Here is a 59118-nt window from a genome sequence, read left to right as displayed (position 1 = left end):
TGTCCTGGCGAGTGGCCCAGGCAGCCGGAGCCAGGCCCAGGCAGGCTGGGGCAGGTCGGCGCTGCTCCCCAGGGGGTGCTGAACACCCAAGCGTGGAGAATCTGCTCTCCACTCAGACCCAGTGTCCAGCTTAATGACAAACCTCCAAGGCCAGGTAGTGGGGGGTAAAGAGGGAGCATCTTTAGCTGAGTCAGGCTGGGGCCCTCTCAGGTTCAAGTTTTTCTCTCCCAGACCCTGCTCCTCGATGTCCAGAGGGCATGTGTTGTGCCCAGAGATGTTCATACTCAGTTGTGAGTGGTGGCTTCCTAATGGTGCTGGGAGCCTGGCCTTCCAAAACAAGGGCGGGAGGGAGGTCACACTGGTGCCACAAGTGCCCAGAGCCATGCCAGGCATCCAGATCCAAGGTTCACGTGTGCCTCATGACAGCCCTGCCAGGAGGCATTATTATAACCCCCATCCTACAGGTAGGGACACTCTGAGGGGTGGGACATGCCGAGGTCCCAAAACTAGCCATCATGGACGTGGGGCCAGTACCCAGATAGTCTGATCTCTGACCCAGGGCTCGGTCTCCAGCACCAAGGGCCAGCCAGGCTGTGGGTGGGAGCTCAGGTGAGGCCTTTGCAGCCACAGGATGATGAGGGGGTGCACTGACCCGGGGAATGGGGTCTTCCCTGCTTGTTCTCCAGAAGCCCAGTGGAACTCACAGTGCAGGGCACAGTTACAGCTGAATAAGCTGGAACTCTTTTCTGTAATGTTGCCCAAGTGTCTAAAAAATGATTTTTTTCTTTTCCCAAATAGGGATCTGATCACCCCAATAGACCACTCTTGACCGGTAGGACTTTAGGAGTTCTGTTCTTTTTCTTTTTTTTGGCCGTGAAGCTTGCAGGATCCTAGTTCCCCGACCAGGGATTGAACCCACGCCCTCGGCAGTAAGAGCACAGAGTCCTAACCACTGGACCGCCAGGGAATTCCTGGAGCTCCATTCATTATGGAGGTGTTCCTAAGGCAGGACCGAGACAGACCTTGACCCAGCCACCCCCAAGAAGCCCTGTGGGAAAGAGCCCCTCACCCTGGCTGAGTGGGGACAGGTGAGTCAGCCTTGATCAGCGCTTTTGTGGAGCCCTGGTAACAGAAGAGCCATCTCAACCCCAGGAACCTTCTCAGCACCTACAACTGACTTCTCTTGGGTTTTGCCACCGTTAGAAAGAACATTCATGCTGCAGGGCCTGGGAGGCTGAAGAAGGTGATGTAAAGAGGCAGAGGAGTGGGGGTGGGCCCAGGTAGAGGGGCCGGCCGTCCCCATGCCTATCCTCGCTCCAGGCTTCCCACACTCACCTTCCCTGGGAAGCCTCCCAGATACCCCTGCTTTCTCCAACTTTCTTTGGTATGTTCCATGGAGACGTCTCCCCACCACTGACAGCTAACTGCCACTTCTGCTCGGCCTGGAGCCATGGGAGCCTGCTTTTCCTGCTGGCTCCAAGGGTCTGTAACTCGCTCAGATAGATGATTGCAGATAAATGTGGCCACGCGTCCGTCCCTCCATCCCTTCGATGCAGATCAACAAGCATCTGTGATTGTGCCAGGTGGACCCCCTTGGGGGCACAGGGTTGAGTAACAGGGATTTACTTATAAGTTATAGCCCAGCTAGGAAGGGAGCCTTGCACATCAGTAACATTGGAAACAGGACCATTTTTTAAATCAAGCTTTTATTGCATACCAGGCTCTGTGCTGAAAACATTTTATGTACGTTGTCTCATTTAATCCTCATACAATCTTATAAAACCACCATTATTATTCTAAAAACTTTTTTAAATTATTATTTTATAGATGTGGACACTAAGACACACAGACGTTAACTTGCCTAAGGTCACACTGGCAGCGAATGACAGAGCCAGGCTTTGAGGCTGTGCAGTGCCACCTGTCAGGTGTGTCTTCGTGTGTGTGAGTCAGGAGAGGAGGCCACGCTCATCCGGGGGTCAGGAATGGCTTCCTGTGAAGCTGACTTTTCAGTGGGGCCTTGAAGGAGAGACTGAATTAGAGGTACTGGGTTTTGGGCTGTGAACATTCTAGGAACAAAGGTGACAGACATGTAGGGTGACCGAGGAGGAGCACGTGGGCCAGGAGAGGGCGGTGTGGGTGTGGACGGACCGGAAGGAAACGCAAGTTCATAGGTTTGAGGCCCTGACTGCCAGGTTAAGGGTTTGGGGCTTGTGGCTGGCAGCAAGATGGCCCCTGAAGACGTGCATGTTCTAACACCCAAAACCTACAAATATGTTACATGTCAAAAGGCACTTTGCAGATGTGATTAAGTGAAGGGTTTTGAGATAGGAAGATTGTTCTGGATTATGCAGGTAAGCCCACTGTAATCACAAGGGTCCTCAAAGAGGGAGGCAGGAGGGTCAGAGTGAGAGGAGGAGATGTGACGATGGACGAAAAATCAGAGAGAGGGATTTGAAGATGCTGTGCTGCTGGCTTTGAAGATGGAGGGAGGGGCCAAGAGCCAAGGAATGTAGGCAGCTTCTAGAAACTGGAAAAGACGAAGAAATGGATCCTTTCCCTAGAGCCTCTAGGAGGATGCAGCCCTGCCCATACTGTGATTTATCCCAGTGAAACCCAGTTTGGATTTCTGACCTCCAAAACTGGAAAAGAATAAACATGTATTGTTTTAAGCCACTCAGTTTGTGACAATTTGTTACAGCTGCAGTAGGAAATGAATACAGGGCTGTAGGCTGAGCACTGCTGTGGGGTACCAGGGCTTTCATCAACATTGTCTCATTGCCATTTTAGAAAGCAGGATTCAACCCCACAAATATTAACAGAGCACCTCCCACGTAGAGGCACTGCACTTAGCTATGAGGAGATAATGGCAAAAGGAGCTGGGCAGCCCCTGCCCTGGGTGGAGCTACAGTTTCATCTGAAGTTGCTCTAGCCCCCGCATCAGGGTAGAGGCTGGTGCAAGATGAGCAGATTATCACTAACTTGCAGGCTGAACCAGTTCCCAACTGGCAGTTGCAGGGCCTATGTTTGAAGGGAGTCATCTGAAGAGCTCTAAGAAGCACTTCTCAGCAGATGTGCCAGAGCCAGCCAGGACAGCCACTTGGTACAGCAAGTTTGTGCCCACTGCTGCCCACCACCCTGTCTCCACAGTGCAGCCAGAGAGTCTCATGGGCAATGCGGGGTGTGTGTGTGGGAGGTTCCCACAGGGGATTTCTCAAAGCACCAAGTAGGAGTCTCTATGGTAGGGGAAGTGTGCTGGGGGAAGGCAAGAGGGGCCAGCCACCCCCAGCTCCTCAGCAATTTCACTCCTAGGGGTGTACCCAACACAAGTGTGAACATATATGCACCAAAACGCATACACCAGAATGCTCATGGCAGCACTGCAGTGGCCCCTGGCAACAACCTAAATGTCCATCAGTAGTAGAATGGATGGCTAAAGTGGGCTTTAGTCACACACTGGAACACTACACAGCAATGAGAATGAATGAACTATGGTTAAACCCAGCAACACTGATAATTCTCACCAACTTAATATTGAGCAAAAGAAGCCGGACACAACAGAATATCTATTACGTGACTCCGTTAATAAAATGTTCGCAGAGAGGCAAAAATGGATCTCTTTTAGAAGTCAGATCAGGGGTTCCCCTGGGAATGGGGGGAGGGTGGGAGCTCACAGTGATTGGGAGGCAGCACAGGGGGCTTCTGGAGTGCTGGCAATGTTCTCATTCTGGACACGGGTAAAACAGGAGTGTTCACTTTGTGATAATGCATTGGACTGTACACTTGTGATTTTTGTATTTTCTTTGCGAGTATTATATTGCAATGAGAAGTTTATTTTTTAAATTATCAATGAGCATAGTATAGTGATTGGTGTATTTTGGTGGCTGTGTGATGAGGAGGGCATTGGTTGGGAGTTACAAGGCACAGGTTCTAGACTTTACCTGCCTGGATGAGGATGCCATGTGACCCTGTGACCCCTTTTGGGGCCTCAGTTTCCTCATGCAAAAATTAGAAGCGTGTGTATGTGAATTATATGATTTTTTCAGAAACTCAGCACAATGCTTAAACTGTGGCTAACCTGACTCCTTATTTAAAAAAAAAGAAAAAAGAACCTAAGACTTGGTCAGAGCTGGAGCTATTTTCCTGTTTCCTTGTAAAAGTGGTCATGTGAAGATTTGGCTCCATTACTAATGGTCCAGCTATCTGACCTTGGCCACAGAAGCAGGTGTGAGGTGGACTGGAAAGAACATGGTGGGCTTTGGGATCATTCAGTCTGGGTTACAGTTCTGGCAGGGTCCCTGTTTTAGTTGTGTGTGAACTTGGGCAAGCTACTTAACCTCTGAGTCTCAGTTTCCTCACTGGTAAAATGAGGGTGAGTGTGCCCTTTCTGCTGGGCAGGTGTGAAGGTTAAGTAAAAAGTGCCCAGGGACTTCCCTGGTGGTCAGTGGTTAGGACCCCACACTTCCACTGCAGGGGGCACGGGTTTGATCTCTGGTGGGGGAACTAAGATCCTGCATTGCCTCGCGGTGCAGCAAAAAAAAAAAGTGCCCAGCCCTTGGTAGATGTAGCTACTTTCTCTATATTCCATGAGGTCCCAAAGTTAGGTAGGTATCCTGCTGGGACCAGGCCAAAGAAGACATCTATCTGACCATTCTGACACTTTGCTGATCCAAACTAAACAAAGCAAGTAGAGATGGCTGGGGAGCCCTTGGGGAGCAGAACCCTCCTTTACACGTGGTACAGAGACTGTGTCATGGGGGACCCCTACCCAGGCACCTGCCTGTGAGTCCTTGGGAAGCTGGGGCTTGGAGAGGGATCAGAGTAGAGGGAGGGGTACAGGCTAGTGTTCTGGGGCCTGTCTTCACTCCTTGTGTGGCCTTTCCAGTGCCTTGTGGATGTGCTAACAGCAGGTGCTCGGAGGTCCAACCTTTCATAATGTGCTCAACTCTGGGCCCCTCTATGAGGGGCTGTTGACAAACAGGACTCCAAAGAAGAGTCCTGGGGAATGGGGAAGGATCTTGACACACGAGGGACAGCTGGAGAAACTGCTGGGGTGGGGGCAGTGTAGCTCAGGTAAGACTCTAGAGGGCCTAGGGTCATCGCTTTTGCTAATCCAATGGGCTCTCTGAATTTCCTGGCCTCCTGTGTGGAGGTTAGTATTTTCCCAACCCCAACTCTCTCAGAGAATCCAAATCTCTGAGAGAGTTTTATTTTTTAATGACTTATTTTTTAATTATACACACACACATAAACACACACAAAATATATGTTCAGGCAAAAAAAATGGAAACACATAGGAAAGCAAAATAAGAAAATAAAAATCACCCATAATTTCATCATCAGAGATAGCTGATTTCTGTGTATATCCTTCAGATTTAGATAATAATAACCAGATATATTTTATCAGTCAGAGTTTTTGGTGGCAGGCAACAGAAACTGGCTCTGGTGATTGCTATTAGATAAGGTATAATTAGCTGCTGTATTAGGAAAACTCCTCAAATTACAATAGCTTTACACAGCATAGATTTACTTCTTGCTCACATAAAGCCCCAAATAGCTATTCCTGAGGGTTGTGGGCATGTGGGGGGGAAGCTCTGCTTCACACAGATGTACAGATACCCAGGCTGAAGCTGGCTCCATCATTCAATACATGGCTTCCAAGGTCAGCAGCCAATATGCAGCCAGCAGACAGAGGAAGACAGAATGGAGGATTATGCAGGAGGATTCTGTGGGTCTGCAGTGGTGTCCATACTTTCCCTTTACATTCCATTAGCCAGGATTCAGTCATGTGGCCCCACCTAATGGGAAGGCTGTAGGAGGACTTGTGGAATTGACAGGATGCTGGGCCCCCCACCTTGAGACTGAGAGGTGTTTCAAGATGCTCCAGGGAGCAAAGAAGCAGGAAGCAATAAACATGGCAATCACCTCATAGCCCTGGCCACTGCTGCCTCTACCAGGGCTGCCAAGAATTGCCTCCAATTCTTTCTCAACTCCTGGGGTGAGCCCATAAAAGCAAAAGGGATAGGAAAGAAAAAGCCTACAAATGTAAATTTTACCTCCCACTCCCCAATTTGGAGGTGTTTTGTCCTCAGGGGATCTTACTCCGTGATTTCCTGGGTCCTTGACCTACCCCAATAAGTTTTGAAACAGTAAGTACATAAAAAGATGCTCAGCATTGTTGGTTCTCAGTGAAATGCAAATTAAAACCATGAGGTATGACTACTCATTCACCAGAAAGGGTTAAAATAAAAAACACTGACAAAACCTAGAGCTGACAAAGATATAGGGCAACTGGAACTCATACACATTGCTGGTGTATACAATGGGAGTAACTGGAGAAAATTGTTTAGCAGTTAAAGATACACCTATTCTATGACTGAGTAAGCCCACACCTGGGTATTTACTGATGAGAAATGAAGCCATATGTTTACACAAAGATTCATACAGCAGCTTTATTCATGATAGACTAAAATAGGAAACAATGTAAAAGTCCATCATTGGGGGGGGGGTGGAGTCAAGATGGCAGAGTAGGAGGATGTAGAGGCCTGCTGATGTCCCAGGCCTGTCCCTCCTCACAACTAGGGCACCTACCAGGCACTGGTGGGCAACCTTGTACACCTAAGGGGATGGGAGGAATCCCCGCTCAGTTAGGTAGGAAGTGGTGGGGAAGGAAGGGGGGAGGAAAAGTGGAAGTGGGATGGGACCAGTGCCCCTGAGGAGTGGCTGGAGAAGAAGAGGGGTTCCCACACTCAGAGGGGCCCACTCACGGTGAGGGGATTAGCAGGGACAGGGAGAGATCTTCAGGGGAATAGGGGATTGGAGGGGAATGTGGCCAGCATCTCCCCTGCTCTCTTGGGCCCCAGCGAGCCTGCTGGTGTCCCAGGCCTGAACCTTCACCCTCCAGGGCCCCCTCCAGCTATACAGGTACTGAGCCTAAGCCCCCCACTACCTGGGCCTTTTTTTGGCTGCTGTGGTTCTGTTTTGCTTTGCTGTTTCATTTTTATTTTTATATTTTTTATTTTTCTAATTTTATTTTATTTTTTATTCTTTGTTATTGTTCTGCTCCATTTTGTTTGTTGCCTTTTTTTTTTTTTTTTTTTTGCCATGCCATGAGACTTGTGGGGTCTTGGTTCCCAGGCCAGGGGTCGGGCCTGAGCTCCTGTGGTGGAAGTGCTGAGTCCAAACCACTGGACTAACAGAGAACCTCAGACCCCAGAGAATATTAATCAGTGTGAGCTCTCTTGGAGGTCCTCATCTCAGCACCAAGAACTGGCTCCACCCAACTGCCTGCAACTCCAGTGCTGGATGCCTAAGGCCAAACAACCAGCAAGGCAGGAACACAGTCCCATCCATCAAAAAAGTGAGACGACAAAAAAATATGTTACAGATGAAGGAGCAAGGTAAAAACCTAAAAGATCAAATAAATGAAGAGGAAATAGACAACCTACCTGAAAAAGAATTCAGAGTAATGATAGTAAAGATGATCCAAAATCTTGGAAATAGAATGGAGGCAACAGATTGAGAAAATACAAGAAATGTTTAACAAGGACCTAGAAGAACTAAAGAACAACCAAACAGTGATGAACAACACAATAACTGAAATGAAAAAATAAACTAGAAGGAATCAATAGCAGAATAACTGAAGCGAAGAACAAATAAGTAAGCTGGAAGATAGAATGGTGGAAATAACCGCTGAGGAGCAGAATAAAGAAAAAAGAATGAAAAGAAATGAGGACAGTCTCAGAGACCTCTGGGACAACATTAAACACACAAACATTTGAATTATAAGGGTCCCAGAAGAAGAAGAGAAAGAGAAAGGGTCTGAAAAAATATTTGAAGAGATTATAGTTGAAAACTTCCCTAACATGGGAAAGGAAATAGCCACCTAAGTCCAGAAAGCAGAGAGTCCCATACAGGACAAACCCAAGGAGAAACATGCCAAGGCACATATTAATCAAACGAACAAAAATTAAATTCAAAGAAAAAATATTAAAAGCATCAAGGGAAAAGCAATAAATAACATACAACAGAATCCCGATAAGGTTATCTGCTGATTTTTCAGCAGAAACTCTGCAGGCCTGAAGGGAGTGGCAGGATATATTTAAAGTGATGAAAGGGAAAAACCTACAACCAAGATTACTCTACCCAGCAAGGATCTCATTCATATTCGATGGAGAAATCAAAAGCTTTATAGACAAGCAAAAGCTAAGAGAATTCAGCACCACCAAACCAGCTTTACAACAAATGCTAAAGGAACTTCTCTAGGCAGGAAACACAAGAGAAGAAAAACACCTACAAGAACAATTAAGAAAATGGTATTAGGAACATACATATCGATAGTTACATTGAATGTAGATGGATTAAATGCTCCAACGAAAAGACACAGACTGGCTGAATGGATACAAAAACAAGACCTGTATATATGCTGCCTGCAAGAGACCCACTTCAGACCTAGGGACACATACAGACTGAAAGTGAGGGGATGGAAGAAGGTATTCCATGCAAATGGAAATCAAAATAAAGTTGGAGTAGCACTACTCATATCAGATAGAATAGACTTTAAAATAAAGACAATTACAAGAGACAAGGAAGGACACTGCATAATGATCAAGGGATCAATCCAAGAAGAAGATATAACAATTATAAATATTTATGCACCCAACATAGGAGCACCTCAATACATAAGGCAAATACTAACAACCATAAAAGGGAAAATCAACAGTAACACAATAATAGTGGGGGACTTTAACACCCCACTTACACCAATGGACAGATCATCCAGACAATATAAATAAGGAGACACAAACTTTAAATGACACAGTAGACTAGGTAGACTTAACTCATATTTATAAGACATTCCACCCGAAAGCGGCAGAATACACTTTCTTCTCAAGTGCACACAGAACATTCTGCAGGATAGATCACATCTTGGGTCACAAATCAAATTAAATTTAAGAAAATTGAAATCGTATCAAGCATCTTTTCTGACCACAACATTGTGAGCTTGGAACCCAATTACAGGAAAATAAAACTGTAAAAAACACAAACGCATGGAGGTTAAACAATTCACTACTAAATAACCAGGAGCTCACTGAAGAAATCAAAGGGGAAATAAAAAAATACATAGAAACAAATGATAATGAAAACACGATGACCCAAAACCTATGGGATGCAGTAAAAGCAGTTCTAAGAGGGAAGTTTATAGCAATTCAATCTCACCTAAAGAAACAAGTAAAATCTCAAATAAACAATCTAACCTTGCACCTAAAGGAGCTAGAGGAAGAAGAACAAACAAAGCCCAAAGTTAGTAGAAGGAAAGAAATCATAAAGATCAGAGCAGAAATAAATGAAATAGAAACAAAGAAAACAATAGAAAAGATCAATAAAACTAAAAGTTGGTTCTTTGAGAAGATTAAAAAAGAACTGATAAACCTTTAACCAGTCTCATCAAGAAAAAAAGGGAGAGGATTTAAATCAATAAAGTTAGAAATGGAAAAGGAGAAATTACAACTGACACCACAGAAATACAAAGGATCATAAGAGACTACTACGAGCAACTATATGCCAATAAAATGGACAACCTAGAAGAAATGGACAAATTCTTAGAAAGGTATAAGTTTCCAAGACTGAACCAGGAAGAAATAGAAAATATAAACAGACCAATCACAGTAATGATGTTAAATGTAATTAAAAATCTTCCAACGAACAAAAGTCCAGGACCAGATGGCTTCTCAGGCAAATTCTATCAAATATTTAGAGAAATGCTAACACCCATCCTTCTCAAATTCTTCCAAAATATAGCAGAGACAGGAAATCTCCCAAACTCGTTCAACAAGGTCACCATCACCCTGATACCAAAACCAGACAAAGATATCACAAAAAAAGAAAATTACAGAACACTACCACTGATGAATATAGACACAGAAATCCTCAACAAAATACTAGCAAACAGAATCCAACAACACATTAAAAGGATCATAAACCATGATCAAGTGGGATTTATCCCAGGGATGCAAGGATTCAGCCATATATAGGAACAAAACTGGGTCATTTGTAGAGATGTGGATGGACCTAGAGTCTGTCATACAGAGTGAAGTCAGTCAGAAAGAGAAAAACAAATATTGTATATTAACGCATACATGTGGAATCTATAAAAATGGTACACATGAACCTATTTGCAGGGCAGGAATACAGACACAGACATAGAGAATGGAAGGGTGGATACTGGGGTGGGGGAAGGGGAGGGTGGGATGAATTGGGAGATTAGGATTGACATATATACACTGCCATGTGTAAAATAGATAGCTAGTGGGAACCTGCTGTATAGCACAAGGAGTTCAGCTTGGGAGGGGATATATGTATATATATAGCTGATTCACTTCGTTGTACAGCAGAAACTAACAGAACATTGTAAAGCAATTATACTCCAATAAAATAAAATAAAAGGAAAGGAAAAGAAGTCCATCATAAGGATAATGGATAAATAAATTGTGGTCTATCCATACAACAGAATTCTTCTCATCAATGCAAATGAACTACTGATACACATACAGCCATGGGTAAATCTCAAAAAAATATATAATGAGCAAAACCAACCAGACCAAAAAATATACATACCATATGGTCCCATGGATGTGGAGTTCAACAGCAGGCAGACTCAATCTGTGGTGACAGCTCAGGATCCAGTGGTCACCTCTTATCCACAGGGGATACGTTCCAAGACCCCCAGTGAATGCCTGAAACCACAGATAGTACTGAGCCCTATATATACTATGTTTCTTCTTATGCATACATACCTATAATAATGTTTAATTTATAAACTAGGCACAGTAAGAGATTAATAACAATAACTAATAATAAAATAGAACAATTATACCAATATACTGTAATAAAAGTTATGTGAGTGTGGCCTCTGTCTCTCAAAATTTCTTATTGTACAAACTTCATGCCTTTTCTACCTTCACTAAGCACTTATCAGGCACTGTGGCCATAACTCTTTCAGTTTGAGGTGTGACAGCAAAACTTGCTCGAATTTCTTTTTCCTTCTTCACCATTTCACAGATAGAAGATTCGTTCTTACCAAAGATCTTAGCAACCTCAGCATACAATTTTTCTTTCCTTATTAAGTCAAGAACTTCCACCTTTTCACTTAAAGGAGGCACTTTACGGCTTCTCTTTGGCATAGCTGAATTGTCAGCATCACTACTCTTGCACTTTGGGGCCATTATCGAATAAAATAAGGGTTACCTGAACACAAGCACTGAGGTAATGTGACAGTCGGTCTGATTATGGAGATGGCCACTAAGTGACTCGCAGGTGGGATACGCAGGATGGCACGAGATTTCATAATGCTACTCAGAATGGCATGCAATTTAAAATTTATGAGTTATTTCTGGAATTTTCTATTTAATATTTTTTGACTTCGGTTGACCACAGGTAACTGAAACCGTGGAAATTGAAACCATGGATAAGGGGAACTACTGTAATGAGGAAACTTTCTGGGGTGATGGAAATACTCTCCATCTCTTGATCTGGGTGGTGGTCACATGGGTATACACATGTGTAAAGTCATTGATCGGTCCACTGGAGTTCTATGTATTTTACTATGTGTAATTTATACTTTAATAAAGTACTATGAAAACCTAAAAATGATAAAGGTTGGCCTCTTTTGGGGTTACAATGGCCCCTCTCAGGTTCACGCTGGGATTTTCTGAATTCTGCCCCCTGCCTCTGGGTGTGTAGGGGGATGTGCTCTCTGTGGCTGCTGGGAGTGGGACTTGGACCCAAGTTTGGGACACTTGTCACCTGGTCTCTGGGAGGCATGAAGCAGGGGGACATGGTGCTCTCTCTCCCCACTGTACAGTGACCAGAGGTTTCTGTAGAGACCTAGACTCTCTTGGTCCTCACTGGCAAACAGTATACCTCGCTGCTGTTTTAATTTGCAGTCCTTTGATGAGCAGTGAGGTTGAACTTTTAAAATATGGTTACTGGCCATTTTCAGTTTTTTTGTTCAGAGCCTGATGTTTTCCAGGGCCCTCTTCCACAAACTACTCATCCACTAACCAGAAAGGAAAGATATATTTCTGACAAGCAAGCATTTCTAAAGGATCTCTTTTTTGCAGCAAAATTCTGTTCTTTCTTCTGTGTTTCTCCCAGGAGGGAGTATCTTTTTAGAGGGTTTTTTTTGGTAACGACAATAGTAATAATTATAAATGGAACCAGATGATCATTAAAGTAGGTAAAATAGGCTCAAAATCCCCAAACTTGACAGCTGGTAGCATTCCAGAGCTCTCCCCACAATTTCGATACCTTCCCAGAGGCTGAGGGTCCTGCGGCCTTCTCTGTATAATATGCTCAACCCCTCCTTCTAGATCTACTCTACCCTACAAACACTCACACACACACACCCCGTCACACACATTCACGTGTGCATGTACACTCACTCACACCCCCCCACACCAAATGTTTGTGAGTTTAGCAGACTAAAGATGGGCTGGGATGGAGGTGAGGAGACAGAGGAGGAGCTGACAGCCCCCTTCATCCAAGATGCTCTTCCAGCTCTCCTCCCTCCTCTCTTCTCATTTGCCTCCACATTCCTTCCCCAGGACATAAATTCCTCCTCTGTGTCATGCCAGGCAATTTGCCATCATCTTTTAAGGCCCTGCCCAGAGAATCTCAAATGCCTCTCTAATGTGTTTATAACATTGTTTCCAAAGATGGTTTCCATTCTGAGAACTCAAAGCCATCTACTTAGATGTCCGTGTTTCTTTAAATGTTACTTCCTGTCATCACAATAGAATTGCGGTGTCTCTGCTTCTGAACAGATTCCAGGCTTGTTCACCTAAGTCCTGAGCTGGTGAACAGCACTGCGCTATTCTGACAGTGCAAATAAGGGTCCTGAGTGGGACTTGGAGCCAAGAAGGGTGAGCCGGGTTCAGACCATGGAGAAACTTCAATGCCAAGGGAAAGAATTTGGATTCGATTATTCCGTTCAGGGAGCCATCAAAGGCTTTAGAGCTGGATTGTGACTGGAACAGAACTGGGCTTCTGGAAATTTCACCATCTGGCTGCTGCATAAGTAGCTGGCATTGAAGGAGAGTGATTAGAGGGGGCTAGGCAAGGAGGATGAGGGCTTGTCTTAAGGCAGAGGGCAGATCTGGGAGGCTTTTCTGAGGAGTAGCCAGCGCCTCCGGTGACGGGGAAGGAGAGAGAGAGGAATTGATGACAGCCTGAGTGCCTAAGGGGGACACCAACTCCTCCCTCCTGGGCTGGGATAGTCTGTAATTTGCTAAGAACCATCCTTAACATGAGACAGGACCAGTCAAGGACATGGACAGATCTGAAGAAATTATTAAAGAAGTATGGCGTTAACTAGACACACAGGGCGTCCTATAACAGTGGCGTCATGAAGGTGTCTCAGCTCAGTTCTCCTGGAGAAGGGAGAGAGACTTCAGCCTTCCATCCCACTGGGCTTTTTGTATTTCCCAATGTGATACTTCTAGGCAGATGCATTTACACAGCTCTTTGCATCAAATAACAGCAGCCAACGTTTATCGCATGTTGTGCCGAGTACTGTCCTAAGAGCTTTTTACTGGGTAATTTATATATTCGTGTGTGTGTGTACAATCATATATATAATCTTATATATGCCCCACAGCCCTATGAGGTAGGTACTCTTTCATAGATGACAAACTGAGGCAGCCAAGTCAAGTAGCCCTTGGCCAAGGTCACACAGCTAGGGAGTGGCAGAGCCAGCATCACACCCAAGGGTGCTGATGGGTTTATTTCCTGGAAAGAACCAAATTAGGAGACAGCAGAATAGGCTTCTGGGCCCAGCTCAGCAGCTGACCAGGGCAAGGTGGGGCAGGCCATCTTTTAAATGCACACCCTCTCATGAGGGTGAGGAGTGATGGATGTTTGCGACCTTAAGGTGATAGTTTCATAGGTATATACATATATCAAACTGTATCAAATGGTATATTTCATTATGTGCAAGTCATTGTATGTCAATTATACCTCAAAAAAGCTGTTTTAAAGAACTGATAACAATTATATGATGAAATTAAACTATTTGTAATATTTCTACGGGAACTCTTATCTGATGTGACCGCATTGCCATGTTTGAGCATGATGCATAAAATTCATGATTCACTTCTGAATCTAAGTGTTGCTTTGAGAATTCTGCTCTGCTTCAGAAGAGCAAAGTGTCTCCAAATAAAAACTAAGAGCCACAATAACTCAAGAAATGTTTTGTCACCTGGCATTACTGAAAACAGAACACAAAGGATGCAATGAGGCTGTTTACAACAATATAGCGATTTTGCTGAAATAAAGGAAAACAATAAATATTATTGAATAAATATACAACAGTTTCTTAAAGTGCACCACTTAAAGCCCTTTGGGGGCTTCAGCTCTTAGAATCCAACTCTGCCCAGTGGTCCACACCCCACTCCATCTCTGTTCCAGAAACACTGGTTCTTTGAAGAGGTCAAGGTCTCACACGTATCAGGGCCTTCACCTGTGCTGCTGCCCATGCCTGGAACTCTACCGCAGGCCCTGCAGAGAAGCCTCCTTCTCAACCTCTAGGTCTCAACGTGAACATCACAACACACACACACACACACACACAACCTCCCTGACCACCCAGAACTCAAGAGAATGAATACTCTTCCTTCGTGGCTCTCATAAAAATGCAGAGTTAGAGGTTTATTTCCCTGCTGGCCCGTGTAGGCTCTGTCTGTTCCCAGATGTGCTCCCAAGCCTCCCACAGTGCTGGGATGCAGAAGGTGCTTTCCTGATGTGCTGAAAGGACGGATCCATGTCCTGTCTCTGGACTCTGTGACCTCATGAGAGGGGCGCCCTGATGGGAACGTTGTCTGTAAAGTACAAATATGCAGCAGGATGACCACTCCCTCACTTTCTTAGTTCTTTCTCCCCCAATGAGAGGCACCCCCGACCTCTGGGGGCAGCCACTCTGGATGAAGGCTGAGCTCCAGGGGGGAAGCGGGCTCTCAGAGACCATGCCCTCACCCACAGAAACATCACAGAACCTTGGGTTTTGTCAAAGCAAGGTGGCTGTGGGTAACTATTTCAATACAAGTTCTTGGAAAAACTCCAGGGGCTGGAGTGCTGGGTGTTCCCCCGAGTGCCGAGATGCAGGTGCTCAAGCCTGGCCAGACTGTGAGCTCCTCCAGGGCAGACTCGGCCTGCATGCAGCACTGTACTGCCAGTGCCCAGCACAGAGCCAGCACACAGCACGTGCACACCGACGATCTGCGGTGGTGCAACCAAGAAATTCCATTTTGAGAGCCCTGGCTCTCTGCCAGGCACAGGTTAATACTGTCCCCATTAATCTTTCCAATAAGCCCACGAAGTCGGTGTTCTTATCTCTGTTTTACAGAGGTGGGAATTGAGGCTCAGGGAGAGGTAATTTGCCCAAAGTCGCACAGCCAGTGAGAGGCAGGGCCTCTCCAAGCAGAAGTCCTTAGGGATAGTCAAACAGTGGCCTGGAGTGACAACTGCTATCTTAGGGGCCAACAAATTAACATCCTCCCATTGGAGAAACCCTGTGACACCCCTCTGCACCCCGCAAGCACCAGCTCCACCGTTCCCGGCCTGGGTGCCGCCTGGGCACTGGCCTTCTGCTCCTTTCACCACCCTAGCCTCTCATGGTTGGGGCTCCTCTCCACATCCTGCTTCTCTTGCCTCTCTGATGGCTGTTCTTCCTCCTCCCACTTCCTAAAGGCAGGTGATCCCCATAGCTTCTCCTTGCTACCTTCTTCCTCTCTCTACACTCTCCCTCTAGGCCAGCCTGTCAACCCCTTGGCCCCTCTTTGGAGGGGGCTCTCACATCTGCACGTCCAGCTCAGACCTCTCCCAGCCCCTGGTTATTCCTCCCAGAAGGCTGCTCCTGCTCTGAGACGTTCAGTGGCTCCCAGGGGCCATCAGAGGAGGAACAAACTCCTCCTTGAGGCATTCGGGGCTCTACTGTACCTATCTCCACTTCTCTCCCAATTCAGAGCCTTCATCCATGCCAGCACTGTGCTCCCTGCCTTTATTCTGCTGTCCCTTCAAGCAGGATCCCCCTCCCTCCCACCTCTGCCCCAGGTAGCTCTCACTGCCTGGTTTATGGCACATACCCTCCCCCTGGAAGTCCTTCCAGACCCCTTCCCCAATCACAGGCAGCTCTCCCTCTTCAGTAGACTCCATGGAGAACCTGTCCCAGGCTGCCTTTGCAAGAGCTATTTCTGTGCTTGCTTTGACTCTCCTTCCACCCAGGGTCACACGGGGAGTTTGGTACTGGGAGTCAGGGAAAATGCCCAATCTATGACTTTTAGTTTTTCCTCTGTGTAGAAGTCTCCTCAGCTGTAAATTGAGGGGTGTGGAATTGGATCAGCATTTCCCTAATTCCCAAGTACCGTCATTTTTGCTTTATCCTTGTGTCACCTGTACTATCATATACTTATATTGCTTACCTTACATATTTATCTACTTATTTTTAAAATTTTATTTATTTTATTTTATTTTTGGCTGCACTGGGTCTTCGTTGCTGCGTGTGGGCTTTCTCTAGTTGCGGCGAGCGGGGGCTACTCTTCGTTGTGGTGCATGGGCTTCTCATTGCGGTGGCTTCTCTTGTTGCAGAGCATGGGCTCTAGGAGCATGGGCTTCAGTAGTTGTGGCATGTGGGCTCAGTAGCTGTGGTTCGTGGGCTCTAGAGCTCAGGCTCAGTAGTTGCAGCACACGGGCTTAGCTGCTCCGCGGCATGTGGAATCTTCCCAGACCAGGGCTCGAACCTGCGTCCCCTGCATTGGCAGGCAGATTTTCCCCCCCATCTTTAAAATATAACATTTATTGCTTAGATGGTTTGATACAGAACAGCTTTTCTTCTCATTTTGAACTTGGAAGCACTATACTACTGAACGCAAAGCGGAACGAAAAGTACCCAAACCGAACTTGTGATTCTGTGTTCATGTGGCATAAACCAGTTTTGTATATAATGTAGCAGAAGTTTTTAAGTTCCCTTTAGAAAAATATGGATTCTACACGTTTATTATTGTTTCCTGCTTAATGCATGGGCTGAAATCACTAGGATCACCTTCCTTCTGGAGGAAAGAGAGGAGCAGAGGGTGCAAAGAATGGTGAAACTTTCTGAAACCGGCATCCGACCATCACATAGCTTCCCCAGGGCTGGTGGAAAAAACAGCCCTTTGGGTTTTTTGTTTTGTTTTCACAGCCGGGAGTTTCATGTAGTGATTGAATCTCAACCTCGTGTCCATAAATCAAAGAGAAAAACAAAAGAGGGAAATGTGCACCTCAAAAAACTTTTCAGAAGATCCATATATATATATTTGTAAAAGCCCTGAGAGAAGGAGAAAGAGAATCAAACAAACGTGTAGAAACAAATTAGCTGGACCTGCAAACTAAGCTATGATTCACCCAGAGTTTAAACAAATCACAAATTTCACAGTTTAATATGGGGGGAGGGGACAGAAAAACAAACAAATGATACATCTCTCAACCTCACTAGTAAAACGTGGTAAAACCTTATCCACTAGGAGGGTGAGATGAAGGCTAAATAAAGCTTTCAATCAACAGTGATCACTAAAAAAAAAAAAAAAAATAGTGATTACTGCGAGCAGCAGCCCCGGCTGTGCTGCGGCCTGGTCGGCAGGAGGATTCTTAACCACTGCGCCACCAGGGAAGTGCCTATACACATACCTTTTGTTTGTTTTTATTTTTTATACAGCAGGTTCTTATTAGTTATCTATTTTATACGTATTAGTGTATATATGTCAACCCCAATCTCCCAGTTCATCCCACCCCCACCCCCCAACTTTCCCCCCTTGATGTCCATATGTTTGTTCTCTACATCTGTGTCACTACTTCTGCCTTGCAAACCGGTTCATCTGTACCATTTTTCTAGATTCCACACATATACATTAATAAACGATATTTGTTTTTCTCTGACTTACTTCACTCTGTATGACAGTCTCTAGGTCCATCCATGTCTCTACAAATGACCCAACTTTGTTCTTTTTATGGCTGAGTCATACTCCATTGTATATATGTACCACATCTTCTTTATCCATTCGTCTGTCGATGGGCATTTAGGTTGCTTCCATGATCTGGCTATTGTAAATAATGCTGCAATGAACATTGGGGTGCATGTGTTTTTTTTTTTTTTTTTTTGGCTGCGTTGGGTCTTCGTTGCTGTACATGGGTTTTCTCTAGTTGTGGTGAGCGGGGGCTACTCTTCGTTGCGGTGCCCAGGTTTCTCATTGCTGTGGCTTGTCTTGTTGCAGAGCATGGGCTCTAGGCGCACAAGCTTCAGTAGTTGTGGCACATGGGCTCAGCAGTTGTGGCTTGCGGGCTCTAGAGCGCAGGCTCAGTAGTTGTGGTGCACAGGCTTAGTTGCTCCGTGGCATGTGGGATCTTCCCAGACCAGGGCTCAAAGTGTCCCCCTGCATTGGCAGGCAGATTCTTAACTAATGCACACCAGGGAAGCCCCGCATGTGTCTTTTTGAATTATGGTTTTCTCTGGGTATATGCCCAGTAGTGGGATTGCTGGGTCATATGGTAATTCTATTTTTAGTTTTTTGCTTCTGTTTTAGTTTTGTTTTTTTGGCTGTGAGGCATGTGGATCTTAGCTCCCCAACCAGGGATTGAACCTGCACCCCCTGCCTTCCAATGAAGGTGAAGTCTTAACCACTGGATCCAGGGAAGTCCCTATCTACTTTTTTTAACCTAAATAAAAAGGAAACTTTACCTTGCCTTCTGTGACTTGAAAACCAATGTCACTTGCAATAAAGGTTGCAATACAGAAAAAGTGAACCATGAAAATAAACACATAACTGATAAAGTAAGAAATGTCTGTGCACAGCCTCAAATCTTCCCATGCATAATTCGAGGAAACAATGTCCTAGAACATCAGAGGCTTTGTCAAACGTAAACAAATCTGGATGCTGGCTGAAGTGGTAAAGAGAGATTTTAATCAGTAGCAACTATTGCAATAGGGAAAAGAGACCAGCATGAACTGAACTCAACTTTAATTTGAACAGAAATAGCTGGGTATTTTAAAGTGAAAATGAAGAAGGGAGGGAGGCACCTGGGGGCTCAGTAGAGTCAGAGAAATGAAAACTTACCAAAGGTCAAGTGTAAATGCAACTAGGCCAGTGGTGTCTACTAGCTGGTATTATTGAAGTTAGAATTCTAATTTCTCACAGAGACTGGGAGACAGAGGCTCTGTCCTCAGGTGTCCTCAGGTGTTGGCTGGAACAAACAGTAAAAATTTTTGGCAGCCTTTTCTCAGGCAGGCACTTTAAGGGGGGTGGTGTTAGAGTCATCTTAGGGAGGCAGCCTTGAGCTATTAGAAACTATGCTAATGGTTGTTCAAGTCTTTACAGGCCAAGGCTGAGGCGTAGTTGAGAAGAGGGCTCAGAGGAGACTGGCTAGAGTTTCATAAAGGAGAGAATCTTTTTTTTTTTTTTTGCGGTACGAGGGCCTCTCACCATTGCGGCCTCTCCCGTTGTGGAGCACAGGCTCTGGACCCGCAGGCCCAGTGGCCATGGCTCACAGGCCCAGCCGCTCCGCGGCATGTGGGATCCTCCCGGACCAGGGCACGAACCCGTGTCCCCTGCATCGGCAGGCGGACTCTCAACCACTGCGCCACCAGGGAAGCCCATGAGAGAATCTTCGTCAGCTTCTTCAGCTTAGATAAAAGTGAAAAGAACATAATGCATCATCGTGTGATGAGACTATGAGCCAGGTGCTTCAAGAGCTTATGAGGTAGATACTCTTAATATTATCCCCATAAAAAGGTTGAGGAATCTAAGGCTCAGAAAGGTTAAATCACCTGCCCAAGGTCAGGCAGCCAGAGGTAGCAACTGGAACCTAGGTCTCACTGGTTCCAGAGTTCATAGGCCCATTCTATGCCTATAGGCTCTGACCACCCACAAATGCCCTTCCTGCCAGTGTCACTGGTCCAGACTATTGAGTCTGGATAAATGTGTGGTGCAGGGCAGTGGTTCTCAGCTCTGGCTGCTCAGTGGAATCACCTGGGGAGCTTTAAAAGTACTGATGCTTGGGTTCCACCCCCAGAAGTTCTGGTGCAATTGGTCTGGGGTGCAGCCTGGACACGGATTTTTAGAAGCTCCCAGGTGATCCCTATGAACAGCCAGGTTTGAGATTTGGATGATCACTGTGTGCTAGAAGCCTTCACAGTGATCATCCCATGTGATCCTTGCAAGAGGAAGGCAGGCAGGCAGGCAGGCAGGCAGGCGGCAATGACCATGTCCTGCTGATGAGGAAACAAGCTCAGAGAGGCTAAGGCTCATATAGTTAATAACATCTGGGGATGGAATCAAGTTTGTTGACCTCCAGCTCTGAGTTCTCTGCCAAAGGTTACTGCTCTTCAGAGGTCTATTTGAGAGGGAAAAAGCAATGTCTCCAAGAACAGAAATGAGCAGCTTAATTTCTCTTGCAAGTTAAAAGTCATTTCTCACCCCCACTGAACACGTGGAGGAGGGGATAGTACTTGCCTCAGCCACAGGACCCAAAACGAGGCCAAGGGATCCCAGACAGGTGAGCAGTGGCCAACCCTTCCTGACAGTGTACCATCGGCAGAAGTCAAGGCTGGGCCGGAGCAAGGCGGCCTGCAGTTCTCTGATAGCGCTGCTTCCCACGCCCACGTTCCTGTAGTGGGTGGTGATCCTTGCTACCAGGCACCTGCTGGGAGCTGGGCACAGCCGAAGGAAGTCAGGGACCCGTTACTGTACCAGGCAGTGAGGGTCCTGCTGCAGTCTCCAGAACCGCTCTCCCACCCCACCCCCATGCCCACTGAGCCCACGAGGCTGGTCCAACCTTAGTGGTTCGGAGGGGGCACTGCCCACCTTTGGGAGACCTGGTGGACGTCGCTGCTCACATCTAATGGGCGTCACTCCCCACATCTGGGGGACGTCAAGTGTTCCCAGTTGTGGGCAGTTGAGAGAGCACCGTCCACAGCTGGGGCCAGCAAAGCACCACTGTAAGTATCTGCAAGGGCTTAGGCTCACCTCAGCCTTGAAGATGCCCCGGGGGGCGCCAGCAGCTTCAGGAAATGGCCTCGGGAAATGCGACCCCAGCACGGTAGAGGGCCCCTACCCACTCCAAAACCCTCAAAAACGCAACAATCCGAGGCATGCCTCAGGGCGCATCCTGGACAGGACCAGAGGGCGGCCACACCCCCAGGGAGAGGCCGGGTGGGGACAGCGGGGCGCAGCCCTCCCAGTCCAACCCCCTCGGGGCAGGGTTCCCGCCGACGCTGCCCTTCAGGCCACCTGATCTTCGAGCCAGCCGGACCCACGGACCCACGCAAGGGAAAAGGGGCGGCCCCGGGGCGGCCGTCGGAAGGCGCCCTCCACTCCGAAGCCGTCTTCCAAGCCCCCCAACATGGCCCGGGGCGGCAGTCAGAACTGGAGTTCCCGATACTCAGACTTCAGGCCGGAGGAACAGGCGACCGGGTGAGCCGGGGGGTCGCGCCGGGCCGGGGCGTCGGGGGTCCGGGCCGCTAACCCGCCACAGCGCCCCAGCTAGTCAGCTCCAGGCGCCGCCGGAACCTCCGCGAAGGTTCTGGGCCTTTGTGGCGTCACTGTCTCCTTGCGGAACCTTCCGCCGGCGCCGAATAAAACCCGCCGCGGAGGAGCCGGCGGCTCGAGTGCGGCAGTGCTGGGAGAGGAGGGTATCCCGGCGCAGGCGGGAGGGAGCCCCGGGCGGCGGCGGCGGCGGCGGCGGGAGCCGTGACCGTGACCCGCGGGCGGGCGGCGGGGGTGGGGGCGCGGGCCAGGGGCCCAGTTGGGGCGTCCGGGGCGCGCTGACCGTCCTGCCCGCCCCGCCCCGCAGAGGAAAGATGGTGAAGGAGACCCAGTACTATGACATCCTGGGGGTGAAGCCCAGCGCCTCCCCGGAGGAGATCAAGAAGGCCTATCGGAAGCTGGCGCTCAAGTACCACCCGGACAAGAACCCGGATGAGGGCGAGAAGGTGCGGGCCGGGCTCGCGCGGGGCCCGCCGTCAATTATTCAGCCCGGAGCTCGGGGGCTGTGAATTATTGAAGGCGGCGGGGAACCCGAGCCGCGTTTGTTGGAGAGGCGGTCGCCAGGTGCCGCGCACCACGCCGCGGGGCCGGGCCGGGCCGGGGCCGGGGGTGGTCCGAGGCGGAGCGGGCGCGGCGCGGTCAATTGGAGGGCGCTTCGCCGAGCCCCAGCCTCGCCGGGCTGGGCATCGGGGCTGGTGCCGGGGCCCGAGGCTCCGGGACCCCTCGTGAGCCCCCGCGCAGCCCATTCATTCCTCCCTTCGCTCCACAAGGGCTCCTCCGAACGCCGGGGAGGGCCGGGACTGAAACGTGGGGGCCCAGTTCTCCTAGGGTTTGCGGGCATTCCTGTCGGAAAGGCAGCCAGCAAGCCGGGAAACTGAGGCACACGCGACCAGAAGAAGTTGTGTACTTGCTGGGGACGACCGGGGTTGAATTATTTTTGTGCTCATATTCCCTGTTGATGCATAAGCCCTAGAGGTGAGTTTCTTTAATCTGAGTTAGTACCTTGGACAAACTCGGTGTCCTTCTTGAGAATGGCCGACTGGATTTGTTCTGTGTGCCTGTCTCCTGCCTGATCAAGGTTGTCAGACATTGAATAATCACCTTTTCTTTATTAAACAGGGACATGGAGATCTTTAACCTGACACATCATTTTATATGAACATTACAGGTTTCCTGTGACAAATGACCTGCAGTGGATCCTAAGTACCAATAATAATAGGCTGAAAAATGCTCTGCATCATAGTGGCCTAAATTAAACTTTTTCATCCAGCTCACAGGAAAAGAGTCAACCTGCTTGTTATGCCCAAGGAAGCTCATTACCCACCAGAATAGGTGATTAGAAAGATCAGGCATTGATCCTTGGGAAAGCTTATTGGCCTTCCCACTCCTCCTTTGACTTCTTGCCATTTTCTTTTAAAACTTGGGATATCCTAGATGGCTTTTGGGAGGTGGGGCTTTTGTGGTAACTGATAGCAATGACACCTGGGCCACTTTTGAAGCCATAGATTACCTGTCTAGCATTTAGATTCATGGAAACGACTGTAGTATCAAAATACCTGTCTGTGTTAGCTTTTCCAAGCTGGAGAAACCTGCCTAGAGAAGGTTGGCTGGGTGGCAACAGTGATAGGATATTTATATTTAGCCACAGGTGCCAAGTGTCGCTGTCACAAGTTTAAAATGCTTTCCTGGAAGACCATTTGTCTGTTACTCGTGTTCATTCTCATCTATATTTAGGTGGCTTACTGTAGCTTTTAAAGTCACTGGCTTTCTACGTGGTGTTGGTGATTCATAGATGTGCTCCCTAAATTCACTGTAGGCTGTTGCTGAGAGTAGCCTTTAAGGAGAGCGCACCCAGGCTTCTAATTTCACGTTTCAGAGGCGGCACGTGGGAAAGCCTTCTGACCCTGGTTCAGGTCAGATCTCATGGCACTCTCCAAGAGTAAGTCATGGCTGTGTGCCATTGGAGTGAGTCTGCTCTTGGTGTTCTGAAGCTTTTTTAAAATTGGACTTAACCTGTACTACATTTCTGTAGGTGTTGCCCTGCGTATACCTGCCTGAGCAGAGGTGGTTGATTTGTTTTAAACTAATATTTATTTATAGCCAGATACTGAATTAGTGTCACTTAAGTGAGGCTCTTGAAGTGTCTGGCGGGTCCCTTTCAGCTTAGAGGTGGGGGATTCTGTGATGTTCCAAGAATACTTTTCCCTTCCCACCTTCCATGAAGGGGATAAAACCCTTTAATTTAGTTCTCAGCTAAAACTTCTTCCGGCCTCTGACCATAGGCTGAACCACTGGCCTAGTCCTCATCCTAATTTAATTATGATTCCTTGTTTGCTACCTGTATTCCCTAGAAACGAAAGGGGTTGAGGAGACTGGGGACACAACTTATAGAAACTGCTGTAAAGTTCCCTAGAGAGGACTCATTCATTCATTCACTCACCAGATACCTCCTTTTTGGTCCTGCTGTGTGCTGGGCACACTGTGTACGCCTTTTCTTTTTTGCGCAAGTTTGTGTGTAGTTCTTGTCCACTTTATCTGTTCATAGGTGGAACCTTTTTATTTTTTCCCCCCAAGTTTGTCACTGTATTAATGTCTCTTCAAAAACAGACTGAGCCAGTCCGTTCCCCCTTGCTCCAGGGCAACTGAGAAGGCTATTAGGGTGTTGGTCTTTGTTTTGTGGCCTGTTGTCCTGTGTTGCTAAGCATTGGGCGGCCGGTGTTTGTTGTCAGGTGTTCTGTATGGAGTCTCTACTTTTCTGCAGCTGGTTTTCTGAAAGACACACGGGCAGCGGGTCAGTAAGCGAGTCCCTTTCAGGGGCCGTGATAAGGGGTATGTTCTTGGCTATTAACTCCAGCCAGCTTTTGAGATGAGTTTGGTCTTTTGGCCAATTTTACTGTAACTTTTAGTTTGAATAATAGATTTTTAAGTTAAAAAATCATAAAAGAGAGCATAACAGTGCAGAAAATTTCAGAATATTGAGGAAAACCCACCAAGTACACATCACTCTAACTGCTGTCCCTGTGTTTATTTCCAGGCTTTCTCCAGGGTGATTGTACATGGTCATCCTGGCACATAGGGTTTTTTTTCCTCACCACTGAATATTTTATAGTAAATACTTTTCCCAGTTGCTACATAGTCTCCAAAGCCATTTTTCCAGCTGTGTAATAATCTTATTAAAGGAACTGTGGCAAATTATTACAGTCTGAAAGGTGAGTTGGTCAGAGTACTAGTCTCCAACTGTGAGATGGGTGGGGGTCAGGCAGGGACTGAATTAGACTCTGGAGTGCTGAGATCCCACCCCCACCCCCAGGGTAGTGGGAGCCCCGCCCCTTTGTGAGGTCTGGCCTCTGGTTGAATGCCCCAAGTGACAGGGCATTCCTTTTCCTTTTTAGGTTAATCATCCATTCTGTTAAGTGCAAAAGTCTTTCAATTATCCAGAGTGTTTCTAATGGACATTCTCTTGAAGCATGTTTACCTAGTACAGACGGGCCCAGAGACTCCCTGGGGGCAGCCTGGCCTGGTTGCTTTCTGATCTTCCTTACCGGGCACCTAATCCCTACACCTTATTTTCCTTCTGTGGAAAGGAGTAGTGGTGAACGATACCTACTTCTTTACAGAAATGGTGGGAGAATCAACGTACCAAAAGACCTAACTACCTTGAGTATGATTCTGATGTCTCTAAGACAGTTTTTTAAATTACCCAGTTGTTAGCTATTATTTATTAGCTATCATTTATTATTTATTAGTTACTTATTAGATCTCTATCGGGGATCTGTAGTACAAGAGAAAACCTAGTGTCTGTCAGTTTCCGTATTTGTATATTCAAAGCACTTTTTTTTCCTGTATGTTCTGTATTTTTTTTTTCTTCCTAAACCATTCCCCTGGACGGCGAAGACCCTATCTCACTTATTCATTTCTCAATTCCCAGAATTGAGCCATTCACATAACAAGTATTTACCAGGTACCTTCTACAGGCCAGACAGTGTTCTAGGTTTGGGGATATGGCAGTGGACAAAGCTGACCTAACCACCTGTCCTCATGGAGCTGACATTGCAGTGGGGACACCATCCCAGCAGTAAGTGCTCTGGTATTGGGGAACAGCAAGGAGGCCAATGGCGCACGAGCAGAATTGCAGGGAGCTGGAGGCAAAGGTGTCAGTTTGGGCTTGTAGACCAGAACTGGCTTTTACTCCAAGTGAGTCGGGCCCCTTGGAGGGCTTGGGGCAGAGGACTGACGTGATTAGCTGGCAAGTTCTGGCTGCTGTGCGGAGAACAGACTGAAAGCTGAGGTGAAGGCGGAAGATGGGAGTCCAGTGAGGAGGTCACTGTGGCTATCCAGGCCAATGAGGGTGTCCTCCGCCAGGGCGGGCATGGTGGTGGTAGTGGTGAGAAGGGATGGATTTTGGATATTTTATATAGTGTTTTGATTTTATGTTAAAAACTTCCATATATCTGCAGAAAAGGTGAGAGTGGTACAACGAACACCTGCCTTTCTTTCACCTACCTTCACTGATTATAAATAGGTCACTACATTTGCTTTCCCTGTATTATTATTATTTGCTAAAGCTTTTGAGGGTAAGTTGCATACATCATAACCTTTCAGCCCTAAATGTTTATCTTTGGGAAAACAACATCCTTGTACATAACCACAATACATTTATCAAATTTAAGAAGTTTAACATTGAGAAAAAATTACCATTTTTCCAGTTGTTCCAGTGTCCTTTGTAGCAATTTTTTCCCCAGTGCAAGATCCAGTCCAGGATCCAATCCAGGGTCACACACTGCATTTAGTTTTCCTGTCTTTTAGTTTTGCAGAATATACTTCAATTTGGGTTTTCTGATTCTTTTCTTACAGTTGGATTCCAGGATACATTTTTGGCAGGCGTGTGACACATGGGGTGTTCTGTCTTAGGGTACTGGAGATGGACATTTGAAGGTAGCACCAGAAGAATTTGTTGACAGATGAGATGTGAGGGAAAGGAAATGAGGTTTTGGAATTGCCAATAAGTGAGCTATGGGGGAGACTATGGGAGGGGCAGGACTTTGTGGGGGAGATCAGGACAGATTTGTGCACAGTGTCTGCAGCCTGCATGCGGATGGATGCTCACAGGATGTCTGTAGTTGCATTTTATGCTAGTAACCTAGGAAAGCAGCCCTTCTGGGCTTTATCCAGTTGTAGGTTAAGCCCTGGCCTGGTCTCACTACATCTTAGCTCCACTCTACTTCTTCCTGTCTGGTGCAGCCTGAGGAGGGAGAAACTCCTTCTTACTGCTCTGTATCCTTATTCTCTGCTGTGGCCCTGCCTCTCATCCCTTAGTAATGTTTGCCCTATGTATCCCACTCTACAAAGGGATTAAATGGAAAAGTCAGGTTTCAGATAACTTATAGACCTGCTAGTTTGGGGGGTTGGCTGTAGAATCCCTCTGTCATTGCATTTATATGGTGGATTTGCTTCATGAACAACTCAAACCTTCTCTTTTTAATCTCTCTTTTTTTCTTTTGAAGTTTAAGCTCATATCCCAGGCATATGAAGTGCTTTCAGATCCAAAGAAAAGGGACATTTATGACCAGGGCGGCGAACAGGCAATTAAGGAAGGAGGCTCAGGCAGCCCCAGCTTCTCTTCCCCCATGGACATCTTTGACATGTTCTTTGGTGGCGGAGGACGGATGGCTAGAGAGAGAAGAGGTAACTGCTTTGAAAGACATTAAGCAAGTTTTATAGTTTCCAAATTGTACGTGTTGCTGGAATCAGGACGGATCATGCCTTAAAAGGGTGTCATTGTCATGTTTGGGGATCATTAGCTTTAGTTCATTGCTTGTTTAGTCTACCTGGAATCTCTTAGTGCATTTAGCAATTAATTGCCTGACACCTTCCCAACACCACATACAAAGGAGCAAATGGGGAATTCCCTGGTGATCCAGGGGCTAGGACTCGGTGCTTTCACTGCTGGGGCCTGTGTTCAGTCCCCGGTCAGGGAACTAAGATCCTGCAAATGGTGTGCCCCCTCCCCCACCGCAAAAAAAAGGAGCAAATGACGGTGAGGAGAAAGGAGGAAGTTCAAGTTCATCTTGCCCTCTTTTTCTCTCTTGTTGGGGTCAGGTTCCATTTATGTTCCTCAGGGACATAAACGGCACCTCCTGTGGTTTTAGTGATGCCTCTGCCGAGCGCGCTCGCCTCCCCTCCTGCACGCTTCCTCCCGTGCCTCCTGACTTGGGCCAGGGCCCGTGGGCTCTATTTCTGGCTGGTGCTCTGCCGTGTGCAGTGTGGCCTCATTTTCTCAGCCTGCTCAGGAGATTTTCTAGGTAACAAAATTTACCCCTTGATGTTTGAACATCTTTGTAAAAGAAACTACTTTGCCCCTCTCTTCAGAATGCATTAGGACTAGCAGCTTCATCCCCAGAGGTGAATTGAGAGACTTAGCTGTTGGTGAAATGGCCCCAGGCCCCTGTTTTTGAGTTCTGGTTTTGTTCTTCCTAATTTTTCTACCTCTTACCTCCTGCCAGGCTCTGGACTGTCACCTCTGTTACCAGTGGTCTCTAATAGCCCCCTTCCCCTGTCCTGCTTACGGCTGATACTCTGCTTTGGACCTCAAAACCAGATAGATAACCAAGCTTATTAAAATCCTGGGTGAAATCAAAATAAGCTTGCATTGAGGTTTAAGAAGGGTGGTTTGAGGTCAACAAGAGGCCCCTGGATAAATAAGGCTGTACTTGTTCTCACATTATAATTGACTTTGAGCTTTGAAAAGCTTGGCTGTCAATTCTGTGAATACAGTGTGCTGAAAATCACGAAGTGTTTATTAGGGAAAAATCCTTACCCTGTTTTCTGGGTATGTTGCCTGCTCATATAATTGACAGTGTGGATGTGATTAAAACCTTGGGTATCCTCTTGCCTAGCTCTCTCACTGTCTTGAGATGAACAACTTCACGCCCTTAATTAAGTCATCTCTCAAAGTTGACAGCCAATAAACAAGGACAGCATCTCGGTGACCACGAGAGCCCTATGGGCAGCAGAGAGGGACCTGATGCTGTGGGTCCTGACAGGCTGGTATGGTGCCAGAGCAGACAGACTCCCACCCTGAAGATGAAAGGCCCACTGTCCTGGATGCGCGGACAAGATTTCCACAGATGAAAGAGTTCCCACTTGGCCACAAGACATAGAAGGGCTCAAAAAGTAAAGGACGTTATGTTCAACGAAGAGTTTCAGTTAAAGGTCCAGAGACTGACTTCGTGCATCATCTATAAGGAAAGGGCTCCTTTCATGGGGAGAAACTAGTTAACCAATCTCATTGGTTAACATTGCCTTGGGTTTCCTCATTGATCTCTCATTCTCAGATTTGTTTTAGAAAATAAAGTTGAAAGTCTTTGACATCTATAAATGATTGAATAATTAGCTCATAGCTAGAAAGGGTATTAGTTCTCATACTGGCAAAGGGCCAGAAGGATGGGCCAGGTGTAACAGAAGCAAGCATTGCTTCCCACAGGGAAGGGAATGAATGACACAGGCACAGTTTGAGACTTCGTACCACTAAAGGTCATATGGGTAGTATTTAATACAGAGGTATATTTAATACAGTATTACTAATTGGTCTTTTTTTTTCCCTCGGTAAGGCAAGAATGTTGTACATCAGTTGTCTGTAACTCTTGAAGATTTATATAATGGAGTCACAAAGAAACTGGCTCTCCAGAAAAATGTAATTTGTGAGAAATGTGAAGGTAAGAATTAATTTCTGAACGAGTCTCATAGTTCTGGTCCCTTAGATCTGGAAACAATTCTTACTGTTTTACAATTCAGAGAAAACTAATTTATCTTTTTAAATGTGAAGGTCAGAGATTGCAAACAGGTAGCCTGAGGGCCAAATCCATTTCATTTGGCCCTGTACATTTTTTATTTGGACTGCACATTTATTTAATATGTTGACAATTATTTTAAAAATATAAAAATCAAGAATGGTTGACCCAACCTAGGGGTCGGCAGACTTTTGCTGTAAAGGGCCAGATGCTAGGTATTTCTGGGCTTCGTGAGCCATGCAGTCCCTGTCGTAACTATTCAACCCTTATTGCAAAAGGAGCCATAGACCGTAAACAAGCAGATGACATACCTGTCCTTCCAATAAAGCTTTATTTACAAAACCAGGCAGCTGGCCATAGTTTGCTGTCCTTGATTTAAATGTAAATGTAATTAATGTAATTTTTAAAAATCTGATTTTTCAAGAAAAGTCAGATCTGGTGACTTGGTCACACATTGTCCCACAGAGAAGTGGCTGGGCTGGGTAGCCACCCTTGTGGACAGGGCTGTTTTCTCCAGTCTCCACTGGTCACACGTAGGCATGTGTGTTCTTCCACCCTGGGGTGGAAGAAAACACATTCTGTGAAGTTAAAGCAATGAATTTATCTTGGTATAGCCAAAACCACAAATGTTTGTGCTTACATGTTAACATCTGGATATTGTCTGCTTGGCTAGAATCATCCAGACTCTTCCACATGGCTTTTCATGATTGTAAATAGTCAGAATTCAAACCCCAGTGTCCAATTTCATGGCTCATTATCCTTCTGTGGTGGCACCCAGCAGAGACGCTTCTAAGGGAAGAGCACAGCCTTGTTCCTGTCTCCCCACAGGCGTTGGTGGGAAGAAGGGATCTGTGGAGAAGTGCCCAGTGTGCAAGGGGCGAGGGATGCAGATTCACATCCAGCAGATAGGGCCGGGCATGGTGCAGCAGATCCAGACCGTGTGCATCGAGTGCAAGGGCCAGGGCGAGCGCATCAACCCCAAGGACCGCTGTGAAAGCTGCAGTGGTGCCAAGGTCATCCGAGAGAAAAAGATTATCGAGGTGCACGTGGAGAAAGGTGAGGCCGCGCAGCACTAGCGCCCCACGCTGGTGGACATGCATCTCAGGTGCTGATTGTGGGGCACAAGGGTTAGGTATCTGGGAAATGAGACACAGCACAACTGGTATTTAAATGCCGTTAGAGTGTGCCGTCAGTTCCTCCAATTCCCAGGGCATCTTCCATTGACCCTCCCTGGCTTTATTTCCATCTGTGTCACCTGCCAAAGTTTTCTTGCTTACAAAACCTCTTTGTAAGGTTTTCCAATGCCCTGGATTGGAAACCTTGATTTTGGTTAACTGCCCTCTCTTGCCCTTCTCAAGCCATTACTTTAGAGTCACTGGGAGTGTTATTCCTAATGGCTTTTGTCGCTCATTGGCCGTAAAAGCTTATCTAAGTCTTCGTAGCTGTATGTCCCTTTTCTCCACACATTTCCCCTCTGTTGCAGCAGATTCTCCCAAATCCAGCACCTTCCTCCTGCTGTTCATTTTGCCTGGGGCCATCATTTTAGGGTCTTTTCCCCTCTTAGTTGTTCCCCCTGATCATTCTGTGGCTTCCTAATCCAGCAAATGTATTTAGGTGAGAGACCAAAGTACACAAATCAACACCCAAACCAGCACACATATGGAGGGACTGAACACTGTGCCTGTGTGCACAGAGACTTATTAGAAGGTCCCCAGAGCCCAGTGCTGCTTGTGCGTCAAGAAGCAGGCGGTGACCTTCTGCTCACGGGGCACTGTCAGCTGTGGCATCGCATGGCCAGGAGGGCGGGGAGTGCGTGGTGAACTTGCGATATGGCGGCCTCGTTTCCCACTCTCCCTGCTGCACACTTGGCTGAGGACCCTCGTTATGCCGAGGGGGGTGAGGCCTCTCGGTCAGTGGTAATCCCAGCCCCGGGCCTGCACGAGGTTGGGAGGTTTGATGAATAAAGAACCCCCAAAGGGCTCTCTGTGAGCCTTCCTCAAAAGCTTTGTCAGAAGTATGGTTCTTAAGAGAAGTGGCTAATCAGAAAGGGATGATGTTTCATAGGTATGAAAGATGGGCAAAAGATACTGTTTCATGGAGAAGGAGATCAGGAGCCTGAGCTGGAGCCTGGTGATGTCATAATTGTGCTTGATCAGAAGGATCATAGTGTCTTTCAGAGACGAGGCCATGACTTGATCATGAAAATGAAAATTCAGCTTTCTGAAGCCCTTTGTGGCTTCAAGAAGATGATAAAAACACTGGATGATCGAGTCCTTATTATTACATCCAAATCAGGTAATGTTTCAGATGTGTTTCGCTGTAGTTCTTCTGTATGTTTGGCATAATGATGCTGGCAGCTTAGCCTGGTTTCACATTCAAGGTTGACTTCTGTTGCACAAGTTACTGTGACTTGATTTTCTCTAAATTTAAAGTGATCACTAGGGGCTTTTGAGAATTTTATGAATTTCTTTTATAATCTCCACGAAAAAAATTCAGTTTTGGGGAAAGAGCCTCAAAACAGGAATCTTGGGGATCTAAATTTCTACCTGGAACCTGCCAATTTAACTTAAATTTTTTTTCTAATTAACTTTTTTTTTTTTTGCGGTACACAGGCCTCTCACTGCTGTGGCCTCTCCCATTGCGGAGCACAGGCTCCGGACGCGCAGGCTTAGTGGCCATGGCTCACGGGCCCAGCCGCTCTGCGGCATGTGGGATCCTCCCAGACCGGGGCACGGACCCGTGTCCCCTGCATCGGCAGGCGGACTCTCAACCACTGCGCCACCAGGGAAGCCCTAAAAATTAACTTTTGTATAATAAAACACAGCTGATAATAGGTGGTGTTTTTCTATCAAATGGTGATCTGTGCTGATTCATTCATGTTTCTCTAGCCTCTGTGTTGTTGATTACATGTGAGAGACATTTTAAAATAGAATTTTCCTGAAAAAAAAAAGACATCGCCTGCCAGCTTATCCTTGGCGGCTTCTAGAGAACTGCCCATCTGCACACAGGCACAGGAGCTTGAGGGAGCTGCCTCTGGACCCAAAGGGTTCTCAAAGGCCTGAGAGCTCAGCCTGCCAGCACGTGTATAGATGCCAGGCTCCCAGCTCCCAGGAGGGCTAGTGTTCACTGCAGTTGAGTCCATGTGGGCCCCAGAGGACTTGCCTGGAAGGGGCTGTGAGGAGGCCAGGCAAATTGGAGAAGGGAGAGAGGCCAGGCTGGGGCCCTCGACTTGAAGCTGCCTCCGAATAGCACTTCAGGTCAGTTGTCCATGTCAAAGAATGTCTGGACAGGTGTGGTGGTGGCTGAGCCACCCAGACATCTGTGACCCCATCACTGGCCGTGAGCAGTGCCGCTCTGGTCCCCTCGCTGGCCACAGGGTTAGGGAGTGACTTCTGTGGGTATCTGAGGTTTAGGCTAGAGGGGTAGGCTCAGAGCTGGGGTGGGAGGTAACCAGCCAATAAGCCTGTCCGAGGGCAGTGTAATTAAGACCCTGAAGTCCAGTGGAGTGAGCCACCTTGCCTCCCTAGCCTCCATCCAGGGCTTTCCTGCCTCTGTGTCCATTTCTCTCTTCCCCTTTCTGGCCTGTTCTCTTTCTCTGCCACTTTCCTCTTTGGCTTTTTCTGTTTCCTCTTTTCTGGGTATAAGTGAAACGGAATTATATATCCAAGTCTTGATCAGAGGTTTGTTTTGGGGTTTTTTGCTTTTGTTTTTTACTTTTTATTTGGAAACAATTTCAAACTAACAAAAAGTTGTAAAAATAAAAACAGTATGAAGACCACACATATATGATTTGCCTGTTGTTAAAAATTTACCCTGATTTTTCTTTTCTGTGTTTGTCTATAGATATACTTACGGATTGGGGGAAAGCACTGCAGTATAATGAAAATATGCATGAAAATTTTAAATACAGCACCTTCCTTTAGATTCCATTCTGTAAGCCTCCCAATGTACCCAATTCCTCCCCTCACTTCTGTAGGAAAGTTTGGGGATCATAGTTCACACAAAGCCCTAGGCCACAGGCTGTGAGAGGGTGTGTGCCCAAGACCCCTGGTATCATGTCCAAGACCCCCGAACATTGTCTCAGACCTGATTCCAGCCCTTCGGGGAGCATGAGCTGGGCAGCATCTTTGGGGTGCTGTGTAACTTCTTTGCGAAAGCTCGTCCTTGGCCGAGCTCCCTGGAGCAGGGGCCCCTGCCATGGGATTGGAGCCCAGTGTTCCTTGCTGCCTCCCAGCTGATCCCAGCCACAGGGAAACTGGGAGCCAAGGACGAAAGAGAGGAAGTGAGCCCCAGAGGGAAGGAAGTCGTAAACCCCGAGAAACCTGTTTCCTTGCTTACTTATAAGGAAGGGCAGGGTGTCCAGAAAACCTTCTGCTGGAGATTTCTCCTGTGCTTTTTCTTTTTGCTCATTTATCTTTTTTGAGTCCTTTTCTTTCACCTCTTCTTTTCTTGTTTTGGCTTATTTCTCTTTCCTTCATTTCCTCTTCCGCTACTGAAGTGCCTTCCTCGCCAGAGGCCTTTAGGCTGTCTGAGCATGGCTGAGAATCAGGAGATTAAAGAAAAAAGTGCCTTAAGAGCTTCACCAGGGTGTGATCCCCCTGACTGAAGGCAGATATGTACCTCACGGAAGAGCTGACTCATCATCTCTTTCCTTCTCTTACATGTGGTTGTCCATGCTTGGTCCCACGGTTTCCCTGCCCCCCAGTGAGTTAGAAGGAGAAGCCTGAGGAGTTGTGCTGAGAGCAACAAGAAGTGTGACACCTGACAGGAGCAGAGAGACAGAAAAGCTATTAAAAACAAAGCAAAGACCATAACAAGCCCAGCAGCCTGGGGCCGTTTAGCTAATGGGCTCCTCCTGCAGTCAGCAGCTCTGAGGGCCACATGTGAGTCACAGCCCTGCACTGAATGACCCCCAAGCAGAGAGTCCTCCACACCCTTTATTTTAAAAACTCCCATGAGATACTTTAAAAGATTTCCTCTTGGGGCTTCCCTGGTGGTGCAGTGGTTGGGAGTCCGCCTGCTGATGCAGGGGACACGGGTTCGTGCCCCAGTCTGGGAGGATCCCACATGCCGCAGAGCGGCTGGGCCCGTGAGCCATGGCCACTGAGCCTGCATGTCCGGAGCCTGTGCTCCGCAACGGGAGAGGCCACAACAGTGAGAGGCCTGCGTACTGCACACACAAAAAAAAAAAAAAAAAAAAAAAAAGATTTCCTCTTGAGAGAGTTCATCCAGGGGAGTGGGATGCTGAATAAATGAGTGTTTGGGCTCCCGCCAACCATTTTTTCTGAACATTTCTTTCTTTGTCCATTTTCATTACTGAGCCGAAGAGCATACTTTTTTAAGAGACCCTTTTATCACTTTTCATGTTTGGAAGGAAATGATACTTTTAGGTTTGGGGGTGAACCAAGAGCTCTGGGGAGACTAAACTCCCATGATGCCTTTTGAAAAAGTGTAGAATGTAAGATCCAGCAAGTGCAAGCCAGACCAGCTCCAGCCCACCAGCTCATGGAGACTGCCTGTGGCCAGAGCCACCTACCCAGAAGGCTGGCTCTCCTGCCAGGTGGGATCTGGCTGGACTCTTTGAGGCCCATTCCTGCTCCAAGCTCTGCTTGAGTCTCTGAGGAGCAGACGCTCCTCCCACTCATGGGAAGGTTGTAGTGACAGCCTGACGCAAGAGGCAGGCTGACAGGTATCACCCCTGTTTACCCAGACTGAGTGTTGACTCCCAGTTCACTTTTTTAAACCAACCTTATGATGAAGGCTTCAGCCCGCTCCTCCTTGGATACACTGCAGGAGCCCAGTGTGTGGGTCAGAGAGGGTTCCACTCCCGCCCCCCTCCCTCTCATCCCCTTCACCCAGCCGGTTCCTCTTGACAGGCATCATTCTGGTCAGGACCAGCTTTTTAGTCAGATGCCCCATGACCCCTGCCTTTGCCTGCTGCTGTGGGGGTGATGGTGTCTGCCCCAGGCTCTCCCAACACAGGGACTGACCTCTCCAGGCTGCCCTCCATCTTCCTGTTTCATAAGTAAACCTTCTCTGCGGCAGGTGAGGTGGTAAAGCACGGGGACCTGAAATGTGTGCGTAATGAAGGAATGCCAATCTACAAAGCACCCCTGGAGAAAGGGACTCTGATCATACAGTTTTTAGTAAGTGCATGTGTTTTATTCTCATGGCACATATAATTAAATGCCTTAATTGGGAAGGGAAGCAACAACTGCTCTTTCCCACCTCACCCTTTACAGGTTATTTTTCCTGAAAAACACTGGCTGTCTCCGGACAACCTTCCCCAGCTGGAAGCTCTGCTCCCTCCTCGACAGAAAGTCAGGATTACAGATGACATGGATCAGGTGGAGCTGATGGAGTTTAATCCCAATGAGCAGAACTGGCGCCAGCACAGGGAGGCCTATGAGGAGGAGGATGACGGGCCCCGGGCCGGAGTGCAGTGCCAGACGGCATGATGTGGCCCGGTGCAGCGTGGCCCGGCTGGACTAGCACATGATGAATGTAAAGTTGGCACAATGAAAATGGCATCGCTTTAATGGCCTCGTGTTTGGGGTGTCCTGTGTATGTGTTCAGCATTCTCAACTGCTGAGTGTCTTTTTGGTTTTTCTTTTGTTTTTCTTTTGGTTGTAACTTAAGTTATAGCTTAATTTATATTTAAGTGTTTTAAGTGTAAATCACTCTAGTCTGCATATGGAATCTATTTACATTTTCAGGATATTTTTGAGATGCCAGTGACCGCACTGACACTTTGTACTTCTAGTGGCTTTGCCATAGTTCAGTTCCACCAATAAGGCACAGCCCAGACAACAGCACTCAGCCCCCTAGCAAACCTTCAGGCATGAAGTGGGCGACCTGGCCCACGTCTAGCTCTGCGGTTTCTTTCCCTCCCCACCTCCCTCATAATGGCAAAGTTACTGAGGGCATGATCTCAGGGCTGCTCATGTGACATTTCTGAATCTAGATTCTAGATGCTTCTAAAGAATAAAAGCACATCTGTGGGTTGGGCTTGGCTGCAGTGCCTGGTTCACGCTGAGTGGGCTGCAGGGCCAACTTGGTTCCTACTGTCCTGTGCCCTTGAATGCTTGGAATGGGGTGTGAGTGTGTCTGATCATCTCTCTTGGAAGCTTCCTGAACCTTCCAGGCCTTGCGGTGAGGACAAACCAGTGTTTTAAATGAAACGCTGATAAAACTGTTTGCCTGCTCCCCCCGCACCTTGTTTTTTGTTGTTTTATTTTCTGTTGACAGCCTTTGCAGTGCTCTCCCACCAAAGTGCTTACTTGTGAAGATAACAAAACCATCCATGTCCGCAGCAGCCTCAGTGCAAGGGAATCCACGGGAGATGCTGGTGGTTCAGCCCCGTGGCACAGCCAGCTTCCCTGTCTGACCAGTGATCCTAGATGACTTGAGGGTCTGGAAAGGCAGAGGACATCTCAGTGTTTTCCACCTCATTCTCCCAGATTGAACTCCCTTCCAAAGGATGGTTCCTCTCCTTGCACAGCCATATCACAAAGGGCTTCCTGCTCAAGGGATAATGTTTTAGTGAGAACTGAAGTTCTCCTCTGGACTGCAGTCTGTATGGACTACCACTGTAAATGATAACTTGTTGGGAGGGATATTATTCATTAACTCCTGGCAGGTAGACTACAATTTAAATTTAGGGTTACCTCAACCTTTAGCCATTACTGCTCCTTTCCTTCCCACAACAGTCGTCATGAAGGAAAACTCCTGCCTTCTAAGCTGCTGGGTTAAAGCAGAGGCCACTTTTCAGATCCACCCTTATTGGTTATACAGTATCTGAGAGTTTGACTCAGACCAGGGACCTCCCCAGGAGGGCCAAGGGGTAGATGAGACCCATGGCAGGTAGGTCCAGCGGATGGACCAGGCTCCAGCTGGCTAGTGGGTGGGCATAATTTGCTCAAAATAGGTATAGAAAGAGCCCACCTGTCCCACTTTGACCTTTAGTCAGGAAAGACATAAAACCTATTCTTCCAACTAAGCCTATATGAAAATCAATTGACGAATGGACCACAACTCCAGGGTGTTTTGTTTCTGTGCTGTGACTGCCTAATAAATTATTGCTAGAAAACTGTCTGGTTGATGATGAGGCAAAATTACATTCAGCTCCTTGTCACGTAGAGAATTTGGAGGGTGTTGCTTAAAATTTATTCCACCTGTATATTTGTCACTTTAAAATTAAAATTGAGCTGGTATGACAGATGGTTTTGTTTTTTAATTTTCTTGAGCTCCAATGACCAGTGCTAAGTGCCAGTTTGCCTCATATTGGTTGATATATGGAATGAAGTTTCCACTCTCACGGAGCTTATATTTTGGGGGTGGGGATAAATACAAACATCATGCAATGATGACTGCAGTGAAGAAAGAGTAATGGGAAAGGGACCAGGGGAAGGCCTCTACTGGGAGCTGACCCCTGAGCAGCTACCTGAAAGCAGTGAGACCTCTAAAGGTCTGAGGAAGAAACATTCTAGGCCGAGGAAATGGCCAGGGCTATGTGGTTACAGGAGGGTGAACAAGGCAAAGAGGCAGGAGAGAGAAGCGAGGGGCTACCTAAAGAGTATGGGCTTGATTCTAAGGGTTATGGGGAGTTTGGAAGAAAAGCACAGGACCTGACATGAATCATATGAAGTTATGATCAGTAAAAAGCAACAAACTTTGGAGGGTTAGCTACATACACCTTTCCCATTATACGCAGACCATGTCTCAAGTGGGCCGCTGAGGAGAAAACAGAGGTACACGTACCTCCAGGCAAGAGGTCAACCAGAGTAAGTACAGGTTTGAGCCTGTAGACGCTGTTAAGGCAGTAATACCCACCCAGCAAGTTACAGCTTCTCTAAAATTAATAGGGTGAAAAAGTGTGGCAAGGGACATTTTTTAATCTATCAAATAGAAGAAAGCCCAGATAGGACTACAGAATGTTCCCACCCAGTCACATATCCTGTTTCCTTCAGGATCCCATTCTGAAATAGATTAGCTTTCCTCTTACAGCTTCTGCATGACTCATTCCTTGGAAGAGTGAGCCTGAATTTCTGTACTGGAAAGTTCAGTAAGTGCCTGGATGTATTCATTTCTGAGGCAGATACTTGGTTTCACATAATGATGCTGATTCCTCTCACTGTTCTACCAGTAACAGGGCAAATGAAAAAGAAGCATGTTCAAGAACATGGGTGTTTGCATTAAGAACACTTTATGTTACAGTATAAATGGCATTTCCAATAAAACATGAAAAGATTTATACTGTATCTACAAAATTTAAGCGTTTGCTACAATAAATGCTATATTTCTTTTAAACAAGCTAGAAAGGTAAGGAATGTCACGATCAATCTATACATTCTTTCTGCAGCATTAGCCTGGAAGACTGATGTTTAAATTGGACAATCGTAGATGTGAATTTCCTGATCATCTCCGACAGACACAATTTTTGAGCCATTTCCATTGTATTTTACTCCCCAGACCTGTAAATAAAAAGAAAAAAAAGTCCACTAACACCTTTATTCTTTATGAATGAACATCCTTATTCTATTCTCATTATACTGAATCTAGAAAAACACTGAGATGAGGATGTTCTCGTGCTTTCTGCCTTTCCTCTAACTAGGGATCTTCTATTACTACTGTTTGATTATCATTCCACTCACCTCCCAACTCAAGAAAATTTCATTTCTAAACACAAATCAAGGTATCTACAAACCTTTCAAAGATTCACAATCTAGGAAGTGACCTAATGTTGTGAAGATGGAACCCACAAGGGACCAGCATGTGGTCTCATTTATGTTTCCAGGAAGGAAAAGGCCCAACTACCCTGAGGTCGCTGCCTACGGGGATCATTGCAAACTGTGCTCCTCACCTACCTCCTTGGGCTCGCCCCCACCACGGTCAGTACTTCTCACTCTCTTATTAGAGGCCTATGAAACCTGCCTGTCCCTAGGAGCTAGACAACTTGGCGTCACACGTCATTGCTTTCATTTGCTATGTACTGAATTAACAGATTCACACCTCCTTCCCAGACAGAACTGATGTGGCAGGAGTTTTATCAGGTCAGCCTGTCACCCTACCCCTGAGTTGGGTGTTCTAGCCCTGATTTCAGTGTTGCAATTGGGCCAGGTGATGGCCTCATTTCCACTCCAAACGTCTTCCTCTGACAGCACCACACACTGACCTTCACGTGCAAAGCAACACAGCCAGCCAGGACTTACTCCCTGAGTTAAATGTTTTAATCCAGTAGTGGAATGTCAAAATTAAACCCCCTCAACTTTGTGGGCAACAATTTAAGATTAAATGTAAAAAAGCATGAACAACTGTTAACTTTAAGCTGCATTCCAAAGAGATTCTATGAGATCGCCATAAGAGCATTTAAAATATCTTAAAAGACAACTTTATACTGCCATGGGTATTTTATTTTTTATACTACTTCCCCAAGACCCTTGCTATTCAAAGTGGTTGGAACCAGCAATGCTAGCCTCACCTGGAGCTTGTGACAAACACAAAAACTCAGGCCCAGGCCAGACCCACTGAATCAGCATCTGCATTGTTACCAGATCCCCAGGGGATTCCTGTGCACATTAAAGACTGAGAAGCCCTGCACTAGAATGCCTTTATCATTTCACATTCATCTTGGAAAGATAAGACTCCAGTGAAAACAAAGCCTCTTCTCCCTAATTTAAAGACTGAAACAAAAGTCAGTAATATCACTAACTTCAAACAACCTGTAAGAATTTCTGGCTTCAAGTATATTTAAAGAAAAAAAAAATCACTTCACTTCTTTGGGCCGCTCCAAAAGAGAAAAGTGATGGCTGTGGAATGGAATGGAAGCTTCTGAGTAAGCAGGTTCTTCTTGAGCCAGCCATGGCCCAGCTCTACCCAGAAAAGGGCCCAGGCACGCCCCAGGCACCAGCTGCAGCATGTTTCAAAGAAGGCGTTTAAAGGCTGTGTGGCTAGTACCCGTTTTCTGGCCTACACAGGGACATATCATGCCTTGTGGGTTGCTAGGCTGACAGCACGTCCTGAGCCTCTGCACCCCCGAGTGCGCACAGGAACACAGGCTGGATGGACATCCGAGCAATCAGAGTAGCTCAGCCCCAAGGGTCGACTGGTCTTGACAACCCAAGCAGCAAGGTTAGGAAAAGGAATGAGTTTTGGCACAGTGGTCAGACAATGCTAGCAATCCAAAGGAATTTGAATGTTAATTATGCCATACCTGATCCTGGTGATCAAAGAAGGTGTGAACACAAGTCCTCGTTCCAACATCCCAAACTTTTACACTTTTGTCAGATGAGCTATTTTAAAAAAGGGAACATTAGTATGAGAAAAGTTCTCAGACTGGTTTGAAGTTGGAAAGAACCTGCTCAAAAATCCCACACTCCTTCACTCAGCCTACCTAGAGGCCCCCTTGGTGCCTGGGTACACAAGTGGCCATCCAGGGCCCCAAAAGGTGGCCAAGGATGTTGGCATCACTGCTTGGCTTTCCCCTCTCACAGAGCAGCTATTTCCCTGAACTTCTGATCTGCCTGGCCCTCATATTAAATGTTCTCATCAGGAGTCTCGGATGAGAGTCCTATATCCAGATGGGAGGGAGGCCCGTGAAAGCTTCAAAATAAAGGTTCTCAGAGGCTTCTGTAAACCTCTGTGCAATGCTATTAAGCCATCCATCCTGTTTTTCAACTGTCTTGGCCATCCTGGGCCTAAACAACACTGGGGTCTCAAAGCACAACATTTTACAAACAGATTTTCATATCTGAAGTTACTACTGTAACACAGGTATCCCTTAAGTAACTGTAGGTAGAAGCCTAGATTTATAAGGAAGAACTAAGAGCTGAACTGTTCAAAAGAATCCACTTTTGTTCCAGCTGAGGACAATTAACTTCACAATTTAAAAAACACTGCAGAAAACAAAGGCTATCAGAATTAAAAAAGGGTCTTCAAATTTTAAGGCAATTCATACAAGATGACCATCTTCATCTTCATAACATTTTAGAAACTGATAAGAATCATAAGTACCTGGAAACAAAGTGTGTGTCATCAGGACAAAATGCAACGTTCAGCACCCAGGATGCATGGCCACTCAATGTGCCAGCCAAGCTGGCGTGTTGTCTGAAATGGGAGTTTCAAATAAAATGGAGAGGTTAACTTTTGGAATACAATCACTGAAATGGAAGGTATACTCTTAATTGCCCGTTTAATTGGACCAAATCTGCTACCCTTATAATCACCACAGTATTAGTTTAAAAATTCCCTTTTCTATGAAGTAGCATCACACACTGCAGAAACAAAATTTTCAACAGCATTAACCCCAAATATGTCAATGCCACCAAGAGCCAAAAATAAGATCCTGAACAAGCAAAGCTTAAAAAGCTCAAAATAAAGAAGGCTCAGCAAGTCAACTCCTAAGATGAGGAAACAGAACCAGCAGGGGCAAGCAGGCCATCTCAGGGCAGTTGCAGGTTCTGACCCCTGCCCACCTAGTACCCTTTCCATATAGGGCCAGTGCCTTGTGTCTAAGGAATGTCTTAAGGATGTACTCTTTACAACAGATGTGGCTTGGATAGACCATTTTTAAGCTAACCAAGAACAAGACAGGTCTAATTACTACAGTCATTTTCACTTTTTAAAAAAGTGAAATGAAATCACTTATGGCTGGAAAACAATCCTAAGACCCGACTGAGGCCAGCAGTTTCACCTCTGAACCCAGAAGAGTAGAGCAAACCTCGGTTAGGTACAAGGAGAGGTGGCCTCAGTGGAAAGCAGTGGGATCACAAGCAAGTAAAAGTCCTAGGTGTTCATTCAGTAACAGCACCTTAGCCAAACCACCACCTCAGCTTGGGCTTCTCGCCTGCCTTATGGGGACACTAATCCGCGCTACCTCACCGGTTGTTGGAGGATGATGAAATTGTAGCACTGAAAGCCGTATTAAAGAAAACTGGATACTTAAGGAATTGCTACTATTTATATTGGCTCTGCTACTGACAGGCAAGCACAGTTTGAGAGAGGCATCTTCCCCCCAGACCCTAACACCCTCATTCCGCTCTAATTCCAGAAGCTGCAGTTCTAATTCCATGTCTCTTTGACAACTTTTCGTCCTCCCAAAGCCCCCAAGTTTAAACTCCCGAAAAATTCTCACAGGCCCATAAAAGGACATGCATGTGGATGATCATGGCTGTAGCACCCATCGTTGGGAAGAAGCGTAACGTATGCACCCAGTGGATTAGAATGCTACCTTTGGAAGCCAGGAACCAGAGGCACACTGATTAGCAGTACTGAGTCAAAGTATCACACACACGTCAAACACCGTATAGGGGAGACCTCAGGGGTGAAAAGGAGTGGCGACTGAGAAAGATAGGGGAAAACAACAAGAGAAAGGGCCCTTGCACAGGCTTCCAATGAAACAGAGCCATGAACTGAAGATTAACTCACTTCTATACCTGTGGTCAAAAACCAACAACAAAAAATCTCCCTCATCTAGACCTGCTGCAAACTGGCTTATGAACTGACAGCTCCCTAACTAGGGCAGAGAAGTACCTTCTAGAACACCCCTAGAAAATGGATGTTCTAATTGTTTACCATCACTCCAAGCCAGCTACAGCCCATGGCTCCATCTCCTCAACTGTACACTACTTACCTACCCAAAAGAATTTAAAATCACAACAGACAGGATGCCTGAAAAAAAGTAGCAAGTATGTGATCCTAGTAGGTAACCCATGCACGTCTTCCTCCATAACATTCTAAGCTCAAAGCAGGGACGCTGACAGGGGAGGAATGACTGGGGAGACTGAGTGTCTGACAGGACCTGAACACAAGTCTTTCCTAGACCCAGAGAGGGAGCAGCACACTTGCTAGGGCTCCTCCTAATGATAAGAGGCAGAACAGGCATTGGTATTAAGTGAGAAGACTTGAATTTCAACAGGTAACTTACACATCATAGATCTTGATGTAGCCATCATCTGAAGCAGTGACAAGGAGCTGCGAATCCGGGGAAAAAGTCAAGGAGCGAATGGGCATAGCATGGCCTGAAATTCACAAAGACGCTTGTTAACTGATACAGTTTCCACTAACTATGTCACTTTTAATGACTGTAAGTCACTGAGTTGCACTGCCCAGGTGCTTCAGTCAGAGAGGGTACTGACTGGACCCTTCCTTCTAATGCTCTAGAAACATGCACATAACCCAGGCCCCTCCTGCTGGAGCCATTTCTCCTCAGATCCCTTCCTTGACCAACTGGACCTCAGCACACATTGCTCAGAAGAAACTCCTCTGCCACAGATATGGCCAAACATGGAAACATGCATCGTTTCTGATTTGCAAGGTTGAAGAAATAGGATGTTATTTCCCTACCAAATCCTTTGCTGTAGAGGGTAAAGGATACACTGAAGAGGTAATATATTCTCTTGGTTAGAATTCAAAATAGTACAAAAGAATACAGAGCAGAAGTCGCCCTCCAACCCTTCCCTTGTTCTAGTACCCAGTTCTCCTGCCCAGAGGTCATCATTGCAAAGGGTAGGCACAGCACTTTCATCTACCTTCAAATTACTGACAAAAAGGAGTTATTTTCGGGGGCTTCCCTGGTGGCGCAGTGGTTGAGAGTCCGCCTGCCGATGCGGGGGACACGGGTTCGAGCCCTGGTCTGGGAGGATCCCACATGCTGCGGAGCAACTGGGCCCGTGAGCCACAGCTACTGAGCCTGCGCGTCTGGAGCCTGTGCTCCGCAACAAGAGAGGCCGCGAAAGTGAGAGGCCCGCGCACCGCGATGAAGAGTGGCCCCCACTCGCCGCAACTGGAGAAAGCCCTCGCACAGAAACGAAGACCCAACACAGCAAAAATAAATTAATTAATTAATAAAAACTCCTACCCCTAACATCTAAAAAAAAAAAAAAAAAAGATAATTAAAGGGAGAAATAGACACATCCCAATCATAATCAGAGATCTCATGTCACTAAATTAAAAAAAAAAAAAAAAAGGAGTTATTTTCTAATCACAAAGTTCTTTAGAACCAAACATGACAGAAATAAGACACTCATATAGCTAGGATATATTAACACATAAATAAAAAGGCCTGTTCACCAAAAAAAGCATTTAACACGGTACAAGAACTAATATGTCTAGGTTATAACTAGTGACAAAACTGAACCTTAGAGGTATTTGAGATCTCCAACTGAGATTGATGTTTTGCAAATCTAAAGCTCATTTGCCATTTAGCAGCATTTTAATGAAAGAATACGTCTTCCTTTGTGATCTGATAAGCCAGTTTGCACAAAATAAAACGATGAACCACACCTTCCAGCGTGTGCAGAAGTTTTCCGGTTGCAATATCAAAAATATTGATGATTCCGTCTATGGCTCCACTGGCCAGATACTTCCCATCAGGACTCTGCACAGAGAACATATGGAGATCATTTGAAACTCCATATTCTTAAGCCATCCCCACCAAACACAAGCAATCTGCTGGCTGCAGGTCTAACTGGCTGACTGGCAAACCATGCCAGTAGCTGCCTGACAAGACCAATGCAGAACGTTTACCAAGGAACACAATAGGCTAGAAGAGTAAACTGAAAGAATCAGAGAGAGAAAAAAAGAGCAACGTTTCCTTACATATGCAATGCTAAGAATGAATTTTCCTCTTGTGTCCAAAGAATATTCCTTTTTCCCACTTTCCACACCAAAAATGTTCACTTTCCCCACATGAGTTCCTGTGGCCAGATACTGGGAATCAGGAGAAAAGGCCAAAGTCCAGGCATCCACTGAACAGAAAAAAGAAGGAAAAAAACTATAGTGAGAAAAGATGCGACTTTAATTTTAAAAATGTTGTGAAGATATTAATTCTATACCAATTTAGTTTAAGGGCATCTTAAATTTTTACTAAAAATGTAGATAGACAGGACAATACCAAGTGTTAGCAAGGATGTGGAGAAACCAAAATCCTCATACACTGGTGGGAAAATAAAATGGTACAGCTACTTTGAAAAACAGTTTGACAGTTTAAGTAAAAACACTTACCATAATACCCAACAGTTCCACTCAGAAATGAAAACACATGTCCACACACAGACTTGTATCTGAATGCTCATAGCAGCATTACTCAGAATATTCAAAAACTGGAGAGAATCGAAATGTCCATCAACTGGTAAATGGATGAACAAAACGTGGAATATCCCATAATGGAATACTCACTGCTCAGCAATAAAAAGGAACAAACTACTGATACATGCTACAACACGGATGAACCTCAAAAACATCATGCTAAAGAAAGAATGAAGATGTATAAGACAATACGATTTCACTTACATGAAATTTTTCAAAAAGGCAAAACTATAGGTACAGAAAGCAGATGAGTGGTTGCCTGAGGCTGAGGGTGGGAGCACAGATTAACTATAAATGGGCATGAGGGAACTTCTGTGGGGCACGGAAGTGTTCTAAAACCGAATCGGAGTGGTGGCTGCACAACTGTGGAAATTTACTAAAACTTGTTAAACTATATACTTACCATGGGTTAATTTCAGAGTGCAATTATAGAGGTGAAAGTCTACCTCAATAAAACTGTAATAAATGAAAAGGTACCAGAAATACTCTTATATAAAACTGTAATATGACAAAGTATTTACCACAAATTAACAGAGAATAAGGACTGGAAAGAGGCACTGTTTGTTTAAAAAAAAATCAACTAGTTTTTAAGTTATACCACACAGCCTGATTTCAAGTGTTCTATTCAAATGTTATTTGAATAACACTGTGTATTATTATATTATTATATAATATTATTATATTATTTTATTAATATAATAGTATATATACTATATATATTATAATAATATAATATTATTATATTATTATATTATTATATAATATTATTATATTATTATATTATATTATTATAAGCACTGTGTATCACAGTGCTTCTGTGTAAGTCTCCAGACTCATGGGCAGCCTGGGTAAACACATGTGCTTTATATTTCCATCTGGAACACTGATAATATTTTAGTATTTCTTTTCTCAGCTACATGGGAACCTCTTCATAGGCAACCCCAAAGGGCTTTGGGAGCTTTTGGGGTCAGAGCCTAGAGGCCAAGGAATAATCTAGTTGTCCAGCGCTCGTCTAGGTCCCTTTGCCCATACCCACTCTTATATGGGAATGTACCCTAAGTCCTGCCCCTCCTGCATCTGCCCAGAAACAGAGCTTATTAGATCAAAGGGAGAGGAGAGAAGGGCTCCTTCCCATGTCACTCTCCTTATTCCTGGGGCAGGGCTCAAAGAGGTCATGCCCTTCTCAGGCCAGGGGAGAGTGAAGGCCTCTCTGAGTTTAACTCATGGTAGACAGGGGCTCCTGGCACAGATGGGTCAGCACCATATTCCAGGGTGAGTTTTAAAATAAAAATCTCTCACAAATTTTAACACACATATTCAAAGTAATAATCAATAATTTAGCTCTATCACTTTTCTTATGAAATATTTGTTTTAAAAAAGGAAATTAACTTCAAAAGTGCTCAATTAACCAAGAAGATCTGAAAAAGCTTTTATAATCAATCTCTCAAATAACTGCTTTTTAATATCTATCTTTACTCCTAAATGACTAAAGCATTATTCTAACAGGATTGTTTTCTTATTCCTATTATAATTAGCTGTTTACAGGAATAATAGTTACTAGAAAATCTGATTTTTATTCCTTGAAGTTTAATAAAATCACACATTTGAATTATTTTTACATTTGCTTATTAACTGTTCGATAACATAGAACTTTTAGTGGCAAATTTCCTTATACTTGAAATTGAAGGAATTTTTATTCCTCAATTAAAATGTTCACTCTAAAATTTATTTTAACATTTGCATAATAAATATTTATTTTAATCACTAAGTTCCACTTCATCAGCAAAAGAGTAGCTTTTCTTTACATTGGGACATCTTGAACCATCTGATGTCGAGAGGCCCCTATGCTTCCGCCTTTGTTCTTCAATGTCAGTTTGCTGGAGCTACAGGATGGGTGAGGTGCCCAATGGAGGATGTTCCCCTTCATCTTCCTTTTCTTCTACTTCCTCACTTTCTTCTTCAGGATCTGAGATTTTCTTTCTTGTCTTTTTCTCCTTCTTCTGCTCCTTCTTTCACATTCTCCAGGCATATTTTCAAGATAGGTATAATGTAAATGTCCGTTTCCCTACATTCATTAGACCTGGACTTATTAGTTTTACCTTCAGATGAATTCAATTCAGCTGCTCCTTAGTTGTCAATAGCAATGCTTGCTTTTATTACTCACCCAAATAACTATTGTTTAATGGTATGGTATAGTTTTAGGAATATTCCTATCCAAAAAGAAAATAAACCCAACCCTCTACTCGTCTCAGTATCTTTTTTCTTTCCTAACAGTAATCTTTCAATGATCATTTGCCACACATGGAACCAGTATGTAGTTTAAGGTACTATTTGTCAGGGAAGGCAAGTTGGATACAGACACCATCCTTTTCCTTGGAGCAAATCCAGTAATCATTTCTTCAGCTGTGGTGTGCCCGGGGGGTCACAAAACCACGCAGTGACCTTGGCATCATGGGAGGGCTTAGGTGTCCAAGATGAAAAGGCAGCAACAGATCTGCCTCTTCCTCCTCTCAGCTACAAAGCAGAGTCTTAGCAGACTTTGTGGGCTAGTTTGGGGACCCAAGTCCTCTGTAAGAGATGTCAACAGGGCAAGGACACATGCAAAAACAATCATCTGGGGAGTCAAGAGTGTCTGGGTAGCTTTTTTCAAATACATATCCCAGCCCACACACCCCAATAACTGTGATTCAGTGGATCCAAAATAGGGATTGGACATATGTATTCTTTAAAAAGCTTCAATAGTTAAGAATCAAAGACATGGAACATTGCCACTGAGGGGAAATGAACTCAGTTTCCAGACAACCCAGAGTCCTTAAAACCCTAGGACCATCATTCTTTCCAGAATAAGTACAGCCTACAGGGTCTACTGAACATAACCAGTGGGAGACAAATCCACCTGGGCCTCCAATCAAGGGAATTAAGTTAAGGAAATTCCTGAGCAGCTCTCCTGTAATCAACCCACAGAGGGACCAGGCTCTCTGCACTCTCTACCGGTCATCACCTATTCTGGCAGAACAGGCTCTGCTCATGAATGCTATGCAGTCATTTACAAGTAAATATAAGGCTACAAGGAATCCTGAAATGTCATGTTGCTTGTTCCACATTAATCCAACATACTGAAATCATTAACTTCCATTACCTCAGATATTTATCAAGGCTAATGGACAAGATTATGCTGTCCTATAGAACTTAAAAAAACAATGGATTTGTTTCTTTAGAAGTTTCATATACCTATCATATACTAGAAACAGGCACTTTAATCATAATTAGTAGAGATTACCATGATACAGATCTATGAGGACACAGTGCTTTATGTTCTAGACCTCTATAAGGCAGTGAATGTATCAATTCAGAATATGGCAAACAGAGGACTTCTGGACCATTCAAACACAAGTCCACAATCCCAAATCAGCAATTCTGAAACTCAAAGGCAATGAAAACTGTAAGTTTTAAAAAATAATTTTAGTACCAAAATTCATTTGGTAATAAAACCTGACCTGAACTGATGTAAGGCTATTTATAGCCTGTATATACCTCTCTTAGTGTAAATACTCATGTTTAGTCGCTGAGGTATTAGTATTTGATTAGAGTGCTGCCCCCAGCCCCACTGAAGGTATTACATGACATACAGTTCATGCACCCATATTACCAGTCTCAAATCCAAAAACTTCTGAACTGTAAAATACATCTATCCCTAAAGGTTTCAAAAAGGGATTGTAAACCTCTAGTATCTTCTCTAAGAGTAAAACTCTTACCAGGTCCTGCATCTATAGACTTTATCTGTTTGCCGTTTTCCAAGTCCCAGAGACGAATGTGAGCATCAAGAGAACTGGATGCAGCAATGGGCAGGGTGTGGCTGATGTCCACAGACACCACACCCAGCTGATGGCCCTCCAGACTCCACTGTAGGTCCAGCTTCTCATCACGCCTTCAATGGGGGACAGAGAAATGGATTTCTTCATACACAACACATTGTACCTGGCATCTGAAATTCTGGGCCCCTGAAAGTATGTATTACCAATGGTCTGTGAAAAGCAGAACCAGAGAGGAAATCAAGAGCCACAGAACACCACATGCAGCCAACTTTTAGCCATGAGACTTTTTTTTTTTTTCTTAAACTATAGGGCCTGAACAGCGAATAACAGGAAAACAAATGAGAGAAAAAGAATCTGCCTTTGTATACCACCATACTACTATTGCTTTCTTGCTTAGAAAACAGTTAATACTTCTCTGATTGCAATTTGGGAGCCCAGAAGTAAAAACCCCAATTTCCAAGGCTGCATGTTAGAGGAGAGGGCACTCACCATTTCCAGACCTTCACCAGGTCATCCAGGGATCCTGTGACCACCGTCTCAGAGTTTTCTTTCTTGTTTGTCCCCCAGGCAACTGACCAAATGGCATCATCATGGGCTAGAATGGAAAGCACTTCATTTTAAAAGTCTTCATGCAACTTCTAAACTGAATGTGCTGAGATGAAGCTGAAACACTGTTACAACAATTCTGAGGTAATATCCACCTGTACCATTTTACTGTTTTGCAAACCGCTTTCCCATACAGCTTTTATTATAACTGTGGAGGCAGATATGAAAACTGGAGGCTCTGAAGAAGCTACTTGCCCCACATCACAGGTTCCCAGGTGGGGCAGCAGTGCCAGAGTGATCCAATGTCCCTTCTACTCTCGCAGGCTGCCCAACATGCATTAGTGTGGAATGGCTCTCACTTAGCTAAAGTGAGACCCACCCCAAAAAGAGATCTAAAGCTGCTAAGAGTTATTTCTTAGAGGTCCTTGGAAACCAGTAGGCAGGTCAACTGTAAACAGTACAGTTCTGAAAACAAATAACTAAAACAGCCTCCACGCATGAGGTGCCTTTTGCCACAATGTCTATTATGTTTAATGGGCCAGTGATTACTTTAATCCTTTTATAAGTATTACCTCAGCCACAACAACCCTAGGAAATAGGTACTGTGAATAGTACCTTCATTTTACAGATAAGGAATCAGAGGCTTAGAGAAGCCTAGTAGCTCACCCAAAGTCAAAAGCTAAGAAGAGGCAGAACCGGGATTCAAACCCAACCTCTCTATTAACTAACGTCTACTTTAAATTCTAAGTCTGCAAGTTGCATATCTGGCAGGCCATGCTGGTGCGTCTGCAGACCTGGTGCAGGAATATAAATGTGACAAGTGCACAAGGAGGCTTTCTTCATACCTGGCGGCATTTCTCCAGGAACACCTTTCCAAGATATGAATACAAGGGCATTCAACTTCAACAGCTGTGACTTACATACATGGCTTCCATTACAATCCCCACCCGACCCAAGCCTGCTAGCTTGCCAGCCGGATGGCATTAGCTGCATACAAGGCAGCTGACTGGCATGCCTGACTAGCTACTAGTTACCTATGCTAGCTAACCTGAAAGAATGCTTTTGGCTTAAAATTTAGACTACCTAAATATCACCTACTTAAAGTGGAAGGGCTTTTATTAGGCATTTCACAAATTCCTCCAGGCTTTACCTAACTCATCCAGGCTGTGGTGGAGAAATGAGATACGTGTGAATAGGCCACGCACATACTCCTTTTCAGGTATGAAGTCCGGTATCACTGGCCAGTTACTTTTCCAGACTGAACTCTGACCTGCCTCCTGCTCCCATTCCCACCACTGCCTCTGCCGCACAGCCCCCAGCCCACCCATCACACTCAGTAGTCTTGACAGAAATTCACCTTGCTGTTACTATATCCTTCACTTTCATTGAGGGTCAAAGGTCCTCTGTGAGAGTCCCTGCACTTGTTGTAAATGAAGGAGCCCGAATAAAAACCCCCAAGAGAACATCTGAGTTCAGGGCCAGGCTCAAGTTTACCTCCCCAGATGAGCTGGCATGAACAGATTTCTGAGACTCAAAGCGTTTCCTTCTTTCACTTTGATAGCTGGGAAGCTCAGAGTTCCTCAGGTGGGAAAGCTTTCCTCAGCCTGGAGTTCCCCGGTCTGTCATTTGACTCCTGCTATTTCTTTTAAGTTAGTGGCTTGGTTTTTGTTGTTGTTTGTTTTTAAATATATTTGTTTTCAGCTGCTTCTGCCAATGTTTCTGCAGAGTACAGTTGGAAACTGCATGTCTGGTCAGCATGACAAAAATCTTAAGCCAGGGACAACAGTTTTTCATAGGTAAATTTGCTTGAACAGGCAAGCTGCTTACCTTGCTCTTGTTTGAAGAGAATACTGTACTAAAAAAGAACAGAAGACACATTAAACCAATGGTCAGATTTCAGATGTGTCCCATCCCTTCCCTAAAACACCCCCTGACCCCAACTCACTGCCCTGCCCCCCAGTAGGTATAGTCACCAGTCTTAGCTACTTCCCCTGCCTGACCTCTTAGGAGCTCCTTGATTCCTGCTCATGCAAGGTTTGTAGAGTCATACCAGAAAAAAATTAGTTCTTTAATTTTAGACAAACTATAGTCTCTTCTCCCTAACCACTATTACCCACCTCAAAAGGAGAGTAATAAATTATGTGTTTTTTCCTGCTCTGATCACCAGGAAGCTCAGAGTCCAGTATGCAGCTTAATTTTTGCAGCTGTATAAAACCACACAGTCTGCATAACCTGTTAACTCTGTCCCTAATTTTATTACAAAGATATGTTTCTCCTTTTCTGATCTTTGTTTCTTTCTCCTTTTTTTTTTGCGGTACGTGGGCCTCCCACTGTTGTGGCCTCTCCCGTTGCGGAGCACAGGCTCTGGACGCGCAGGCTCAGCGGCCATGGCTCACGGGCCCAGCCGCTCCGCGGCATGTGGGATCTTCCCGGACCAGGGCACGAACCCGTGTCCCCTGCATCGGCAGGCGGACTCTCAACCACTGAGCCACCAGGGAAGCCCTCTTTCTCGTTTTGTGTACAAATTCTTTTAAGCTTCCTCAATCCCTTTGTAAACTGTGGTACAGACTTAGATAAAATAATCCTCCTCTTAGTGTTGTGCATTTTACTAGTGCCACCTACCCCCCTGGTGACTAGGTGCCCAGGGTCACCCTACTCTTCAGGAGAAGAGCAGGAATCAGATGCTAGTTTTCTGACTACACACCCAGACAACGTACTGGGCTCGAAGCTGCCAAAGAGACCAACTGATATTCTTTCTTTCCATAGGCCTTACCTGGTTGGTCATTTCCTTAACCAAGGATGAAGGGCTAAAGGCCAGACAGCTCTGTGGAAACAATACCAGGGTTTCAGTAAGGGGGTGTCATCAGGACAGAGGGGGCTACAGAAGGTTCCCCTTGATCAAGAAAATAAGGCAACTCTTTGGCAGAGTTGCCCGGACACTTTTCTGTGGATCAGTCCCAGGGGCCCCCTTCACAAGCCCTACCAGGTGGCACGGACTTCTTTCTCAACTAATACCTATCACCTCCCATGTTTTCTTCTCCTCAAGTTGACTATAGAGAGGGACCAGTCTCCCTCCTTTGCTGCTCTTCAGAGAGATAAAACCACAGGACCTTTTAATTTAAAATATTATTTATTCAAAACTCAACAAGCAAATATGGGGGAGCAAAGTTCTTAGAGTCCATGCGGGGATCTCAGCCAAAAATGCCTATAAGAGCCAGCAGGCATGTAAATGAGGACATGAGCTAGAGGGAGACACATGTCTCCCAAAAGGTGCTGAAGTCTTTAAGGACTTAGCTCAGCTAAACACAAACTTAACCATAGGAATAGATTTAATTTCTCAGGCTATAATAAGAGTTCTCAATCTTTTTTGTGTGTGCTGTAGACCCCTCTAGCAGCCTTGTAAACCCTATAAACCCCTTCTCAGGATGTTTTCAAATACATAAAATAAAATACATAGGATTAGAAAGGAAACCAAGTATGGTCTATTCTTGTTATTCCAGGCAGTTATGTTCTATAACATCACTGAACACCGAATTAGTGAACACTGATCCATTGCTCCTAGGGGAGACACTGCATTAGGTTCCTGCAAGACTCTGGTAACATTTTTGGCAACCGAACAATACATAACTTTGTTTTATGCACGTTTCTCAAAACTACAATGAGGTATCACCTCATGCCGGTCAGAATGGCTATTAACAAAACATCTAGAAACAATAACTGCTGGAAAGGGTGTGGTGAAAAGGGAACCCTCCTGCACTGTTGGTGGGAATGTAAATTGACACCACCATTATGGAAAACAGTACGGGGGTTCCTTAAAAAACTAAAAATAGAACTACCATATGACCCAGCAATCCCACTACTGGGCATATACCCTGAGAAAACCATAATTCCAAAAGAGTCATGTAGCACAATGTTCATTGCAGCTCTATTTACAATAGCCAGGACATGGAAGCAACCTAAGTGTCCATCAACAGATGAATGGATAAAGAAGATGTGGCACATATATACAATGGAATATTACTCAGCCATAAAAAGAAATGAAACTGAGTTGTTTGTAGTGAGGTGGATGGACCCAGAGTCTGTCATACAGAATGAAGTAAGTCAGAAAGAGAAAAACAAATACCGTACTCTAACGCATATATATGGAATCTAAAAATTAAAAAAAAAAAGGTACTGATGAACCTAGCTGCAGGGCAGGAATAAAGATGTAGACATAGAGAATGGACTTGAGGACACGGGGTGGGAGGGGGAAGCTGGGGCGAAGTGAGAGTAGCATCAACATATATACACTACTGAATGTAAAATAGCTAGTGGGAAGCAGCAGCATAGCACAGGGAGATCAGCTCAGTGCTTTGCGATGACCTAGATCGGTGGGATAGGGAGGGTGGGAGGGAGGCTCAAGAGGGAGGGGATATGGGGACACGTATGCATATGGCTGATTCACTTTGGTGTACAACCGAAACTAACACAATACTGTGAAGCAATTACACTCCAATAAAGGTCTATTAAAAAAACAGACACCTTATTTTACGTTGGTAATTCATTAATATTGAACTTATGGCTAACAGCACCATAATGCTTGCCTATATGAAGTTTATCTACACGTGTGTTTTCTCCATAAGGCACATCACAGTCTTCCTGCACTTAGGAACACTAAGAGAGTACTTTAGCACTGTGCTTGCGGGGGGGCATTTTAAACACTGAAATCACCAATAAAAGCACAAAAATACAAAAATCATGGCACTAACAGACTGAAAACAAAGACACTTGTTTACGGCATGAGAACTGAAGCAAGAAGGCAGAATGTTTCCTTGCTCAGCTGCAGCTGAGAATGTGTGTCAGTTGACTGACAATTTTCACCACCTCACACATGTCCAAGAAAGACCACAAAAGCACTGCAAGTACTGGTTTGGGGCCTACAAATAAATTTTAGCATGTAGGTGAATTTGCAAATACAGGAGCTGAGAATAAAGATCAACTGTATACCAAAATTTTACCAAGTACAAAAAGTAAATTTGTGATAGCATAACATATGTGATTCTTAATTTACACATTGCATATCAAGATCTAGCAGCAAGTCTAATAACTGCCATAATTTCAAAGTTGGCATGAGCTTACACAGTATGCTAAGATATGAAAATATCTGTAATTTCTATTGGTGACAAAGTCAACCTGTCAATACTGTGGTTTGTTGACGACATTCATAATTGAAAGAAACGCTAAATTTCAGTTAGAGGTTAGAGAACATAAGGATGCAATTTTTCTTCTCATCCAAGTTCATGGCCCCCTCAATTCTATCCATCGACAGAGGAGACCATACAGCTAAGGCATCCAGGTTCAGGTTACTTGCTTTAAATTTGTAAACCCAAAAAGGCTACCGTGAAGGTTTTCCAAGGATAACAGAAAAAACAAACACACGATTTGTAAATAATCTTTGCCAGGGTAGGAAAGACAGGCAGGAGCTCAAGCCAGTTTTGCTGAAATGAACGGTATTACAACTCTGCTTGGGCACCAGCCCTCTGCCCAGTGAAGCAGAGGCCTGCCCTCTCCCCTTCCAAATCCTGCCTCACATCCTTGCAACAGAAACAAATCCCTGCAACAGAGAGAAACAAAAGAGTAGGAAGGTTTGCAAGAAGCCAACTCCAAGAAGCCAGCCTCCTCAAGACAGAGGTGTGCTTCTATCAATGAATGCACGTTTGAGGATGTACCATGAGTCAGGCTCTGTTTTACGTTCTACACATAGGTTAGCTCACTGAACCCTCTCACCCCACTTAGTAGATATTCTTATTATCACCTCTACCTTCCTGATAAGGAAAGTGAGACTCAAGAGAGGTTAAGGAAGCTGCCTAAGGTTAGTCTGACAGTAGAAGGTGGATACAAGCTATAGTATAGGCCACCAAGCTACACTACCTCTTACACCAGTTTCTTATCCTCTATAATTTAAGAGCTAAGAGGACCCCAAAGCCCTCTCTTGCTACCTTCTCTCTTTAGAGAACTTTCCTCCCACTTCCTAGGCAGAATTCATTGCTCCCTCCTCAGTGTTTCTAAAGAACTTTACACATGTCCCTATTAAAGTACTCAGACAGGTCAGTAACCCATAACACTACATGGTACTTGAAGTAAAGATAACTCAGCCTGTGCTTGTACCTGTCCAGCTCGCTACCTAAGAAGACAGCGTGGCCCACCACTGGAAAACTTCGGTTAAGATAGTCGTTCCTTCTATGGACACTGACACCTTTACTGCAGAGAAACCAGCTCTAAACTCGAGCCTGCACAGAACACCCTCAGGACGCAAGATGAGGCAACCTACCCTCTCCCCTTAGGCCCCGCACGTCGAGAGGCAGCCAGGGTAAATGGAGTCACGGAAGCCACCACCCTCGGGCCCCGCAGCCTGAAGCATTCCTGAGCAAACCCTCTTAGAGGCAGCCTCGGGCCCACCCTCGCTCACCCGCCCTCCAGCCCGGGCCGTTAGCAGCTGCCTTCCCAATCGGCTGTGCGGATCAACTCACCGCCTCACTGCCCGGCTGCACTGCCCTGCGGCTCGTCTGACGCCAGTCTCCGCGCGACCGTGACGCGCGGCGATGAGCTCACGAAAGGGCGGGGCATCTCACTGGTCCCCAGGGCGCCGGCGCATGCCGCAGCGCCCCCTGCCGTCGCTACGCCGCGCACGGGGCGGACGAGGAGAAGGGGAGGAGGGGAGAGGGGGAAAGAGGCCACGCCCCGGTCACGCTGGTTTCCCCCGGGGGGCGGGGCCACTGGGAACCTGCTTCCGGAAGCGCAGTTTTAGGTTTCAGCAGCTGAGCTCTTGGCCGTTTGGGTGCCAGTCTCTTCGTTTGTAGTTTGAGATTCAACTACACATGATGACTGCAAGAGTTGTGTTGCTTCAAAAAATTTTCAGTGAAATACAGCTTTGTTTTTCAAACTGCAAGTCACAACCTGTTACTGTGACGGATATCAGTTTATTAGGTCGTAACCAGCATTTTAAAACAAGGCGATGGAAGGGTGGAGGCACACACCCCATCCTCGCAAAGCTGCCCGGCTGCTCCTGGCTGCTGGTCACTGCCCAAGGCTCTCTGGGCAGGAGGGAACAGATGTTTGCGGGAGAGGAATGTCTGGGGGCGGCCCCTGAAGGGTTAAGCCTTCTTTCAGCTAGTCGTGGGAGAGAGTACAGTCTCTCCTGATTAAAACTGGTTTAGAAGTCCAAAAAGATTCTAATAGGAGGTGATGATAGTAAAGTATAGTCACAGTGAATGCAACCCTCTGAAGTATCCACGTACTCTTACCCTATCTCCACCCCCACCCCAAGTTAGAGTTTCCCAGTATCTAGTTTATTAGGACCATCTTGAGTTCTATGGTGATTTCAGGAAACTGTTAAACCGTATGTCTGTTGTCCATACAACTGGATAAAGTTCATCTTTGAGGTCTTTCTGAGGAGGCTGTGTGGCCCGGAAATTTGCTGAATACACTCACGAGTCTCCCAGGGCCCATTCTCTGGTCCTCAGTCATCCCTTCAGTGACACCTCTGTCCATGGAAACTTCATCCAGCCCCAGTGGATCCCCTGCATGTCATGGGTTTAGAAAATTTGGGTCAAAGTGAGCAGACTTCAAGACTTACCTTGAATTGTCAAAAGTCTTACGTGGCATCTCGTAAAAGTCAAGTTATCCCTGCAACCATTCTGGATCTATTTGACCACAGGGCATTTGCCTCTGAAGCTAAGGAAGAATGTACAAATTATATCCTCAGGCCAGGAAGCTTGTCTTGAAACTGGAGGTAATTCCTATCACATTGACCTAAGTGCTGAGTGGACCCCAGTGTTCAGGCAAATTCCACAGAACCTAGTACACAGAAATCGGGCCCTGTAATGGCTGGCATCCAGGTTCCTAAAGTGTAGAAAGGACTTAACGTCGGTCCCCAGTGCAATGGCTTTTAGCAGTGAAGTGAGGAGTGATCCACTGCCTCCCTGTGCAACTGATTGCCAGTTTTGGCCAGTCTTAGTTTTTCCCCTTTATTTTTATTGGCAGAGTTTGTGGGTTTCTCTGGATTTTGAATATAGACTGATTATTATGTGATCTCTCCCTAACCAGGATAATTGGGCCATCTTTACTTACTCTTAGCTTATATAAAGAAGTATTTTTGAACACTCCTACTTTAAGAATGGTGAAATTTTGTCTAAAAAAATGCTTACCACTATATAGTTAAATGAATTTTAATTTGTGTGATTTGGGCTTATGTGGGTTATTTTTTTCCCTGCACATTAACTGTAAATATTCCACCTCTAAATTATTCTGAGAGCACACTGATTACTTTTATGCCTTTTATCTGTTGTCAGAATACTAAGGCTTTCTGCCTTCTGTTTGCTTGCTTCCAAATCTGCTACTATTAATTTCCAATTGAAGCAAATTGTTTTGGGTATTAATTCAATTTTTGTCAGCCATTATAGTTGTTCTGAATGAAAATTCAATTAATCATCTCTCAAAAAATAAATATAATAGATTAAAAAAATAGAAGTTGTAAGAGTGTATCATGCACTTAAAGATACATCATATTTTATTTAAAAACTTGTTTCACATAGGCAGGTAATGGATCACAAAGGAAAATGTATTTCCTGCTGTGGGTTGTGACCAAGAAGTTTGAAAATCATTGCAGTAAAGGCTTTCTAAAGACTTTCCAGCTCTTTAGTTCTATAATTGTGATAGGAACTCCAAATCATTCGTTCAAAAAGGATGTATTGTGCACCTGCTTTCACCTCTAGAGCACCCCTAGAGCGCCAGGCACATGAGGTCATTGGCCTTAGTATCAGGACTGTGAAGCAAGGGTAACTGGCCTTTTTTGTGGCACGCACATCTTTGGCATCTCATGAAGTCTCAGCATAATGTTTTTAAATGCATCAAAACAACACACATAGGATTACAGAGGAAACCAATTATATCAAAAGTTATCAAAATATTTGTGAAATAGTAGTATATGTGCTTCTTTATGAATGCAGCAGGTCTAATAACTTCTGTAATTTCAAAGTGGCAATATGCATAAACAATATTTCAAATGATCTGCAACAGCTGTAATGTGATAGGAAAATATCTGTGATTTGTCTTGGTGACAAAGCCACTGGTACTGCTTATACTTTCAGGGTTTATTGCCTACATTCATTATTAAAGGAAATATTAAATTCTAGTTAGAGGTTAAAGAAAATAAAGATATATTTTCTACCAAAAATCACAGATCCCTCAAAGGCCTGTTGCAAAGCAAATCTAGAGAGAATTACCAATGCAACTGCATGCCATTTAAATAACTGTAAGTTGTGATCCTGCAGATCA

At 45.4% G+C, this 59118-nt stretch overlaps 2 protein-coding genes across 6 annotated transcripts; one reads left to right on the top strand and one right to left on the bottom strand.

Annotated features, from left to right (window-relative positions):
- Positions 1–21103: 21103 nt before the first annotated feature.
- DNAJA4 (DnaJ heat shock protein family (Hsp40) member A4) lies at positions 21104–37568 on the top strand. 3 transcript variants are annotated; one of them, XM_082618408.1, is made up of 8 exons: positions 21104–21494; positions 21874–22012; positions 27071–27251; positions 29177–29281; positions 30185–30412; positions 31421–31651; positions 35402–35502; positions 35599–37568. In XM_082618408.1, the coding sequence occupies exons 1-8, from the start codon at positions 21424–21426 to the stop codon at positions 35812–35814; spliced, it is 1272 nt and encodes a 423-aa protein (XP_082474534.1). In that variant the 5' UTR covers positions 21104–21423; the 3' UTR covers positions 35815–37568. The 3 variants fall into 3 exon arrangements, with proteins under 3 accessions (XP_082474534.1, XP_082474536.1, XP_082474535.1); XM_082618410.1 differs by lacking the exon at positions 21104–21494 and adding an exon at positions 21677–21696; XM_082618409.1 differs by lacking the exon at positions 21104–21494 and adding an exon at positions 21693–21712.
- Positions 37569–38542: 974 nt separating this feature from the next.
- SKIC8 (SKI8 subunit of superkiller complex) lies at positions 38543–56372 on the bottom strand. Of its 3 annotated transcripts, none has more exons than XM_082619650.1 (11): positions 56313–56372; positions 52577–52627; positions 51631–51658; positions 49747–49852; positions 49198–49370; positions 44954–45102; positions 44639–44732; positions 43281–43374; positions 41369–41461; positions 40569–40647; positions 38543–38829 (listed from the first exon to the last, which is right to left on the bottom strand). In XM_082619650.1, exons 2-11 carry the CDS (start codon positions 52586–52588, stop codon positions 38740–38742), a joined length of 918 nt encoding a protein of 305 aa, XP_082475776.1. In that variant the 5' UTR covers positions 52589–52627; positions 56313–56372; the 3' UTR covers positions 38543–38739. The 3 variants fall into 3 exon arrangements, with proteins under 3 accessions (XP_082475776.1, XP_082475777.1, XP_082475778.1); XM_082619651.1 differs by lacking the exon at positions 56313–56372 and adding an exon at positions 56252–56286; XM_082619652.1 differs by lacking the exon at positions 56313–56372 and adding an exon at positions 56114–56217.
- Between the last annotated feature and the right edge of the window lie 2746 nt (positions 56373–59118).

Source organism: Mesoplodon mirus (genome assembly GCF_964341445.2).
Source record: "Mesoplodon mirus genome assembly, chromosome: 4".
NCBI classification, from domain to species: domain Eukaryota; kingdom Metazoa; phylum Chordata; class Mammalia; order Artiodactyla; family Ziphiidae; genus Mesoplodon; species Mesoplodon mirus.
This window is presented reverse-complemented; position numbering and strand designations above follow the sequence as displayed.

Bases quoted from the DNA above. Each gene is read 5' to 3' on its own strand.
- DNAJA4 (XM_082618408.1), top strand. From the start codon at position 21,424: ATGGCCCGGGGCGGCAGTCAGAACTGGAGTTCCCGATACTCAGACTTC. The intron at 21,495-21,873 runs GTGAGCCGGGGG...CCCGCCCCGCAG, and splicing joins CCGGAGGAACAGGCGACCGG to AGGAAAGATGGTGAAGGAGA. The intron at 27,252-29,176 runs GTAACTGCTTTG...TCCCTCGGTAAG, and splicing joins GATGGCTAGAGAGAGAAGAG to GCAAGAATGTTGTACATCAG.
- SKIC8 (XM_082619650.1), bottom strand. The intron at 49,371-49,746 runs GTGAGTGCCCTC...CCCCCATTGAAG, and splicing joins CTGGTGAAGGTCTGGAAATG to GCGTGATGAGAAGCTGGACC. The intron at 38,830-40,568 runs GTATGGCATAAT...TTTTATTTACAG, and splicing joins TCTTTGATCACCAGGATCAG to GTCTGGGGAGTAAAATACAA.